Raw genomic sequence first — 69,244 nt, forward strand, 5'->3', positions numbered from 1 at the left:
AAGAGCAGGCTCTCCACAGGGGGAGCCCGATGTAGGACTCCATCCTGGGACTGTAGGACCACACCATGAGCCAGAGGCAGATGCTTAACCGCCAAACCACCCAGGCACCCCTCACCTTGCTGCTGTTTTTTTTTTTTTTTAAGATTTGATTTATTTATTTATGAGAGGCACAGAGAGAGAGAGAGAGAGAAGCAGAGACACAGGCAGAAGGAGAAGCAGGCTCCATACAAGGGAGCCTGATGCAGGACTCAATCCCCAGACCTGGGATATGCCCTGAGCCAAAGGCAGATGCTCAACTGCTGAGCTACCCAGGCGCCCCACCTTGCTGCTCTTAATCTAAATCTCACCCTATTTTGTGTAAAATTTTAGAGAGAAAAATACCAATTTTTCTAAAATTTTCATACAGGAAATGGGGAAGAAGAGAGTTATGTCACATAGAGCACAATATTTCTTTTTTTTTTTTAATTTTTTATTTATTTATGATAGTCACAGAGAGAGAGAGAGAGAGAGAGGCAGAGACACAGGCGGAGGGAGAAGCAGGCTCCATGCACCGGGAGCCTGATGTGGGATTCGATCCCGGGTCTCCAGGATCGCGCCCTGGGCCAAAGGCAGGCGCCAAACCGCTGCGCCACCCAGGGATCCCATAGAACACAATATTTCTATTTAAAAACACCACTGGGGGGATCCCTGGGTGGCGCAGCGGTTTAGCGCCTGCCTTTGGCCCAGGGCGCGATCCTGGAGACTCGGGATCGAATCCCACGTCGGGTTCCTGGTGCATGGAGCCTGCTTCTCCCTCTGCCTATGTCTCTGCCTCTCTCTCTGTGTGTGACTATCATAAATAAATAATTAATTAATTAATTAAAAAAACAAAACAAAAAAACACCACTGGGGAACACCTGGGGGGCTAAGCGGTTGAGCACCTCCCTTCCACCCACGGTGTGATCCTGGAGTCCCATGATCCAGTCCCACATCAGGCTCCTTGCATGGAGCCTGCATCTTTCTCTGCCTGTGTCTCTGCCTCTTTCTTTGTGTCTCTCATGAATAAATAAATAAAATATTTAAAATAAATAAATAAATACACCACTGGACAGTGCGCCTGGTGACTAGGTAGGTGAAGCATCTGCCTTCAGCTCAGGTAATGATCCCAGGGTCCTGGGATGGAGCCCTGTGTTGAGCTCCCTGCCCCGTGGGGAGTCTATTTCTCCCCCTCTCTGCCCCTCTCCACCACTCATGCTCTCTCTTCCTCTCTCTGAAATAAAGAAATAAACTCTTTTTAAACATATAAATAAAAGTAATACAAAATTAGGTACAAAATAAATATTTAATTAGAATGCAAAAATAAATTACACTCGCTTAGTCTGGAGAGTACTTGACTCTTGACCTCAGGGTTGTAAGTTTGAGCCCCACACTGGGCACAGAGATTAAAGATCTAAAGAAAAAAAAATTTTTTTAAAGATTAAAAAAATTGAAAAGAAAAAGGGAAGCCTGGGTGGCTCAGCGGTTGAGCGTCTGCCTTTGGCTCAGGCTGTGATCCCAGAGTCCTGGGATCAAGTGCCACATTGGGCTCCCTGCATGGAGCCTGCTTCTCCTTCTGCCTGTGTCTCTGCCTCTCTCTCTCTCTCTGTCTCTCATGAAAAAATAAATAAAATCTTCAAAAATAATAATAATAAATTGGGTTTTAAAAAAATTAAAAAGACAAAGAACAGTCTTTGTGAATTGCAGTTAAAATATCTCACTTTTGCAAATTTTGCAAACACTTGTGAGCATGCTGGGTGAGTAGCCTGCTTCCCACCCCCAGGGGCCCTCCCCCAGGGGCCCGAAAACAGAGCAAGTGAGTGACTCTGAAGCCTACTCTGTGTCAGCTCCTTGCTGAAGCTATGTCTGTCTCCATCCCTTTGCACTGAGATCTCCCAAATTCCCCAGGATCCAGCTCCCAGGGACCTCAGGTCGGTCTCTCTGAAAATAAACCAGTTTAGGTGCTTACAGAGCAGAATAAACATGTCTTTCTCTAGGGCAGTCAAAAATTAATTAAAATAAGTCAGTTTAATTATAAAATCAGCATTTCCACAGTTTGAAAATAAATATATATATGTAAAGATATACAGTGAAAAGTTTCGCTCACATCTGCCCTGTTACCGTCTATGTCCACATACCTGTGAGTGAGCACTTTAATTAACTTCTTGGTCCTTCCAGGTCTTTTTAATGGGAATATAAGTGCATACCACTGTATATTTTCCTCTCTCCCTTCTTACACAAAAGATAAGCTCACTTGCTTAACTCACTTAATAATATGTCTTGGAAAAAAATAATAATATATCTTGGAAGTCCTTCCATATTAGTTTGGAAAGAGCTGCCTTCTTCTTCCTGTAGCTGCATAGTATCAATTTTGTGGATATGTCATAGTCTATTAACAGGCTGATGGACTCTGATATGTCTTTAGCTTGCTGCTGTGATACACAATGCTGTAATGTTTAAGCTCATACCTACTGTATAACGTCAGCTTTCTATCATGTTCCATGTGGTATATCCACTTGCAAGACAGACTTCTAGAAGTGGGATTGCTGTGTCAAAGGATAGATGTGTTTGTCATTTTTATATGTATTCCAACTGCCCCCATATGAGGTTTACCAACTTGCACATCCACCAGCAATGCATGAGTGTCACTAACTCCCTAAATAAAATCTTTAATAAATAAATAAATAAATAAATAAATAAATAAATAAATAAATAAATAACATTTTAAAGAAGTAAAAACAAAAAACTTTTAAAAAATATTTTATTTATTCATTCATGAGAGATACAGAGAGAGAGAGAGAGAGAGAGAGAGAGAGGCAGAGACACAGGCAGAGAGAGAAGCAGGCTCCACGCAGGGAACCCGATGTGGGACTCCATCCTGGGTCTCCAGGATCATGCCCTGGGCTAAAGGCAGACACTCAACCACTGAGCCACCCAGGCACACCTAAAATTTTTAATAAATTTCCAACTTACAAAAATGTTGCAAAGTACTAAAAAAAGAAAAAAGAGGGACACCTGGGTGACTCCATCAGTTAAGTAAGTGTTTGACTCTGGGGGCAGCCCGGGTCGCTTCGCGGTTTAGTACCACCTGCAGCCTGGGGTGTGATCCTGGAGACCCGGAATCGAGTCCCACATCTGGCTTCCTGTATGGAGCCTGCTTCTCTCTCTCTCTCTCTCTCTCTCTCTCTGTGTGTGTGTGTGTCTCTATGAATAAACAAAAATCTTAAAAAAAAAAAAAGTGTGTGACTCTGGACCTCAGCTCAAGTCTCAATCTCAGAGTAGTGAGTTCAAGCCCCAAGTTGGATTACACACTGGGCATGGAGCCTACTTAGAAAAAAGAAAAGAAATGAAAAAGAAAGGATTACTAAGAATCTCTGTATTCCCTTTAACCAGATTTACCAGTTAACATTTATCACTTTTTTTGTACCACTCTCTTTTTGTCTCTCTGTATGATTATACAATCTCTCTATGTGTAATATAAATGGTTAAGAAAAAAAAATAAATGGTTAAGGTTTTAAACTTTTTATTTTTTTATGATAGTCACAGAGAGAGAGAGAGAGAGAGAGAGGCAGAGACACAGGCAGAGGGAGAAGCAGGGTCCATGCACTGGGAGCCTGATGTGGGATTCGATCCCGGGTCTCCAGGATCGCGCCCCGGGCCAAAGGCAGGCGCCAAACCGCTGCGCCACCCAGGGATCCCTGGTTAAGGTTTTATATGTTGTGTAAATATATATATTTACATATTACTTTTATGTATGCATAAATATTATATATAATATATATATAATTCTAAAGAACAAGGACACTCTCTTATGTAACCACTATTTGTCAAAATTAGGAAACTTGCTCTTATCTATAGTATGTATGCAAAATTTTCAATTTCCAGTTGTTCCAATAATGTACATTATACAAATACTTTCTTTTTTTTCAGTTCAAGATACCATTCCAGATCACATTATGCACTGAGCTGTGGTCTTTGGGTTTGTTTTTTGTTTTGTTTTGTTTTTTAAAGATTTTATTTGTTTATTCATGAGAGACAGAGGCAGAGACACAGACAGAGGGAGAACCAGGCTCCATGCAGGGAGCCTGATGTGGGACTGGATTCCAGGTCTTCAGGATCAGGCCCTGGGCTGAGGGCAGCGCTAAACTGCTGAGCCATCCAGGCAGCCCAAGGATTTTTCTTTTCATTGTAGCTATTTTATTTCTGAAAGATTTTATTTACTTTAAATATATTTTATTTATTTTTAAGATTTTATTTGTTTATTCATGAGAGACACACAGAGAGAGAGGCAGAGATGTAGGCAGAGGGAGAAACAGGTTCCCCGTGGGGAGCCCCATATGGGAATCGATCCCAGGACCCGGAATCATGCCCTGAGCCAAAGGCAAATGCTCAACCACTGAGCCACCCAGGAGTCCCTAAAATATTTTATTTACTTTTTATTAGAGATTAAGAGGGGCAGAAGGAGAGAGAGAATCTTAGCAGGCTCCATGCCTAGAGAATGATCCAGACATAGACTCCATCTCACTACGCTGAGGTCATGACCTGAGCTGAAATCAAGAGTCCAACGCTGGGATCCCTGAGTGGCACAGCGGTTTGGCGCCTGCCTTTGGCCCAGGGCGCGATCCTGGAGACCCGGGATCGAATCCCACGTCGGGCTCCCGGTGCATGGAGCCTGCTTCTCCCTCTGCCTGTGTCTCTGCCTCTCTCTCTCCTTCTCTCTGTGTGTGTGGCTATCATAAATAAATAAAAATTAAAAAAAAAAAAAACAAAAAACAAGAGTCCAACGCTTAACTGACTGAGCCACCCAGTTGCCCTTCATTATAGTTCTTTCTTTATTTTTTTTAAAGACTTTATTTATTTATTCATGAGAGACACAGACAGAGAGAGGCGGAGACAGAGGCAGAGAGAGAAGCAGACTCCATGCAGAGAACCCCCTTGTGGGACTCAATCCTGGGTCTCCAGGATCACGCCCTGGGCTGAAGGCAGGTGCTCAGCCACTGAGCCACCCAGGCGTCGACCCTCATTATAGTTTTTAAAAATTATTTTTTACTGTGGTAAAATACACATAACACAAAATTTGCTATTTAAACCATTTTTAAGTCTGTAAATCCGTGGGATTAGTCATATTCACAATCTTATGCAATCAGCACCACTATTTCCAAAACTTTTTCATTATTTCAAATAGGAGCTCTATGACCATCACACAACAACCTGCCATTCCCACATTTCCCAGCCCCTGGTAACCTGTATTTCACATAAGCAGGATCATACATTGTCTTTTTGTGTATTGTGTTTTCAAGGTTCATCTATATTGTAGCATGTATTTCCCTAATGATTAACAATGTTTAGAACCTTTTCCTGTCCTTGTTGGTCATGTGTGTATCTTCTTTGGACTAATGTCTATTGAAGTTTTCTGCCCTCCATTTAAAAAAATTTTGGTGAGGGGGATCCCTGGGTGGCGCAGTTTAGCGCCTGCCTTTGGCCCAGGGCGGGATCCTGGAGACCCAGGATAGAATCCCACGTCGGGCTCCTGGTGCATGGAGCCTGTTTCTCCCTCTGCCTATGTGTCTGCCTCTCTCTCTCTCTCTCTGTGGCGAGGGATGCCTGGGTGGCTCAGTGGTTTAGCCCCTGCCTTTGGCCCAGGGTGTGGTCCTGGAGTCCTGGGATAGAGTCCCACATCGGGATCCCTGCATGGAGCCTGCTTCTCCCTCTGCCTGTGTCTCTACCTCTCTCTCTCTCTCTCTGTCACTCATGAATAGATAAATAAATAATTTTTAAAAAAATTTTGGTGGGGGGATCCCTGGGTAGCGCAGTGGTTTAGCGCCTGCCTTTGGCCCAGGGCACGATCCTGGAGACCAGGGATCAAGTCCCACATCAGGCTCCCTGCATGGAGCCTGCTTCTCCCTCTGCCTGTCTGCCTGTCTGTCTGTCTCTCTGTGTGTTTCTCTAATAAAATAAATAAAACCTTTAAAAAAAAAATTTTTGGTGGGCTCCTTCCATGGAGCCTACTTCTCCCTCTGTCTGTCTGTCTCTCTCTCTGTGTCTCTCATTAATAAATAAATAAAATCTTAAAAAAAAAACTTTAAAAAATTTTTTGAGGGGATGCCTGTGTGGCTGTGGTTGAGTGATTGTGTTTGGCTCAGGTCATGATCCTAGGGTCCTGGGGTCAAGTCCCCTATTGGGCTCCCTGCAGGGAGCCTGCTTCTCCCTCTGCCTATGTCTCTGCTTCTCTGTGTGTGTCTCTCATGAATAAATAAATAAGATCTTTAAAAAAAATTTTTTTATGTAAGCTTTATGACCAATGTGGGTTTAAAATCATGACTCTAGGGATCCCTGGGTGGCGCAGCGGTTTAGCGCCTGCCTTTGGCCCAGGGTGCGATCCTGGAGACCCAGGATCGAATCCCACGTCGGGCTCCCGGTGCATGGAGCCTGCTTCTCCCTCTGCCTATGTCTCTGCCTCTCTCTCTCTCTCTCTCTCTCTCTCTGTGACTATCATAAATAAATTAAAAAATAAAATAAAAACTAAAATCATGACTCTAAGATCAAGAGTCACGTGCTTTACTGGCTGAGGCAGCCAGGCATCACAATTGTCTATAGATTTATTCTTTTATTTCTGGATTCTCAATTTTATTTTATTTTAACATTATTTATTTATTTATTCATGAGAGACACATAGAGGCAGAGACATAGGCAGAGGGAGGAGCAGTCTCCATGCAGGGAGCCCAATGTGGGACTAAATCCCGGAACTCCGGGATCACACCCTGAGCTAAAGGCAGACACTCCACCTCTGAGCCACTCAGGCATCCCTTTATTTTATTTTTTTAAAGATTTTTATTGGGGTCCCCGGGTGGTGCAGCGGTTTAGCGCCTGCCTTTAGCCCAGGGCATGATCCTGGAGACCCGGGATCAAATCCCACGTCAGGCTCCCGGTGTGTGGGGCCTGCTTCTCTCTCTGCCTATGTCTCTGCCTCTCTCTCTCTCTCTCTGTGTGACTATCATAAATAAATAAAAAATTTAAAAAAAACATTAAAAAAATAAAGATTTTTATTTATTTAGAATGCAAGCAAGGGGAGGGGTAGAGGGAGAGGGAGAAAGAATCCCAAACAGATGCCTCACACAGTGTAGAGCCCAACACAGGGCTCAATCCCACAACCCTGAGATAATGACCTGAGGTGAAATCAAGAGTCGGATATGTAACTAACTGAACCACGGCCCCTGGACTCTTAGTTTTATTTCATTGATATATATGTATATCCTTCTGCCAGGACAACATCATTCCATTACTGTAGCTTATTATATTAAAATTTGAAATTGGGAAGTATGAGTCACCTGAATTTGCTCTTCTTTTTCTTTTTCTCTTTCTTTCTTTCTTTCTTTCTTTCTTTCTTTCTTTCTTTCTTTCTTTCTTTCTTTCTTTAAGATTTTCTTTTGACAGAGAGGAGCACAAGCCATGGCAGAGGGAGAAGCATGCTCCCCACTGAGCAGGGCGCCTGATGTGGGCTTGATCCCAGGATTCCGGGATCATGACCTGAGCTGAATGTAGATGTTTCACCAACTGAGCCACCCAGGCACCTCTGCTCTTCTTTTTCAAAGATTATTTTGGCCATTTAGAGTCCCTTTTGGTTCTGGTGAATTTGTGGATTGGCTCTTCCATTTCTACAAAAAAGGCTGTTGGAATCTTCTTAAAGATTTTTAAAGGCTTATTTATTTATTTTTAAAATAAGCTCAGGCACCCGGGGTGGCTCAGTGGTTTAGCGCCACCTTTTTTTTATTTTTTAAGATTTTATTTATATATTCATGAGAGACACAGAGCAAGAGAGAGGCAGAGACACAGGCAGAGGGAGAAGCAGGCTCCGCGCAGGGAGCCCGAAGAGGGACTCGATTCCGGGTCTCAAGGATCAGGCCCTGGGCCGAAGGGGGCGCTAAACCGCTGAGCCACCGGGGCTGCCTTTTAGCGCCACCTTTGGCCCAGGTTGTGATCCTGGAGACCCGGGATCTGGATCGGGTCCCAAGTGGGGCTCCCTGCATGGAGCCTGCTTCTCCCTCTGCCTGTGACTCTGCCTCTCTCTTGCTCTGTGTCTCTCATGAATATATAAATAAAATCTTAAAAAATAAAATAAAGTAAAATAAAATAAGCTCTATGTCCAACATGCAGCTTAACCTCATGACCCCAGGATCACAAGTCACATGCTCTACGGACTGAAGCAGCTAGGCCCCTTATTTATTTATTTATTTGTTCGTTTGTTTAAAGATTTTTATTATTTATTTGAGAACGAGAGAGATTGAGAAAGAGAGAGAGGGGCAGCCCAGGTGGCTCAGTGGTTGGGCGTCTGCCTTCCGCCCAGGGCGTGATCCTGGAGACCTTGGGTGGGTCCCATGTCGGGCTCCCTGCAGGCAGCCTGCTTCTCCCTCTGCCTGTGTCTCTGCCTCTCTCTCTGTTTCTCATGAATAAATAAATAAAATCTTTTAAAAAAAAAAAAAGAGAGAGAGAGAAAGAGAGAGAGAGCACAAACAAGGAGAAGGGCAGAGGCAGAAGCAGACTCCCTGCTGAGCTGGCAGCTTAATGCGGAGCTGCATCCTGGGACCCTGGAACAATGACCTGACCAAGCCAAGCCACTAGGCCCCCTGATGAGGTCTATACTTTTATTCAAGCTTTCCTGGATTTCCATGTGTCCATTCTCAGAGCAGCCTGCCTTACTTTTCACTTGAAGGTAACCTGAGGCTCCAGGACAGAACATGGCTGCAGAGGTCCACAGGGCAGCACGTCCCTCTGGCAACACCATGTCTGGAGCCCTCCCTCTGCTCCATGGTCTCTGCAGCTGACAGCAGTAGGACTCAGGTACTTTGTGTGAGCCTTACAGTAACCAAAAACTTGCCCAAAAGACTAATAGCCAGACCAAACGTTTCTGGATAAAAGTTGAACTGGTAGTTGAGTTTGGCCAGCCACTGAATTACTTCCATCTCTGGGTTGCAGAAACATTCTCATTCGTAGGTTTTTTCAGCACATTCACCTTCCACACCTGGGCTTTCCTAGAAATTGCCTTTTCTTTTCTCTCTCTTTTTTTAAAAAAAGATTTTATTTATTTATTCATGAGAGACACAGAGAGAAAGGCAGAGACACAGGCAGAAAGAGAAGCAGGCTCCATGAAGGGAGCCCGATGTGGGACTGCTGAGCCACCCAGGAGTCCCTCTAGAGCCTTTTAATTGCTCTAGAATTTCCAGTATCTCTTTGTAATTTTAAATACCCTAATAATTGATAATGTTGACATTCTTTTCATATGTTTATTAATCATGTGATGTCCTCTTTTGTGAAATGCCAACTCAAGTCATTTGTGGGCTTTTTTCAAATGAGTTGTCTTTTTTTTTTTTTTTTTAAGATTTTATTTATTTGGGAGACCTGGGTGGCTCAGCGGTTGGGCGTCTGCCTTCATCTCAGGGTGTGATCCCGGAGTGTCAGGATCGAGTCCCACATCGGTCTCCCCGCAGGGAGTCTGCTTCTCCCTCTGCCTATGATTCAGCCTCTGTGTCTCTCATGAATAAATAAATAAAATCCTAAAAAGAATTATTTATTTATTCATGAGAGACACACAGAAAGAAAGAGGCAAAGACACAGGCAGAGGGAGAAGCAGACTCCCTGCAGGGAGCCCAACGTAGGACTCCATCCTGGGTCTCCGGGATCTGACCCTGGGCCAAAGGTGGCGCTAAACCGCTGAGCCACTTGGGCTGCCCAGGTTGTCTTTTGTCTTTTATATATCTATATCTATCTAACTCTAGATACACATTTATCTTCTGATACCAGTACTTTGTCAGATAATATGCGCTACAAATATTTTCTCCTAGTCCATGGCTTGTGTTTTACCTTAATGGTCTTTTTTTTTTTTTTTTTCCTTAATGGTCTTTTAATGGATAGTTCTTAATTTTAATGAATTCCATCATTCCATTATGATCTCTGTATCTATTTGAGAAATCTTTGCCTATCCAACTTCATGATTTTTTTTTTTTTTAAAGAGATCTTATTTATTTAACAGAGAGAGAGGAAACACAAGTAGGGAGAGCGGCAGGCAGAGGCAGAGGGAGAAGGCAATTGAAGTTACAAAGAGTCAGGGATTTTTTTCTTTTGAGGCGGTGGGGGCACCATACTTGTCTTTTATATGAATCAAATAATTAGGCCTTAGAATCAAGAAAAACTGGGGCACCTGGATGGCTCAGTTGGTGAAGCATCTGCCTTTGGCTCAGGTCATGATCCTTGGCTCATGGGATGTAGTCCCAAATTGGGCTCCCTGCTCAGCAGGGGAGCCTGCTTCTCCCTCTTCCTCTGCCTGCAGCTCTCCCTGCTGGAGTCTCTTCTCTCTGACAAATGGAAGGTCTTTTGTTCTGGAAATCAACTGGGGTGTGTGTGGGGGATAGGATAAGGGAAGAACTAAAGTTCTTCAGATATGAGGAGAATTTTATGAGGTCATTAAATAGAGTGAAGTAGATCTCTATGTTTTGATTTGAAAAAAAAAATGGCCAGGATGTATTTTCTTTTTCAGGATATATTAATTTTTAAAAGCAAAATTTCTAGAACGTGATGTCATTTTTGTTAGAAACCAAACAAAAACAGTTGATGAGGATTAGCTAAGGACAAAGCACAAGCCTGGGACAGCACATTGACAAGTCCTTGAAACAAGGAGAGTGACATTCCTCTGTGGACTCAACTGCCTCTATGTTAATACTTTGCTAAGGGCAAAGGCAATCTTAGCCTGACCCCCAGGAGGCTGGAAGTCTACCTTAACATATAAAAATTCCTTCAGAAATTTCCTTTATCTCTACCCCCCAAGATACATGTTGGCAGTCATCCGCCAAGCACATGGCCCACCCATATCCATCTGAAGGGTCTCATGACTCAGGGTTTATTAGACGGTAATAAGTGACCTTTCCCCAACAACAGCTAGCCCCCTCAAGGTCCTGGAAACCTTGCTTCCAAAATTCCTCAGAGAGTACGCTATCGCCAAACCCCTCCCAACTCCTAGGTATGTAATCAGCCACCCCTCACAGGCCCCTTGGCAGCAGCTCTTACTGCCCATGGGTCCCATCCCAGGGCTTTAATAAAACCACCATTTTGCACCAAAAACATCTCAAGAATTCTTTCTTGGTGGTTGGCTCCGTACCTCACCTATATTCCAAAACTTCATCACAATCAAGTAAAGAAATAAAATGTGGGTATGTGATTATCTGTTTATACACATTTGAAAAAGTAGAGGATATACCACAAAATGGTGACACTGATGATGCAGAATTGAGATTGGATGGATGGGCTAGATGAGAAAAAAGAGGGTTCACGTGTATTTTTTTATCTTTTGTCTGTCTTTAAAGATTTTATTTATTTATTTATTTATTTATTTATTTATTTATTTATTTATTTATTTATTGTAAGGGGAAGAAGCAGAGGGAGAGAGGGACAAAGTCCAATGCAGGGTGGGAGCTCACGACTCTGAGATCACAACCTGAGCGGAAACCAAGAGTCAGAGGCTCAACTGAGTGCCACCCAGTCATCTCTGAATTTTTTTGACAGTGCCATCAATTTTTTGGAGTTTATTACAGTAAAAATGCTTTTGTTTACCCATAACTCTGTTCTTTTTCCTTTTTTAAAAAAGATTTTATTTATTTATTCATGAGAGACACACAGAGAGAAAGAGAGGCAGAGACACATGCAGGGAGCCTGATGCGGGACTTGATCGTAGTCTAAACTGCAGAGCCACCTGGACCGCCCCTGTTCTTTTGTTTTTGACCCTATTGTTTGTTGTTGTTGTTGTTGTTACTTAAAAGTAGTGTATACTTACTTTAGTTTTTTTTTTTTAAGATTTTTTTTTTTTAATTTTTATTTATTTATGATAGTCACACAGAGGCACAGGCAGAGGGAGAAGCAGGCTCCATGCACCGGGAGCCCGACGTGGGATTCAATCCCGGGTCTCCAGGATCACGCACTGTGCCAAAGGCAGGTGCCAAACCGCTGCGCCACCCAGGGATCCCAAGATTTACTTTTTTGACACAGAGAGAGATAGAGCGCGTGCAAGCAGAGGAGGGGCAGAGGCAGGAGAAGCAGGCTACCTGATGAGCAAGGAGCCTGACACGATGTATGGGGGCTTGATCCCAGGACCCTGGGATCATGACCTGAGCTGAGGGCAAACACTTAACTGACTCTGCCACCCAGCTGCCCCTTTAGTACATTTTTAAAAAAACAATAGAATTATAAGTTAGAAATTTCCAAATCCCCACTCCACTTCTTTTACTTTTTTTTTTTTTTTTTAAGATTTTATTTATTTATTCATGAGAGACACAGAGAGAGACATAGGCAGAGGGAGAAGCAGGTTCCCCGCAGGGAGCCCAACGCAGGACTCAATCCCGGGACTCCAGGATCACGCCCTGAGCCAAATGCCGGCACTAAACAGCTGAACCACACAGGGATCCCCACTTCTTTTACTTTGTATTAGCAAAATGGCAGTGTGATGTAGGGGTCAAACGTGCTTGCCCTGGGACTCCTGGGTTTCATATCCTGGCTATATTAGTCTGCTTTGGGCTATTACAACAAAACTGTAGACTTAGTGGCTTAAACAACAGAAATTTATTTCACCGTTCTGGAGGCTAGGAAGTGTAAGATCAGGGTACTGGCAATGTAGGTTTCATTCTGAGGCCTCTTCTTTTGGCAGTCATCACCATCCTGGTGCCTAAGATCACAAGACCCCTTTATTTGTACTTGTTGTGGAGGAAGGGGGGGTCCTTTTATAGGGGTGCTAATCCCATCAGAAGGGCCCTACCCTCAGGACCTCAGTTAAATATAATTACCTTCCTGAGGTCTGGTTTCCAAACACCAGCACTTTGGGGCTTCAACATATTAATTTGCAGGGACATAATTCAGTCCTACATTTCCTAAACCATATGACCTCTACAAATTATTATTTTTTTTTTTAGATTTTGTTTATTTATTCATGAGAGACAGAGAGCAGAGACAGGAGAAGCAAGCTCCATGCAAGGAACCCCATGTGGGACTCAATCCCAGAGCTCTGGGATCACGCCCTGAGCTGAAGGCAGAGGCTCAACCGCTGAACCACCCCAGATGTCCTGACCTCTATAAATTCTTAAACTTTTCTATGCCTTAGTTTCATTATCTGTGAAGTGGGGAAGATAATACTACTTAAATGAAGGGTGTAAATGAAATAAAACATGAAGTATTGCAATGATGCCAGGTATGTAGCAAGCTCTTGATAAATGTAAGCTGTCATTTTATTCATAAGCGGAAAAAAGTTAAAAAAGTGCCACCTGGCTGGCTCAGCCCAAGGGGCCATGGGACTCTATTTTTTTTTTTTAAGATTTTATTTATTTATTCATGAGAGACACAGAGAGAGGCCGAGACACAGGCAGAGGGAGAAGCAGGCTCCCCGCGGGAAGCCCAATGTGGGACTCGATCCTGGGACTCCAGGATCACACTGAGCAGAAGGCAGACACTCAACCGCTGAGCCACCCAGGTGTCCCCAATACTAGAGCTTATTTTCTGACTAAAGTATTGGAGAAAGGAAGGTATGCTTTCCAATATATTTGTATACTAATATATACATACATGGTATATATATATATTATATATACTAATATATACAGTAAATACACATAAATACTAATATACATATATGGGGTTTTCAAAGATTTTATTTATTTATTTAAGATATTTCTTTATTTATTTATGATAGACATATTGAGAGAGGCAGAGACACAGGAGGAGGGAGAAGCAGGCTCCATGCCAGGAGCCCGACGTGGGACTTGATCTCGGGAGTCCAGGATTGCGCCCTGGGCCAAAGGCAGGCGCCAAACCGCTGAGCCACCCAGGGATCCCCGATTTTATTTATTTATTTGAGAGAGAGAGAGAGAGAGAGCATGCACACAAGTGGGGAGAGGGGCAGAGGAAGAGGGAGAAGCAGACTCCCTGATGAGCAGGCAGCTGGATGTGGGGCTAGATCCCAGGACCCTGAAATCATGACCTGGGCTGAAGACAGAGGCTTCAGCGACTGAGCCATTCCAGTGCCCAAAAGTTTATTTATTACCTAGGTAATCTCTACACCCAATGTGAAGCTGGAACTAAACCCCAAGATCAAGAGTCATGTTCTCTTCAGACTGAGTCAGCCAAGTGCCCCTTGAGTAAAGTTTTTTTTTTTTTTAAGATTTTATTCATTTATTCATGAGAGACACACACAGAGAGAGAGAGAGAGAGAGAGAGGCAGAGACACAGGCAGAGGGAGAAGCAGGCTCCATGCAGGGAGCCCGATGTGGGACTCCATCCTGGGACTGCAGAATCACAGAATCAGTCAACTGCTGAGCCACCCAGGCGTCCCACTGAGTAAAGTATTTTTAAAGAAGTACTAGATTTAAATGGTGCTCAATTAAAAAAAAAAAAAAACCGAAGTGATGAGGGGGAAGGCAAGATGAGGACAAAGCACAGGCTGACACTCTGCAAACCACACCCCACACCCCACTGGGATACACGTGACATTCCTCAGGCACTCCTAGCAGTCCTAAAACTAAGGAAGGGAAAAACAAATGATTAACTGTTAAAGATCACAGTCATCAGGACAAGAGTCTTCCCTCAGTTTACAAATGTCTCACCGACAAACAAGGAAAAAGCATTCTTATCCATAGCCTAACTGCCAGAGATCCATAGACTCAATTCCCTGGAGCTCCAACATCACGCTCCCCTCCACAGTGAGCTCCCCTCCACAGTGATTTGGAAACGAAGGAGTGGTGTCGAAACAAAGGTAGAGGGAAATGCAGGTAAAATTAAATTTCCTTATAAAAGTTCTGCCGCCCACTGACAAGGACTTGTGATGGGGAGAGTAGAACCTTCCTCCAAGAAACTCTCCCTGACTTAATGCTTTACTAAAGGGAAAACTACCTTAGCTGCACAATGGGAAGGCCTCCTATCCGGAAAGTCTGCTTTACCATATCAAAGTTCCTTGGACACCTCCCTTTTTCCTTACCTCCCTCATCTCCCAGCCACGCCTCAGAATCACCTGCCCACGGTCCACCCGGGCTTTTTTTTTTTTTTTTTTTTAACCGCCTTTTTGCACCAAAGCCGTCTCAAGAGTTCCTCCTCGGCCGCGGACCCGCCAAGCTCTCCGACATCCCGAGCTCCCACCGCGTCTCCCAGCCTCCCAGGGCCAGGCGCTGTGAGTGCTGGCAAGTCGACACCCTTCCCTGCCTTCCCGCTCGGGGAAGCCCCCACACCAAAGGGAGCACGCCGCCCTGCGCTAACCCGGACTCTTCTCTGTGGGCCTTCCGTCTGCGTCCAGGTGCCCGCGCAGGCAGAGCTGCACACCCGGCCCACAGCACCCACAGGCCGAGTTCGGGGGGGGGGGGGGGGGCGCCAGCCAGTCCGCGGCACTGCACACGCAGGAGTGTGTGTTCATACACAGAACGAGGTCGTGCACGAGTCACCCCAAAGATCAACCACATCGTCTCAGGGCACGTGTGCAAAGTATGAAGTCATAACAAGTGTGCAAAAAGAGCGCCCTGCGGTGACAGCCACTATCTGCACAACTTCGCTGACACAGTGACCCTCCGGAAGGCAGCCCCGAGCGCCCCGCACACAGCAGGCCAGGCGCCCGGGTCTCGCGTCCCGGATCTAAGCCGTCGTCAGGGCTCCCGAGGAACCGGCAGCGCCGCGGCTCAGACCCGGTCAGCACGAGGGCGGAGCCGGTCCGCGTACCGGTTCCCGCAGCAGCCGACGGCGCCACATCCTCAACCCTGGCCAAGAACCGCCGGTTCGCGGTCCCCGTACCCACCCCGCCCCACGCTCCTGGAAGGAGAGCAGAGGCCGGCCACGCGCATGCGCGCCAGGCCACGCCTGTCAGCGCGCGCAGGCGCAGCCTCCCCTTCCTGATCGCCTCGCGCTCCACCCCTCTCCAGGAAGCCTTCCAGTCCCGCCCCCCGAGAGCAATGGCGAATGTGATTGGGCACTCTGGTTGTCCATTAGGCTGGCCCTCACTGCCATTGGCCGCCGGGGGAAAAAGCCTGCCGCTGGTCTTCGGCCTGCTCCTGCGAGCCCCCGCGCCACCGCGGAAGCCGCCATTGGCGGAGGCTGGGCTCGCGGCCGCTCACTTCCGGTCTCCGCGCGCCCACCCCGCCGCTGCCGCCGCCGCCGCCGCCGCCGCCGCCGCCCTCAGCCTCCCCGCCCCCCGCCCTTCCACCATGGCCGCCCGTGTGTGGTGTGGGGAGAAGCTGGTCCTCCGTGTCGCCCTGTAGCGCGCACTGCCTCACCCTCACCCCGGGGGGCCGGATCCAAAGGGACCTCGGGGCCCCAGCCAGGAAGGGCTCCCACCCCTACCTCAGGGGCAGGACTCCCGAGGCAGACACTTAGGGGCTCCTGTGCCTGTCGGGGTGCGAGACCGAGAGGGCTCCGTCCGTCCCGCGGGGCGGAAGGCTGCCCTGCGCGCCTCCGAGAGGCAGACCCTCAGCCAGCGCCCCGGGCGGCAGCGCCCCTGCAGGCACAGGACCCAGAGGGGGTCCTCGGCGCGGGGACCCCTGCCCGGCCCCGCTCGGAGCGCCGGCCCCCGGGCCTCCTCCCGTCTGGTGGCCGCAGCCATGGAGTTACAGAAGGGAAAGGGGGCAGCAGCAGCAGCTGCTTCGGGAGCAGCGGGAGGTGGAGGAGGAGCGGGAGCAGGAGCCCCAGGAGGGGGGAGGCTGCTACTTTCCACCAGTTTGGATGCCAAGGATGAGTTAGAGGAGGTAGGTGTGGGGGTGGGGAAGGGATCCAAGCCACGGGCCGAGGAGGGCCCCGGAATGGACACGGGCAGGGGGGTCGGGGACGCGGCCTGCGGGGGTTTTCCGAGGCGACGCGAGCGCCGCTGCAGACTTCCTGCTCCTGGAGGAAGGAGCGCGGGCCAACTTCCTGGACAGGTTGTCATGGCAACAGCAGCCCCGGGACCGAGACGGGTGGGGGGCGTTCGAGGCTCTGCCGGCGGTATTGTTGACATTGGTTTCCGCGCGGAGGCCCCAGCTCGCCTGCGCACCGGCACTGCCTCGGCCGGGGTGCCGGGGTGCCGGGGTGGGGTGTCCACCGCACTGACCTGGGGACGCGGACCCGAGAAGCAGGGGTGCACACGAAGTCCCAGCCCGCGCAGCGGTGCGGTGACTGGGGGCACCACCCTTGGGAAGCAGAAGGCGCGCGGCTCCAGGGAGGTCACGCTGCGCACTGGACCCCCCCCCCCCCATGCCGCCTTGGCCCCCTCCCTTGTCCCTGAGGGGCCAGAGCACTGTGGGGAGACCCAGGGCTGAGTCCTGACTGCGGAGCCCTAACGCAGTCAACTCCGTGGTTATCCGGACGCCTCCCTGGCCGTCTCCCTGCTTCTGACGCGGTCACTGCTGCTACCACTACCTGCTAGTACAGGGTGGGCAGGCATACAGGAGGAATTCATGGTTTAGGTTTGAAAAAATGATGGAACAGATGCAGAAATGAACTTTGTAAATCAAGATGGCTGGATATGGCTTTTTGGATCATCCACCGACAGATGTATGCTCACGCTGCTTTTCTGTCCTGCTTCTCCCCCATAATTCTGTGTGCATTTAGAGAAATCAGAATTTTTCTACTGCTATTTCTGTCAGCTAAGGTAGATAGAATTAGGAACATCAACAATGCTACTAAAAGTAATGTATTCCCAAAACAAATAAAAATGACTAGGGTTGTCTGGCACTTTGAATTACCCACTTTTTAAGGAATGGCCAGAGTCGTTGTCAGAGTGTTTATTAAGCCCAGTCTGGTACCGCAGCCCTAGAATTGTAGAAAGAACATGGTTGATCCCAGTTTGGGTGGAGGGGAAAAGACCCCAAGCTTGGATGAAAAATCTGTTCCCCACCCTGATTGGCAGGGTTCATCTTGCCTCTGCAGAGTGGTACAGCATCCTGCTCTGAACAGGGACACTTGCCAGTGAGCTCAGTGATAGGGCAGGAGAGAACCATAAAGGAGGAAACATTCATTTATTTATTTATTTATTTATTTATTTATTTATTTATTTATTTATTTATTTAGCTTTTTTGGGCTGAGCATGAACTTTCAACTGTTTCTGGGGGTGGGGGGGTGGGGAGATGGTCTCTCTCTCTCTTTTCCTCCTGTCCTTCCTGTTGTAGATATTTCCAGCATGTCTTGGCTTCCCTGTTTCCTTCTTTGGCCTTTACCCTTTGCATTTGAATTTTCCAGCCTCGCCATTGCTTTTAACCCATGTGTGTAGTTCCCACTGGACCAGAGTGTCTCTAAGGGTCCAACTTACTGGCTTCTTTCTCTGGGTCTCCCCACAGAGCTCTGCATACAGACGTTATCAAAACCTGCTGTTGACTGGTCTCTATTCTGCTGTGGTGGTTTGCATCCCAGGCCTACCTGTTGCCCAGGAACACAGAGGGAGCTTCCTAATCGTGTATGCTTCCTATGCGCAGAGTCCCAGGAAAGTAGGATGAGGGATACCCACATCTGCTTTACAGAGCTTATCATCTGAAAATTGAGTGAGCATGCCCACAAGGAAGGGGAAAAAAACAAACACCCACTCCTGCACCTGGTCAAAGTAGTGAAGAGGCTGGGGTCATTGTAGCTGCACATGATGAGGAGAGGCCCCTGGGTGTCCTGGACCATGAAACACTGCTGACGAGTGTCCCCGCCAGGCCTGTGACTCTTACCCAAGGGAGTGTTTGTTGGATCCTTGCTTCTCTTTGGCTCTGTTCCTCTCTGAAGGGGAGATTCTTGCCCGACCCTTTCCAGTTTGGGAAATGAGATAAATATAGTGCCAGAGATTGGAGCTGGTTGGAACATTCAGCTCTTAGTCTCTGGGCCCACAGCTGTCTTTCATTCCTCGCTAGGAAGGACCTGGTCCACTTTGAAGTCAGGCTGGACCTGTCCTGAAGTCAGGACCAGTGGCTCGGATGAGTTAGAACTTCCTCCCAAGCTGTGGACAGGTCTAAGGTTGCACTGGGTCAAGGTGTATCCATGCCTTGTCTCTGAAGAATCTCCAGGGAACAGGCTTTGAGCCATCTCTCATTTTTCCCCTGAAATCCTCATTTCCCTGATGTGGGATTCTTGACTGTAGAGTACTTGGAACCTAGCGTATTCCTATTTAGTGGCTCCTCACTAATGTAGGCTCTTGAGGACTCTGTAGATTGGAGCACATCTTCTTTTCCTGAAGAGAGTGGTATTTCCTCTTTCAGGGCCACTGACTTCCCATAAGAGAGCAATATGTGTATGTTCACCTGTCTGAGGGAGCAGAAACTGGGAGGTTAGGGGGATCTCTCTGACTTCAGTCCCCAGTCCAACTGGCCACTTGGAAGGCCTTCCCCTTCTCTGCCTCTGCTCCGTCTATTGCTTCTGTGAGGGAAGAACATGGTCAGGTAGTCTTGGTACTAGAAAAATGATTTCAGGAGCTCCTAGCAATGGTAAATATTTACTCAGCTCTCTGAGGTCCTGTCATGGAGGGCTTACTCTGAAGCAATTGTTGGCAACTGCATGTATGATTACGTGTGTTTACTAAGGGCCTCTGGGGACTGGGGGAGTAGTGGGGGTACTTCTACTTGGTTGTAGGGTTTGACATCCTGCAACCCTCTTTGACAGGTTGTAGTCCTGTGGCTCTGAATCCTTTGGGTTTTTTTTTTTTTTTTTTTTTTTTTAATCCTTTGTAATTAGGTCTCCCATCTCTGTTTGGAAAAGTTATTTCTGTAGTTTGGGAAGAGCAGAACCTTTTACATTTCGGTTGCCTGGAAAGGACTGGTCCTCACTTTTCTCTCCTCATGGCTTTTATCCGTCCCTCCAGATTCTAGACTCTCACTTTGTATGTCCTTAACTGGGCCACCCTATTCCAAGAGGCCACTTTTGTCTTGACTGGGCAGTGACCCGAAGAAGTGACTCAAGCTTCGGAGTGGAGCTTCGAATATCAAGGAGGGGCCTAGAGAAATGTGGTTCTGTCCAAGGTCTCTGTGTGTTACATCATAGCCAGAAACTCAGCCATTCCTTAGGGTCGTGTACCCAGCTTTGCATGCAGATCGTGGTGCAGAGCCTTCTCCCACCTCCGGCACCCTTCCTTTCCTCTTCTCTCCTAGAAGACGAAGTGTACAGAGGGTAATTAGGACAGGAAGCTTTTACATACATTATCTTGTGTAATCCTCAGACTAACCTCATAATGTTCGTTTTTTTTTTTTTTTTTTTAAACAAGCAACGTTTTAAAACTTAAGTAATTAATTTTCAGAGAGCATGAGCAGGGGAGGGGGTAGAGGGAGTGGAAGAGAGAATCTCAAGCAGACTTCCTGCGAGTACAGAGCTGACCTGGGGCGATCCTGAGATCATGAGATCATGACCTGAATTGAAATCGAGCTTGATGCCCAATCAACTGAGCCACCCAGGTGCCCGTTTCTGTTTTTCAGATGAGAAAAATCAGAGTTTAGAGAGTCCAAGGAACTCACCCCAGATTAGCTTAAAGTGGCAGGTAGTGGGGTGCTTCTCTCCCGTGCTTGTCGGTGTGCTCGTTAGCTAGCTGCTGTTTGACTTCTCTTGCATCTCTGTTGATTCAGCAGAGACTTCCTCCTCCGAGTAGGAAGTAATCTCTAGAATTTTAGGATGCAGATGTAGTAACTGGAGGAACTGGTTCTCCAGTCACTGATAACTACCTTGGGTTAGACAGGGATGCAATTTAAAAAGGGAGAATCCATTCTGATGTTTTTCCTTCCCTCTTCTGTGGGAGCCAGAGCCAGAGCTGGAACTCACAGCTCAGCTTTCATGTGATCGATGTGCCTCACAAGTACACAGGTGTTTGTGTGAAGGCTCAGTGTGCTCATCTGACCTAATTTGGAGGCTAGTCAGACCTGATGGGCAGTGAGATTGTGATACCTTCAAATTGGAATGGCTTTGGGCCTGATATAGGTCAGAGGTTTGTGGTTGTGGGAGCTCCTTGCCATAACACTCAGTTCTCTGCACCATCCTGTGCTTCGGGTCAGGAATGGATGCTGGCAGCCTTAGGGCTCTTTGAAGGGAGAGACATATGATCATCCTTCATTCCTACACCACTTTTCCATTGCCTTTATTCATGGGTTCCTCTCAATGCTTCAGTGGATCCACTTCTCAGCAAAATGTTTGTGATGACCTGTAGGATTGGGGGGAAGTAAGTTGCCTGCCTCTGTTCAGTTTGCCAGCATCACCATCACTGGGAATTGGGTATTGGTTTTCCTTAAAGAGTTTTGGAGTTAGTCCTAAATATAAAGTTTTAAATGATGCCAAGAAGTAATTTAGGTGGTGATAATGGAGAGGCTTGCTGATTTAATGAGAGATACGTCTGTCAGTGTCTTCTCAATATTTAGTGTTTAGCTTCTTTGGAACAGGGACCAGTGACTAAGATCTCCTTAGAATAATGAGCACCTGCCATGTTAGACTTGGCCTTTGAAACTTAGAGTGGCTTTGGGTGGGCTTTAATGCAGCCGTCCCCACCTTTGTGTGACCAGAGGCTTGAACAATTTGGCCTTTTGTTCATTAGTCCTTTTCTCACATTCTTTTTTTTAAAATTTATTTTTAACTTTTTTGGGGGACATTTCAAACAAAAAAAAAGTAGGGAGAATAGTATGATTCCGCTGGAGCCACCACTCTACTTTGGTACTTACCAGTCCACAGCAATCTTGTTTTATCTCCCCCTAAGTCTCTGGATTATTTTGAAACAAATCCAGTGATATTTATCCAAGATAAATAATTTCCTTTGCAGATACTTCATCTGTACGTCTGTGAGGGAAGAATTTTTTTTAACATAACAATGATGTCATGCCTAAAAATATTAATAGTAATTCCTTAATGTAATAAAATACTGCTCAAATTCATTGTCTCAGAAGTTCTTTTTATAGCTGGTTCAAATCAGTGTTCAGACAAGGACTGAAACGTTGCATTTGATATGCTTCTTTAATTTTTTTTTTTTTAAGATTTATCCATTTTAGAGAGAGAACAGGAGGAGGGGCAGAGAGTATCTTAAGCAGACCTTGTACAGAGTGCATAGCCCAACAGAGGGTTTGATCCCAGGACCTGAGATCATGACCTGAGCTGAAACTAAGAGTCAGATGCTCAACCGACTGTGCCACCAAGGCGTCCCAATTTGTTTCTTTAAATTTTTTGTAAAGATTTTATTTATTAGAGAGAGAGTACCGGGTTAGGGGCAAAGGAAGAAGGAGAAGCAGACTCCCTGCTGAGCAAGGAGCCCAATGTGAGACTTGATCCCAGGACCCTAGGATCATGACCTGAGCCGAAGGCAGACTCTTAACCCACTAAGCCACCCAAGGCACTCCAGTGTTTCTTAATTTTTAAAAAACTTTTTATTTTAAAATGATTTCATAAATAAAATCTTTAAAAAAATGATTTCAAGCTTAGAAAAATAATACCTAGAACTCTTATATATTCTTCACCCAGATTCAACAGTTACTGACATTATTTCTCTGTATACATATTGTTTTAACCTTTTGAGAATAAGTTGCAGCCATGAGGCCACTTAGGATTTAAATACTTATTGTGTATTTCCTAAGAACAAAGATCTTCAGTTACATAACCACTGTTCTGTTGTCAAGATCAGAACATTTAACATCAATATGCTACTGTTACGGAACATACTCAGATTTTTTTTTTTTTTTTTGATTCATGAGAGAGAGAGAGAGAGAGGCAGAGACACAGGCAGAGGGAGAAGCAGGCTCCATGCAGGGAGCCTGATGTGGGACTCAATCCCAAGACTCTGGGTTTATGCCCTGAGCCAAAGACAAGACACTCAACCACTGAGCCACCCAGGTGTCCCGAACATACTCAGATTTAACGGTTGTCCCGATAATGTTGATATGTGTCTAGGATCACAAGTTGAGTTTAGGCGCACTCTATAATCTAAAGCAGATTCTTAGTCTCTATTTTTGATGACTTTAAACACTTTAGACAGGTCAGTTATTTTGTAAAATATCTCTGAAATTGGGTTGTCTGAAATTTCTTCCATGACTGGGTTGAGATGATTCAATTTTGGCCAGAAAAGAACAAGTACTGTTCTAGTGTCATCAGTGCATGGTGTTGAGGCATATGTGTCACGAGTCCATTTGTGTCCTTATCAGTGATAACTAATTTTGATCACTTGCTTAAGGTGGTATCTTCCAGAATTTCCTGCAGTTATTCTTTCCTCTGTGTAATTAAGTATTTTGAACCCACGTAAATATTCTCTTGTGCAGCTTCACCTCTGACTTAGTGCCCATTGATGACACTCGCCTGAATCCCTTTATTTTTTTTTTAAGATTGTATTTATTTATTCATGAGAGAGAGGTAGAGACATAGGCAGAGGGAGAAACAGGTTCCTCACAGGGAGCCTGATGTGGGACTTGACCCCCAAATTGGGATCACATCCTGAGCCAAAGGCAGACGCTCAATCACTGAGACACTCCTGAATCCCTTCTTGTTCCTGTTGTTTCTAATGCATTATTGGTTGACATTCCAGTGTGAGGGAGAGCTTTCCTTCTCTGTGTATTCATTATGGGTGTATCTATTAGTATGGATTCTTATTTTATTCAATGGGTTATAATCCTTTCTTTTTTTTTCCCCCAGTAAACTCTATACCCAACATGGGGCTTGAATTCATGACCCTGAGATCAAGAGTCATGTGCTCCACTGACTGAGCCCCCCCCCCCCCCCCCCCCCCCGCAATGGGCTATAATCTTAAGCCTATTTTAATACATGGGTCTCCCCCTTCCTGCTTTTTTTTCTTGCAATTTGTACGTTAAAGACCTAGGTACTGGGCAGCCCAGGTGGCTCAGCAGTTTAGTGCCGCCTTCAGCCCAGGACCTGATCCTGGAGACCCAGGATCGAATCCCACGTCGGGCTCCCTGCATGGAGCCTGCTTCTCCCTCTACCTGTGTCTCTGCCTCTCTCTCTCTCTCTTTTTTTTTTTTTTAAGATTTCATTTATTTATTCATGAGATACACAGAGAGAGGCAGAGACACAGGCAGAGGGAGAATCAGGCTCCACGCAGGGAGCCTGAGGTGGGACTCCATCCCAGGTCTCCAGGATCAGGCCCTGGGCTGTAGGCGGCGCTAAACCACTGAGCCACCCAGGCTGCCCCAAATAAATAAAATCCTAAAAAAATAAAAATAAAAAAAATAAAGACCTAGGTAACCTGTCATGCTTTCCACCCTCTGGACTTAGCTGATTATATCCCTGTGTAACTTCACTTGTAAACTGGTGGATCTAGAGTATGGTGAGGTTTACATTTCTTGAAAACTTTTTTTGAGGTCAGAAATACTTTGTAGATGGTGGTGTGACACACTCTGAACTTTTTCTCACCCCTTCACAGAGATTAGAAAGATGCATGAGCATTGTGACATCGATGACTACTGGTGTCTCAGAGAGGGAGGCCAATGATGCCCTCAATGCTCACGTGAGTATTATGCTGTCCTCCGTCCACTTCTGCTTTGGAAGCTTTGAGACGTGATCCAAAAGAAAGAAAGACTTAAGTGGTTGGGAATCGGGTGTGAAGTAACTGTCTAGGCTCCTGGAACTGGGCTTCCCAGCTCCCCTCTCTCTCTCAATGTGGGAATCTGTCTCGGTGCTTAGGTGACTTTAAATAACAACTTTTAAAAATAACTCCGTTCTTTAGTGACTTTTTTTCTTTGCAAGTTATTCTCGCATATTTGATCCTTTACACTCTTCCCCCCCCCCTTTTTTTTAGAGGAAGGGAGGGGCAGAGGGAGAGAGAGATTAAGCAGGCTCCACACCTAGCACAGAGCCCAACTTGGGGCTCCACCTCATGACCCTGAGATCAGGACCAAAGCAAGAGTCAGAGTCAAAACCAAGAGTCAGATCCTTAACAGACTGAGCCACCCAGGTGCCCCATGATCCTTAATATTTCCTAATCTGTAAGATTGAAAGGACTTTAAATAGTACCTGGAAGGATCTTAGAGTAATTCCTGGCACATAGTGAACGTTAAGTAAATATTTCCTTTTTATTAGTAGTATATTATTTTTATTGTGTCTTCACCTTACGAATACCACAGGCTCAATGATTTGTCCAAGGTCTTGACTTGATAAGTATGCTTATCACCTGTGAATTGCTCTGCAGCTTCTTCCTCCCTCCTAAAGGCTGTTAAGGTCTGGTAAAGGTGATAGAGTAGGATTTTTTTTTTTTAAGTTTTCTCTAAAGATTTACTTATTTTAAGACTTTGTTCATTTGAGAGAGGGAGAGCACACGCATGTGCACAAAACAGTGGGGGCAGGTGGCAGAGGGTGAAGCAGACTGTTCACTGAGTAGGGTGGAGCTCGATGCGAGACTCCATCCCAGGACCATGAGGTCATGACCTGAGCCAAAGGCAAACTCTCAACTATCTCAGCCACCTAGACACCCCTATTACTTATTTTGAGAGCACAGGCACATATGAGAGAGGGAGGGGCAGAAGGAGAGAATCTTTCACGCAGAGTCCCTGCTGAGCGTGGAGCCTGATGTGGCTTCATCTCAGGACCCATGAAATCGTGACCTGAGCCAAAAACCAAGAGTAGGAACCTCAACTGACTGAGCCACCCAGGTGCCCTTAAAGATTTTAAGTAACCACTGTATCCAACATGGAGATCAAGAGTTTCTCACTCCATTGACTGAGCTAGCCGGGTGCCCCTTTTCTTTCCACTTTAAACACTTTCTTATCTTCTCCTTCTGGCCTGCATCAACCCTTGGAGAAAACAGTAGGCTCTGTCCTTTCCCTCCACCTCTTTCCTGAAACAGATAACTTCATCACTTTTAGGAGAAGGAAGTCATCGGATAGAAGATTTAATGATTCTCCTATGCAGATTATTCAGGAGGTCCCAAGTTTTCTGGGAGAAACTGTTCAGGAACTTTCCTCCTGTGAGTGACAACTAGTTTTTTTTTTTCCCTTCCTCATATCCTAGGTATGCAAAGGCCCCCCACAGCATGAGGAAATCTGCCTGGGTCTCTTCACCCTCGTCCTCACTGAACCTGCCCAAGCCCAAAAGGTAAGACTCTCTACTCTGGACCACAGACTCCCCTCATGTAGTCTGAGGATATGATGGAACGTAATGGTTAGCTGGCATAGTGCTGGCCCTGTTAGCCAGAGCTGGGCCACCTAGTTGTCTGGATATGTTTACAACTGGCTGCCTTTTTTTTTTTTTTTTTAAGATTTTATTTATTGATTCATGAGAGACACAGAGAGACACGCAGACACAGGCAGAGGGAGAAGCAGGCTCCTCACAGGGAGCCCGATGCGGGACTCGATCCCAGGACTCTGGGATCATGCCCTGAGCCAAAGGCAGACACTCAGCCACTGAGCCACCCAGGTGTGCCTACAACCCTCTTTTTATTCTCAATGAATTGGTCATTCTCTGACTCTGATCCTTTCTCTATCTAGATCCTGAAGCTAAAGGGCAAGAAAAGTATTTGAAGAGTTGCACATTGTAGGTTGACGAGTCAGGGCTATGAGTGTTGGGATTCAATCCAGAGAAGACAGAATGAGTACAACCAAGTCCACTGAGAGTTCTTACTCTCAGAGGAGTGTGACTTGCAGTTTTCAGGTTCTGTCATTGGTAGCTTAACATCAAAGCATATAGGATTTAACAGGTTAATACTGATAATTGATTTAGCAGTAGTGTAGTGACCAGGAGAACCTTGGAGCCCACTGGAGCCAGACTTCCTCAGGAATACTATGTGAAAACTAGTCTGGGGTCTTCACAGCCAGAAAAGTATCTTTTTTTTTTTTTTTCTTTTACAATTGTATTTTATTTTTTCATGAGAGACAGAGAGGTAGAAACATAGGCAGAGGGAGAAGCAGGCTCACTGTGAGGAGGCTGATGGACTCAATCCCAGGACCCTGAGATCGCAACCTGAGCCGAAGGGAGACGCTCAACCGAGCCACCCAGGTGCCCCTAGAAGAGTGTCCTTTATGTGGAATGGTTTAAATGGGATCCTTGCCTGGGGTGAAGGATTGGGAAAGATGATCTTTTTGGATTCTACTCTTTCCATAATAAAGCAGCAAAATTCTCTTTTGCGTCTCCAGATTTCGCTTTTCTAGCAGTTCTGTGTCCCTGGATACTTGGGGTGATGATTTAGAAGTATGTGTCTGGTATCTGGCATTAACTATATGACACTACAGAGGGCAACTTGGAGGGGGTAATTCCGTGTTCTCATTGGCCCTTCCTTGAACAAGTATGGAAGGAAACACACATGCTTGGTGGCCTGCTATGTTGGGCTCTATCTAGACAAGATTTCATTTAATCCTCTCAAAAGCCATATGAGGTTGGTGGTGTTGTCCCCTCTTTCCAAACTGCTCCTAGTTTACCTATAAATTAACTGGAGATCAGAGACCTTGTCATTTGTTCAAGGAGAAACAAAGAAAATCATTCCCAGGGACAAGGACAGGATGCCCCTGGCTCCCTGGCATAGCTGCTTGAATTAACCTCAGGGGAAGGATCTATGGGTGTGGCAGCTTGCTGTGTTTATACTCCTCTGATGACAACTGGAGTAGCGTCCAAGATGAGGATAGGTGGTAGAATAGCAGGTAGTCACAGGTCCTTGGTGTCTCAGGCCATTTTGGGCTGGAATCTCACTGAGTTAACTTGACATTTCATTTTCATACTGGATTTACCACCGAGATCCTTGAAGACAAATGAATGTCTCCAATTTGGTGCTGTTAAACAGTAATAAGACCTGCTATAGCTACTCTTTTGAGAAGAAATTGTTATAAAGGGATCCCTGGGTGGCGCAGCGGTTTGGTGCCTGCCTTTGGCCCAGGGCGCGATCCTGGAGACCCGGGATCGAATCCCACGTCGGGCTCCCGGTGCATGGAGCCTGCTTCTCCCTCTGCCTGTGTCTCTGCCTCTCCCTCTCTCTCTCTCTGTGACTATCATAAGTAAATAAAAATTAAAAAAAAAAAAAGAAATTGTTATAAAGAAGATGTGGTATCTATATTCAATGGAATATTACTCAGCCATCAGAAAGGACAAATACCCACCATTTGCTTTGATGTGGATGGAACTGGAGGGTATTATGCTGAGTGAAATAAGTCAGTCAGAGAAAGACAATCCTCATATAACTTTATTCTTCTGTGGAATATAAGAAATAAAGAAAGGAACCATAAGGGAAAGGAGGGAAACTGAGTGGGGGAAATTAGAGAGGAAGTCAAACCATGAGAGACTCCTAACTTTGGGAAACATACAAAGAGTTGCAGAAGGGGGGCTGGGGCAATGAGGCGACTGGGTGATGGGCACGGAGGGGGGCATGTGATGGGGTGAGCACTAGGTGTTATACTATATGTTGGCAAACTGAATTTAAATAAAATATTTTTTAAAAGAAAATAAAAAAGAAAAATTGTTGGCAAAGATGGGGGTGGAGTGGTTGAGATTAAGATTTCATTTTCTTGGGCAGCCCTGGTGGCTCAGCGGTTTAGCGCCGCCTTCAGCCCAGGGCGTGATCCTGGAGACCTGGGAACAAGTCCCATCAGGCTCCCTGCATGGAGCCTGCTTCTCCCTCTGCCTGTGTCCTCGTGAATAAATAAATAAAATCTTAAAAAAAAAAAATTTCGTTTTCTCTTGTGTGGGTTTTCATAAATATAGTTAAAATCTCGTGTAGTCACCTCAGTGCAAATTTGTCTAATCTGCTGGTTTTGTTTGTTTTGGGTGGGATCTGAATCAGCAAGGTCCATCAGTAAACCTTGTGAAGGGGACGAGATGTGGGTGGTATTTCTAGCTTTTTGCCTCACCTGGCAGTGAAAGGCCATAGCGCTCTGCATTGTGAATGCCTGTGAGGTTCTGAATTCAGCCATCCAGACATGGCAAGGACTAGAGCACTTTGTCTTTGTGCCCTGGGACAGCCCTATGCGGGCGGCACAGGTGCTTCTTTTTCCTTGGGCCTCATAGCTGCACCAGGATTGTATTCACACGCTGTTTCCAAGTCAGTCCCCTCCCTGGAGCATATGGGGCTGAGAGGCCCCTGTCAGGGCTCTCTTTAAAAAAAAAAAAAAAAAAAAACATTTTATTTATTTATTCATGAGAGAGAGAGAGAGAGAGAGAGAGGCAGAGGGAGAAGCAGGCTCCATACAGGGAGCCTGACGTAGGACTTAATCTCGGGTCTCCAGGATTACCCCCTGGGCTGAAGGTGGCGCTAAACCGCTGAGCCACCCGGGCTACCCTAGGGCTCTTCAGATAAAGCAGTGTAGTTGGGTTCGGAAGACAGCTGAAAAACTGGCAGGTGATAAGTCACTGAAAGACCTTGAGCCAGGTCAGAGTGTGGAAAGAATTGGTGGCATATCTCTGAGGTGCTTTGATCCTTTCCCTAAAAGGGTGATTATCTTGTGAAATCCTTCTGTCCTACAAAAGTTTCGGGTAGGAGTTACTGATGAGGACTGATTCTGATGCGTTGTTTTCGGCTTCAGCTTAAAACAAGGGGCCGGTGTTTTCTAAGGGTTTGTTTGCAGTTGACTCTGTCTCTGGACCAGAAACCTCAGGATGGAGTAGAGATTTGGTTCCTAGAGATTCTCAGGCTGAGAGGTAGGAGCAGAGGTAGGAGGTGGAGAGAGTGGTAGTGGAAACAGTCTTGAGTACATTGCAAACCTGCTCTGGGAAAGCAGGAGCTAAGGAGTGGGAGTGTGCTGGTGGGCGGGCTCAGACATCCGGGCCCGTTCTCTGCACTAGTTGGTGCAGCAAGGGCCGGTTGGACAGGTGCAGAAGAGCACTCAGTTACCGATAAAGCAGGCTGGGTTTTGGTGGAGACTGGAATGTGCATGGGGTGGGTTTTGTTCTAGTTGTATACCTTCTTTTTTTTTTTTTTTTTTAAAGATTTTATTAATTTATTCACGACAGACAGAGAGAGAGGCAGAGACACAGGCAGAGGGAGAAGCAGGCCCCATGCAGGGAGCCTAATGTGGGACTCAATCCGGTGTCTCCAGGATCACACCCTGGACTGAAGGCGATGCCAAACCGCTGGGCCACTGGGGCTGCCCACCTTTACTTTCATCTGGCCTTTTGGAGCTCTTCCGTTTATAGTCTGAGTTTATTTCTTTCCTATTTGATGTCTGAGCTGAATAGCTGGGAGCAGGCCTGATTGGGAGATGGAGGGGCTGTAGCAGTCAGTAGACAGAGCGGATAGGAAAAGTATAGCATCAGTGAAAAGGTTCCTTCTAATGGAGGAGTCAAGGCACCAGGCCTTTAGGCTGCATAGGCTCAGGCTGGAGCACTGCCACTGCCAGCACCCTTGGGGCAGAGGCACTACCTCCTCACTATCCAGACCTTTCCTTTCTTTGGAAACTCTCTGCTTCTCTTTCAAGTCAGTCAGAAAACTGGCACAGAAGTTGGTGAGGCAACTGGCGGCATCAGGATGGGGCATCCTAGTGCTCAGCTGCACGTGTGAGCAGCAGTGTGGTTGACCAGGTCCCACATGGCACGTAGAATTAGGCAGACAGTATCTGCTTTCTTCATCTGTCCCTGGTGTCTCCAGAGAGACTTGTCCTCCTTCCCTGTCCTGTGTCTATTCTACATTTCTGCTTTTGATTGAACAGACAGGGCTCCTCTCTGGTGAGTCTGGTCTCTGTCTTTGTCCTGACAGAATTTCCTTCTGCCTCTGTCTCTCTCTTCTCTGCCCATCCTCTAAGTTGTATCTGCAGGGGAGGCTCCATTTACTGACTGGTATGTTGGCAGTAGTTCACTGGTTCCGTGTAGACGTTCTTTATCCCCTCGCTTGGGCTTTTTGATCTCAGACAGAGCCAGAGGATAATCAAATCCTCCTTGGGGTGTGAAGAGTTTGTGGCACAGGAGAGATGTCTAAGTGTTGCTGTTTTTATCAGATCAGTCATTTGACTTAGGGCAGTAGAGGCAAGAGGAAGTGACAGTAGTTTACCTCTCGGGAGTCCCTCCTTACACTGAGGCCAGAGAGTAGGAGCACTTCTCTTCTGAACGACACTGATGAAGGCACTCAGGAATATGGTCTCAAAGCCACCCTCAGTCCCCACACCCCTCCCCAGCATGCTCTTCTCCTCACAGCAATTTCTAGCCCTGGTAAAGAGGTGCTAAGAGCATGGAATCTAGATAGAGAGACTGCCTGAACTTTGATTCTGGTTCTTCCGTCCCTTCAGTGACCTGGGGCGAGTTACTTTACTCTCTTCTACTTGTTTCTTCATCTGTAGGGATAAAGAAAATAGTACCTATTTCAGAGGGTTGTTGTGGGATTCAAATGCAACCATATATATGATTGTTGATGCCACTGACTTTCTGAAGTGGTGGGGTGCAGCCCACCTCATTTTTACCCTTTGTGCTGAGACCCTCCCGGAATGTAGCTCAGCAGGCCAGTAAGGCCTCTTAAGGCCTTTGTTCTGGAGTCTGGTCTCTAGAGAGCCAGGAGACTGGGAGCAAGAACACTCAGAGAAGATTGGCACGCCCTCCCACACCTTCCCGGGGTTGGGTATCCTTACAGACTCCTTCCTTTTCCAGTCTTGACAGGAGCAAAGGGCAGTACAGAGAAAAGGAGAAGTGTTTAGTTAAGGAAATTCACTTTGGTCCCGCCCCTTCCTTCTGGGGCCTTGGTCCCTGAGATCCCCTTCCCTAATGCTCCTAGCCCTTTGCTTCATCTGGCCAAGTCAATACTGGTCTAAAAACCTCCTTGGGGTCCTTTCTGGTCTGTTCAAACCCATTCTGCAGTGACTTTTCACTGGCAGATGAAAAGCAGATGGCCTCCACAAGTTTTGAGGAGAGAGAGAGAGGCAGACAAGGAGCCTTTTTTTTTTTTTTTTTTTTTTAAGATTTATTTATTTGTTCCTGAGAGACAGAGAGGCAGAGACACAGGCAGAAGGAGAAGCAGGCTCCCTGTGGGGAGCCTGATGCGGGACTTGATTACAGGATCACGAGCCAAAGGCAGATGCTCAACCAGAGTCACCCAGGTGCCCCGACAAGGAGCCTTAGCAGAGTAGCTTTGCTCCTTCTCCTCACCTTGTGTGACAGGGCCAGGGGTGGGTTCAGGATGGAGGAGCCCTGTGGAAGGACAGCATCCAGAGTGGAAGGTCTTTTGTTGCCACTTAAATCCCATGGGTGGAATTTAAGGGGAAAGGGGGGAGCCTGTCCTCAATCTGCCGGCTGCTTAAAAACCTTGCTTCTCGGGATCCCTGGGTGGCGCAGTGGTTTGGCGCTTGCCTTTGGCCCAGGGCGCGATCCTGGAGATCCGGGATCGAATCCCACATCAGGCTCCTGGTGCATGGAGCCTGCTTCTCCCTCTGCCTATGTCTCTGCCTCTCTCTCTCTCTCTCTCTGTGTGACTATCATAAATAAATAAAAATTAAAAAAACAAAACAAAACAAAAAAACAAAAAAAAAACCTTGCTTCTCACAGTGTTACCGGGACTTGGCTCTGGTGAGTCGTGATGGCATGAATATCGTCCTGAATAAGATCAACCAGATACTCATGGAGAAGTACCTGAAGTTGCAGGATACCTGCCGTACTCAGGTAAGGCCAGGAGAAGAGAGATCCAGCTCAGAGACATCACAGATGATGGGTCCTCTCTCCTAAAGGGAAGGGAAGGAGAAATTGGGGTAACACACCCCTACCTTTATACACCTGAACTGTAATATGCTTGGATTCACCCCTTACTCAAATTCACAGGCCCTCCTCTTCATCCATCTTTTCCTCTCTCCTTTAGTTGGTGTGGTTGGTACGGGAACTAGTGAAGAGTGGGGTTCTGGGAGCCGATGGTGTGTGCATGACATTCATGAAGCAGATTGCTGGTGAGTTGATGACAAGAGCATAAAGAAGAAAGGAAAGGAACCCAAAGGCTAGATGCGGGCGATGGAGGACTAAGCGCCCGGGGGTCTCAATTCCTGGGTTGCCTCGACTCTCTTTCTGAGACAGGTCTCCTCTGGCCACACATTGCAGAAAGAAACATAAAAGTCAATGGGGTCTTTTGAAGCAATAAGTCTGCCTTGTTTTCCTTCCTGCCAAATTCAGGGTCTGATATAGAATAGTTGGCCTGTGTTGGCCAGTCCTCACTCTGGGGCTCCATGGTATGTTGGATCAGGAAGGATCTGAAAGGAATGAGAAGTGAGGGCACATCATTTGTCTCCATCACATTATGCTTTCAGAAATCCAGTGTCTTCCTGGGCTACACCCCCATGTTCTGAACGCTTGCTTCCAAATAGTTCTGACATGTGATGGGGACCAGTTTAAGGGAGGAACTATGTCATAGAAGAGACCCTGACATTTGGGTTTTATTATCTCCTTGGCATCAGTGATCTCTGTCCAAGCCACTAAATACCCAAAAGGCCTCCCCATGCTACCTCTTCTACTCCCAATATCACATATGTTTGTTTAAAACCGACTCTGCTCTCTATCTCACTATTCCCATTAGCTCTTTGCTTCCTCTATAGGATTTGCTGTAACACTGGTACTCCTGTTGTGCATAAGCTGTTGTGCATAAGCCTTACTCTGTGTGATACGTGACTATGTGAACATTGACTTTTAAATTTTTTTATTATTATTTTTAAAGATTTTATTTATTTATTTATTTATTTATTTATTTATTTATTTGCTCACGAGAGACGGAGAGAGAGAGCGAGAGAGGCAGAGACACAGGCAGAGGGAGAAACAGGCTCCCTGTGGGGAGCCTGATGTGGGACCCGATCCTGGGACTCCAGGATCATGCCCCGGGCCGAAGGCAGGCGCTAAACCCGCTGAGCCACTCAGGGATCCCAACATTGACCTTTTAAATTAGGACTGGAGCAGGCATAGTGTTTTGCTGGCTTTTACCTCCTGGCATTGCCTTCCCAGTTTGGTCCATAGTCTCCTCTTCCCATCCTCAGACCTTGGTCTGGCATCACCAGGTGTTACTTCTGTCCCAGGAAGTTCCACAGCAAGCACGGAAGACCATGATACCTGGAAGCAAGAAACCTTTGGCCTGTCATGAGCCAGACTTGGGATTGGGGACACCCTGATGCTGTACTGCCAGTGTCACTGGCCACCTGCACCACAGGCCCTATTTGAGGTGTCACCCTTTCTTCCAACCAGGGGCTCTTCATGTCTCTCCCAGACATGCCCTTTCAAGGGTCAGAGTATTCCCATTCCAACACCCAGGCTCTGGAAAAGTCACAGCTCTGGTTTCTGGAAGAATCTAGAGCTTCCCTTCCTTTCCCTTCTTTCTCTGAGGATGCAAAGGAGAAACTTTAAAGCCTGACTGAACAGAAGGCAATTTTTCCAACACTCAGAACCTCCATGACAGGATTAACAGTTAGGGATGGAGAAGCAGGATGGGTGAAGAAATGTGTTGAATTAGCGGAGTCGTTAATCAGAGCCATTTTCATTTTGTTTTCTCTTTCTTTGAAATCAGGTGGAGATGTTACTGCAAAAAATATCTGGTTGGCAGAGAGTGTCCTGGATATCTTGACAGAACAGAGGTAGAGTCTGCCATGACAGGCAAGAGCGTGGGCGGCAGGGTGTGAGGGCTGGCAGGCGGCCTAGGAACACCTGGAGTTAGGGTGAGGTGGGGGAGGGAGAGGCAAATGAAGGAATTAATGCCATGGTCTGGCCCAAAGGGATGAAAGGGTGGGATAGAAGGTCTCAGAGCCCAGGAAAAACTAGTTTCATCTGATAAGGGTCTATTTTTGATCCAGACCTCCTTGGAATGTTTATCTTTGGGAGGAGATGGGGGAGAATGAGCTCAGCATAGTGGGGGCCAGCCAACCACCCAGGCCTGGCAGGTACCCCTTTCTCCTTCTGAGGCTTTGCACCCGAACTGTGCTCTCCTGAAGTCTCAGGGCCTCAGGGGGAGTGGTGGGGCACTGAAGGAACAGGCCTGGGAACTTGGCCCAAGTGTGCACACAGGGCATAGAGGGCACACCGGGCTTCTGGCTAGTTCTTTCCCTTTCCCATCGAAGGAAAGGACCAGAAATTTTATGAGGGCTGTACCATATCTGCACTTGTTTGGGGTGAGGCCTTCTCTTGGTCCAGTGGCCTGGTCTTCTCCTTGCTTGACTTCTGAGTGCGTGTGTGCAAGGGCAGCGCAGTAGTCAGACGATTGAAAGGGCTAATGGTGTCTGTATTTCCTGTGGATAGGACATACCTCCTCCCTTACTCACACTTGTTCTAAGCCCTGCTCGGTGGAGGGCTGGGTCAGGTGCCTTGCAGCGCCACCTAGTGCCACTTAGTGCCCTGGATGCGGCTGGGGCTGCAGCTGGGGCTGCAGCTGAGGCTGTGGTGTGTCTTCCGCCCCACCTTTCCTGCCTCCGCACTGCAGTATCTTGCTGGGTCTCTGCCTTTCTAGCGTCCTGGGTCCGATAGCTTCACCTTCCCTTTCTCTCCATTACCCCATCCCAGGATTCAGATACATCGATCACCTCTCACCTCTGCTCACAATCTTCCTGAAAAGTGGTTTTTCTCATTTTGTTTCTGGTGCCAAATACCTCCTGCTCCTGTAAAGCTGAATTTTCCTCATTTGGGCAGTTAGAGTAGTCTCCATGTACAAGAGTCAGATAGTCAGAAGAGTCTCCTACCCTCCAAAAACTCAAATCCTTTGGTGCAAATGAGTCCCTGGATGTTTAAGACTGTCTTCTACAGCCTCCCTCTCTCCCTCCCAAGTGTATGTTGGGCAGCAGAATTAACAGAGAGCAGGTGGGGAGGGCCTCCCCAGTGTCCTTGGTTACTGCATTCGTTCTGTGAAAAGACCAGAGTTCTTTAATTAGGTGGCTTGAGTGCTTTTCCAGAATCAGGATATTGCCTCGTTGGATTAATTAAACTCCTCGGCTTCTTCCTCAGGTTCCTTGCTTTCCAGCAGAGCTGCCAAAGCCTGGATAGCTACTTGCTTGGGAAGCATAGTTCCCCGTTTAGGCACTTTGAGGCAGCACTGGAGAGTTTCTGTCATCTCCCCACTGTCTTTTTAGCTTTATTTTTATTTTTTTAAATTTTAAATTAAAAAAAACTTTTAAGATCTATTTGAGATAAGAGAGTGTGAGCGGGACAGAAGGAAGGGGCTGAGGGAGAGGGAGAGAGAATTCTTAAGCAGATTCCCCACTAAGAAGCCCGATGCAGGCCTTGATCCTGAGATAATGACTTGAGTTGAAACCAAGAGTCAGCTCCCTAACCAGTTGAGCCATGCAGGTGCCACAACTTAAAAAAAAATTTTTTTTTTAAGATTTTATTTATTTATTCATGAGACACACAGAGAGAGAGAGAGAGAGGCAGAGACACAGGCAGAGGGAGAAGCAGGCTCCATGCAGGGAGCCTGACATGGGACTTGATCCCGGGTCTCCAGGATCAGGCCCTGGGTTGAAGGCAGCGCTAAACTGCTGAGCCACCTGGGCTGCCCACTTTAAAAAAAATTTTTTTTTTAATTTTTTTTTTTTCACTTTTAAAAAATTTTTAAGAGAGATGTACACCCAACATAGGCCTTGAACTTAACCATGAGATCGAGTCCACACTCTTCCGGCGGAGCCAGCCAAGCATCCCTTCTACTCTTTTTAAAGCAGCAGGGAACACAGTTCTCTTATTACCCTCTTTTCCCCCGGGAAAGTTCTAAAACTCCTGGAACAATAGGCTTTGCCATCCAAAATCATGTTGTTCTCTTCAGATTGTGATTCATTGTCTGGGAGTGGGAGCAGTGGCCAGAGAGCCAGCCAGGGAAAGGCATATAACATGGTGGGCTTCTAATGGTAGGTACAATGGAAGGACTGACACAGTGTGTCTTAAATCCTCCAGGGTCCTCAAAGGGTCTTAACCCCTAGTAGTCCTCATTCCGTGCTGTTAGAGCTGCTAACTTAGGGATGCCTCTAGAACCTCTTTCCTCCACTCTCTGAGCTGGGGGGCAGCTATGGTGTAATCTCTGTCCCTAATACCTCACATGGTGTTTGACACATGATAAGCATTCACAGTTACTTTATTGGAAGCTAAGTAGTTATGTGAAAAAGAGAGTTTGCTTTCATTTGGTGCTTTATTGGGCGCCTGGTAGAGCAGTAGGAAGTTGTCTCTACCTTAGCCAGTTGATGGTCCAAGATAGATAATGAGCAGGCAGTCAAGGAATCAAAGAACCACTTCCCCATATTAATCATCAGACATTGCTGAGGCCCCAGAGCCACATGTGGGAGGTGAATTGGGAGAGTGAACGGGCCTGAACAGAGCCCAGGTGCCAGGTGTCCCCCCTTCTGCAGGGAGTGGGTGCTGAAGAGCAGCATCCTCATTGCCATGGCTGTTTACACATACCTCCGTCTCATCGTCGACCACCACGGGACTGCCCAGCTCCAGGCCCTGCGGCAGAAGGAAGTAGACTTTTGCATGTCACTGCTTCGGGAACGGGTGAGGATGAAAACAGTGTAGGCAAGTGAAACCCAGGATGGGAAACTTACGTGAGTTTTGTGAGGTGATCTAGGCCAAGGATGTCGTTTTGGAGAGACGGAGGGTTTGTTTTTTTTTTTTTTTTTCTCATCCTTCTGAAACAAAGGTAGGGGGAGGGTGGGGAATCCGTGCGGGTTAGCCCTGGCTCCTACAAATGCTGTCTATTGAACTGGCATCCTAGGGATTTTCCTGGTCAGCTTCAGGAATGCTGTTACACACCACAGACATAAAGCTGCCAACGGTTATGTCACCTTCCTGCCTGCCCACCCGGGTGATGGCTGTGCTCAAGTGGGTTGTGAATTGTCCGCTGTCAGATCTCCCAAGAGAGAGCCCAGACTATAATCTCTAGTAGCCACTCCCCACATGTGGCAATTAAAGTTAACTAAAATTAAGAGTTCAGTTACTTAGTTGACTTAGCCACATGTCAAGTGCTTGTTAGCCGCATGTGGCTAATGGCTACCGTTTTGGATAGCACAGAGATGAAGATCATTTCCATTATCACAGACTGTTCTGTTGGACCAGGGGGTTTGGGGAAAGTATCTGGGGCTCAGCTTGCTAGTCCTGTCCTGTCCTCTTCATCTGGGAGGGCAAGGGAACAAGTTCATGCGGAAGTCAGCAGGGCTTCAGTAGTTTGCAGTAACCTGTCCTCTTGAGCTCAGCCCCCAGCTTCTAGCTCTGTTCCCCTTTGGTTCCAGAAGAGAAGAAACCCTCCTGTCCCTTGGGCCCTCCTTCCTTCCTTCCCTAGAATGAGCTCTCCTTGGTTCTCCCCACAGCAGGTAAAATAGTCTGTGTTTCTATTCTCTCTTCACTTCCTCCCCTCATCAAGTTCATGGAATGTTTGATGATTGGCCGGGACCTCGTACGACTACTTCAGAATGTTGCTAGGATACCAGAATTTGAACTGCTTTGGAAAGATATTATCCATAACCCTCAGGCTTTAAGTCCTCAGTTCACAGGTAAGTGAGGACCAGGGCATCCTGCCCTTGAGAGGTGGGAGGTCAGTGTATGTGTGCTGAGTGAATCAAGAGGGTAGAGGCTAGAGGGCAGGAGAGGCTTTGGCAGCCAAATACAGGAAGCTTGGGGTAGGGCAGGGTCTGCCAAATACAGCTGGATGTGGGAATGGCAGAGGTACAAAACAATTCATGTGGTTCCCAGCAGCCCCTGCCTGGCAGACTCCAGCTGCCATTGCTCCTAAGAAGAACTGAAACATAACTGTGATCATCCTCCTCCTCCCCCTGCAACTCTTAGACTTGGGAGGTGAGCTGATGATCAGCCTCCAGCCTCACTGGGTCCAGAGAGGGAGTCAGAGATCAGCTCGTAGACTGAGTCAGCAGAGGGGCTGGAATTAGCCCTGTAAGAGTGCAGTCTTGCCTCTGAATTCCAAGAATCCTGCTTAGCCAAAATTCTCTTCAGGGAGAGAGTCTCTGAGCTTCTCCCTGACAAGGTCCTTTAGATCGCCCTTTCTGGTTTTCGGGTTCCCCACCCCTCCTCCAGCACACATGTGTGAATAGGCAGATCGTGTGTGTGTGTGTGTGTGTACATGGGTGTGCACATGGAAACAGTCGCCTAGGCCCTGCAGAGTCAGGAAGGAGAGGAAAATCCTGATTCTCCTTATATCATATTGCTTTTATATTGAACATGTGTTGAGTTGTTTTGAGTGCTTACTGTGTGCTAGACACATGTATGTTAACTCATTTAATCCTCAGGACAACTCTGTAAGATGGATATTTTACTTTCCATATTTACAGATAAAGAAAATGAGGTTCAAGGAGATTAAGTATTTTGCCCAAGGCCACACAGCTAGTGAGTGTCAGAGGCAGGATTTGGATCCAGGTCTGTCTGACTCCAGAGCCCGTGCCTATCCCACAACACCACATTGCTCCCAGGACCCAGGGATGGGACCGTCAGGAGCAGAAAGCAAGGCTAGGGTTTCCCCTGTTTCCCCTAACTTTCCCACATGTTGCCACCTGGAATAATGTGAGTAGAGGGCTCTGGATGGCCAGGGACAGAGGAGAAGTCATGTATCTGGTCCTCGGGATGGTGGTTGGTTGGAGCAGAACATGCAGGTGCTGATTAGAACCCCTACTTGTGTCAGTGCTGAACTCTCTTGGTCTTGTCTTAGAACCTCCCCCAGAGCAAGACCACTAGCCATCAGTACCTGGGCCAACTTCCCACCTGCCCTCCATTCCTTCTGGTCCTCAGGGTTCTCTCTTTTCTCTTCCTTTACACACTTGGTTCAGGTATCCTGCAGCTTCTTCAGTCAAGAACATCCCGAAAATTTCTAGCATGTCGTCTGACCCCTGACATGGAGACTAAGCTCCTCTTCATGACCTCCCGGGTAAGCTAACCTTTTGCAGCAGGAACAGAAACTGCAGGTTGGCTGGGTTTCTTTGTCCAGCCTGCAGATGCCTTACCACTGAACGTCGACCGGCAGAGTGGTGGTCAGGTAGGAACCCAATCTACCTGGCATTGGGCAGGGCGCTACAAGCTGGGGATTCAGGGTTGAGTAAAAGAGGTGCAAACAGTTGGAGCTCTTGTGAAGCTTCCAATCTGTCTAAAATAGTCTTTAATAATTACACATAAATGATGTAATTAACAAGTGTGATGTACCGTAAAAGGGTAGAGTGAGGTGTTCATTCTGGGAAACCCACTGTTCCTCTGGCTGCAGGCAAGTTCTCAGGAAGAGTGCAATGGCCATTTCATTTCCAAACATGGCTGAGTTATGGCAGAATTGCTTGAGCAACATGTTAAAAATACACCTTCCTGGATCCTAGTCTCCCAGATAATCTGAATGAGGAATCTATGTTTTTAACAGGGTTTCCAGGCAACGGCTCCTCTACAGTCTGTCTGGGGTTGGGAAGCCACTGGCTCAGTCCACTTTTGGTTTCCTGAGTCATCCAGGAGAACCATCCAGATCTGTGCTATCCCATGTGGTGGCCACTAGCCATGGGTTGCAATTTCAAGCCAGTGGACCGTGTGACTTTTGATCTCGGGGTCATGAGTTCAAGCCCCACATTGGATGTAGAAGATGACTTTAAAAATCTTGTAAGAAATAAATAAATTAGCTAAGGTTAGATAAAATTAAAAATTCAGTACCTCAGTTGCATTAGCTACATCGTAAGTGCTCAGTAGGCACCATCTTTGCAGGAAGTTCTACTGGATAGTGTTGGTCCAGGAGTATTGTTTTATTCTTTCTACTCTGTGTTTTGGGTATGTTTGGAGAACAGAAGAGGAGAAAACCCAGCTCTCTCCTCTTGGTAGAGTGTGATCAGGGGAAGGCATTGTTGCAAGAAGGCTTGAGAAGTCTGTGACCCCATAGGTCACTGAGTGTCCATGCTGAGTGGCAGACAGGCTCTGCTCTTGTTCTCGAGGAGTGTGCCTTGCTGGCCACAGGGGCTCGAGATGATGCTTAGGACTGAGCCTCAGTGACCAGCACAGGAGAAAGGAGCCAGAAATTGGGGGGGAGGGGTGGCAGAAACGAAGGCATCCTGGCACAACAGGTGAGTGAGGAAGAATCTCAACACTGTTTCCAGTCAAGGAAGATTTAAACAAGGACGTCTTCCCAAAGAAGGAGAGAATAGAGGAGAAAGTGAGTTAATGAATGAATCGAGGGAAGAGACTGAGGTCTGGGTGAAGCCTGGTGGTTTCCTCTTCCCAGAGACCCTGTGCGTCTCTCCAACACCTCTTTCCTGCAGGTGCGGTTTGGTCAACAGAAGCGTTACCAGGACTGGTTCCAGCGCCAGTACCTGTCCACCCCAGACAGTCAATCTCTGCGCTGTGACCTCATCCGCTACATCTGTGGGGTTGTTCACCCTTCTAACGAAGTGCTGAGTTCCGATATCTTGCCCCGATGGGCCATCATCGGTTGGCTCCTGACAACGTGCACGGTGAGGGGTGAAGGGCCTTACTCTAAGATCCCCCTATTTCCATGCTTCTTCCTGATGCTCTGGCGTCCTGACCCCGATGGGCCATCCATTCACTTTTTTCCTGCTGAATGTCTCAGCCTTCGTCCAGCCTCTAGCCGGGTCTCTGGAAGTGGACAGTACTCAGTACTCCCCATCTGCGTCTGGGATTGAACAGGCCCATCTCTTGCCTTTATTGCTGATCCCCAAGCCCAGATTTCTCAGGCCTCCCTGTCTTTCCTTTTAGCTTTCAGAACCATGTGTGGTCATGTCTCTGGGATGGCTCCTTTCTCAGATTCAGGGCTTGTGTTCCTGAGACCCTCACTTAGCAGCCTTTTAGCATCCACTTTGGATAGTTCCGCAAACATAGGGACTCCATGGGGGCAGCCATGTCTTCCCAGCACTTTTCTCCCTATTCCTTGTGTGGGAAACTCCACACTGTCTGCTCTCTGTTCTCTAGCTGCCTTCCGACCTGGTCCTTGGAATGTGCTGTTTCAGACACAACAACAGGCTGTCCTTCAGGGGTCTTTCAGTCAGGAATGTGCCTGGAGAGCCCAGCCAAGGCAGCCTAGGGGTGTCAGGGCAACGCAGAGGTGTGTCAGCTAGGCCCCCAGTCTCATTTCCTAGGCCAGGAATGTATGAAAACCCAGGTCAGTCCTTGGCCCCCTGGTCAGTGAGACCATGGCCACTCACGCTCATGTGCAGACTTGAGTGCCTGTCACCCCTGGGGGGCTCTACCCGTTTCAGTAGGACCTGAACTTATTTCATACATAAGCAGCAGTGGGTCTGGAGTCTGCCTTGGGCTTCTGAAGCTGCTTGATGAAACCAGCCCTCCTTTCTCATCTCTCTTCCAGTCCAATGTCGCTGCCTCCAATGCAAAGCTGGCTTTGTTTTACGACTGGCTGTTCTTTAGCCCAGACAAGGATAGCATCATGAACATAGGTATGTGACTGGGCCTGGGCAGCACCACCTCTGTCTCCTAGGCCCCCTCCTGGCCTCGGCAACAGTGGTTGTAAATCTCGGCCATGTCAGGGGAGGCAACATATCTGGGAGCAGTTCCTCACCAGTGCTCCCTTGGTGTAGAAGGGAGATTGCTTTTGTGAGGCCAAGGGCTCACTCCTGCTCTTTTGCACTAAAGCTTGTGCTTGGGCTTCCAGGGGGGGAGGGCTGTTGCTTTCCTACCACCTCCCTCGTCCAAGCCTCTGGGGACAGGGGAGATATGGGCTAGAAGCTGCTTCGGGGGTTGTCTGCTTTTGGGTCTGGTCAGTGGGAATCGGGGGTAGGGATACAGCTCTCTCTCAAACCATTCCTATGTACCGACTGATGCCTTGTTTCATGGAACTGGGAATGGACTGTCTGATGTGGGCGCTCTTTAATTCCCCCTTCCCCAGAACCAGCTATCTTGGTCATGCACCACTCCATGAAGCCACACCCAGCCATCACCGCCACACTCCTGGACTTCATGTGCCGTGTAAGTGTGTGTCCCTTCACCTTATGGGCCCGTAAGTGCCCTTTGTCATGGGAGCAGCTGTGGTCATAGGTCCTGCCCCCCAGGTTAATGAATGTTCCCCTTCCATATTCCTACCATGTCTTTCCATGTCTTTCTTGACCTCAGGGATAATGACTTAAGGTAGAATCCAGTCTCTCTGAGGAACAGCTAGGTCTAGAAAGAATGAGCCATTTTAGTAACCTGAAGTGGTGAGGAATATTCCGGACCTTTCTGCAGCCATCCTCCCCAGTATTTCCTTTTCAGAACCAAAGCAGCTTTTTAGCTCTACTTCAGCAGAACACTCTGTGTTGTGTGCTTATTCTCTGTTCTTTTCTTCCCTTCCAGATCATTCCCAACTTCTATCCACCATTGGAGGGCCATGTGCGACAGGGTGTGTTCTCCTCCCTCAACCACATTGTGGAGAAACGGGTCTTGGCGTAAGAACTTTATGTGTCTATAGACGGGGGAGGCTGTTTTCTCATATGTCACTAGGTCAGGCACATTCTGATACTGTCATACCCCTTGCTGACCCTTTTTTGAGTGGTACAGAAAGTATGGCTCTGTGTCAGACTGCTAGGATGACTCCTAGAGGAATTTCTGTCTTGCCAGCATAGTCCAGGAGTCTGAGTCGTACTAGTTGGCATAGACCTCTCTCTAACTGAAGTGAGGAGCTCTGATGTTGACCTTTGTTCATGTTCCCCACTAGGCATTTGGCTCCTCTGTTTGACAATCCTAAGTTGGATAAGGAGCTGCGGGCAATGCTGAGGGAGAAGTTTCCTGAGTTCTGTAGTTCGCCCAGCCCACCCGTGGAAGGTATGGAGCCCTCCCATTCTGTCACCTATTTGAGAAGAGGCGTGGAGACACCCAGGGCGCTCAGCCTGAGCTGTATGTCTGTCACCCTGGGGCGGTTCTCTACCTTTGTGACTGTCCCAGGTTGTCATTCCCTACTTTCTAACGTGTTTCTGTGTTGTCTTCTTTGGTCTTCCCTCCCCATCCAATCTTACCTGCTCCTCAGCTCCTGTATCTTCTCTCAGTAGCCTCTCCTCCATAGGGAACGCTTTTATGGGACCTGTGTTTGCCTCACATACTTCCTGCAGCTCTTCTCTCTTCTCATCCCCGGGCCCCGAGCCCTGATGAGAGGTGGTCATGCTGGGTCTCAAGTCTTGCTCCCAGTGATACACACACGTCTTTCTTTTTTTTTTTTTTTTTTTAAATTTTTTATTTATTTATGATAGTTACACAGAGAGAGAGAGAGGCAGAGACACAGGCGGAGGGAGAAGCAGGCTCCATGCACCGGGAGCCCGATGTGGGATTCGATCCCGGGTCTCCAGGATCGCGCCCTGGGCCAAAGGCAGGCGCCAAACCGCTGCGCCACCCAGGGATCCCTCACACACGTCTTTCTTTGTTATGGTGTAAGGCTTAAGCCAAGCAGAGCTTCCCAGCTTGGTTTTCAGGGGAAGAGCACTTGGGGCTGTCCCTGGTCTCAATCTGTTTGCCGATGCAGGTGGAGCTCAGTGGGCATGTCCCACACCATTCTTGTTCCTGACAGGATTCCCCTGTGAGTTGTGGAAGGTTGTGAGGACCAGATGTCTGTCTTTCCAGGGTCCATAGTCCATTTTGGTCATGAACTCTGTAGAGGCCCCTGCCCCCTACCCCCAGCCCAGCATGTTAGGTCACTGGAGACCCTCAGACTGCCTTGTCTCTCCTTCCAGTCAAACTTGAGGAACCGGTTTCTGTGGAGATGGATAACCACATGTCGGACAAGGATGAGGGTTGCTACGACAACGCAGAGGCAGCCTTCAGTGACGATGAGGAAGACCTGGGCAGCAGAGGTGGGCGCAGCCCTGGTCCTGGCCCTGAGAGGACCGGGGGTGGCTGGAGCAGCTTCTCTGTTGCCTTAGCCCCCTGACTTCATTTCGTCAGCAGGGCTAGTGGGTGGGAGTCCAGGGCGCAGAGCCCCACCCTCAGCCCTGAAGCAAGAGGGGAAGGAGGAGCCGTGGCCCCTGAGGCTGAGTACACACATGTCCAGGGCACATGCCGCAGGCTCTCTGCACCGCCGGCATGTGGCGCTGCCCCTGTTGCTGGAGTCTGGGCAAAAGACTGCTGTCCTGAATCTTTCCCTCCAGGAAAGAAGAGGGAGTTTCGCTTCCACCCTATCAAGGAGACAGTTGTGGAGGAGCCGGTCGATATCACCCCTTACCTTGACCAACTGGATGAGTCCCTCAGGGACAAAGTGCTCCAGCTCCAGAAGGGGAGGTGGGTGCAGCTCCTGCCCTCTGCCTCAAGAGGCTCAGCCCCAGGCTTTCTGCCCGCTACTCCGTGGGGTGGTGGGAGGACCAGGGTAGGGTGGGGTTTTGGAGGCTCTGGGGGTATCTTCTGCTGTTTGGGTCAACTGGGCACCCAGATCACACTCTACAGCTTCTGAGAACCAAAGCAGGATAGTGGAGATTTCCCTGCTCTTAGGGCCTCTGCCGGGGGAACCCCAAATTCTGGCCTAAAGCCTCCCCTACCCAAGCCTAGATTCACACAGAGCTCCTTTGTTTTGTCTGTGTGTGAGTGGGTTGTGTTGGACGTGTGTCCTGCCCTCAGCTGCCATTTACATCTCTGATGTTTCCTCTCCATCCCATATGACAGTGACACTGAGGCCCAGTGTGAGGTCATGCAGGAAATCGTGGACCAGGTCCTAGAGGTGAGGAGATTCCCCACCCCCAGGAGGAAGCAGCCCAGTCTACCCCGTGCAGATTTCCCTCCACGCCCAGGCAGCTGGCTCCTTCCTTCCTGTCCCTCCTGCCCCCGATGGGTCCCCACTGCAGAGCAGCACTTTGTGGGTCCTGGAGTTGGAAGCATATTGTGTAGAGGCTCTAGGTCCTGTGGTGATGCCACTCACTTTCTCACCACCAGGAAGACTTTGACTCCGAGCAACTGTCCGTCCTCGCTTCCTGCCTGCAGGAGCTCTTCAAGGCACACTTTCGAGGGGAGGTGTTACCAGAGGAGATCACTGAGGAGTAAGGCTTATCTTTCCTGACCCCTGCTGGTCTTCAGGGGCCAGAAGTGGGTTCTTAGGGCCTTAGTCCAGGAGGCATCTTGCTGTGGACTTGAGAGAAATAATCATTTCACTTTTTTTTTTTAAATAATTTTATTTTCAAGCAATCTCTACCCCAGTGTGGGGCTTGAACTCAGACCCCGAGATCAGGTGTCACATGCTCCATTGCCTGAGCCAGCCAGGTGCCCCTCTCTTCATTTGTTCTTAATCTCTCATGTGCTGATTTACTTAAACAAGGATTCATTTTTGTCTGCTGAATGTGGAGTGTGGGGCAGGGATGTGCACCATAGATATGACTGGACCCTTGTCCTGGACCCTCCCTGAGAATTGTATTTTCTTTTTCTTTTTTTTTTTTAAGATTTTATTTTTAAGTAATCTCTTTACCCAACATGGGGGCTCAAACCCAAACCCCAAGATCAAGAGTCGTATGCTTCTCCAACTGAGCCGGCCTGGTGCCCCCGGAATCTCATTTTCAATGAGTCACAGCCTAGACTGGTGTATGTTAGGAACCTGCTTTCCCTGTGACCAAGCCTATGAGGCGGCAGGAAGTTGCCCTTTGCTTAGGAAAGGGGACTCTGGCATCCAGCCTCCATAAGGTCTGCCTGCAGCCTATCTTCTCCACTCACAGATCTTAGATGTTACCACCTTTTGCAGGTCCCTGGAGGAGTCTGTGGGGAAGCCTCTCTACCTAATATTTAGGTAAGGACCCAGCTGCTGGGCCATCTGTCCTTCCTGTCAACAGTCATATACTTTCTCCTGGGGTGATGGGACCCCCTTTCCAGAAGGCCCATGCCTCCGCTGAGTCTCCACAGGAGGGTCTGCTCCCCTCTTCCCATCTCCCACCTCCAGGAACCTGTGCCAGATGCAGGAAGACAACAGCAGCTTCTCTCTGCTTCTGGATCTTCTCTCTGAGCTTTATCAGAAACAGCCCAAGATTGGCTACCACCTGCTGTACTATCTGAGGGCCAGGTGGGTACAGTCTCCCCATGGAGCAGATGTCCTGGAGAGCCTCTCCTATGTGTGCTGACTGCCCTGCCCCACCACTGGGACCTTCATGTGTTGTTGGGGGTTTGTTTGTTTGTTTGTTTGTTAAGATTTTATTTATTCATGAGAGACAGAGAGATGCAGAGACATAGGCAGAGGGAGAAGCAGGCTCCATGCCGGGAGCCCGATATGGGACTCAATCCCAGGACTTCAGGATCACACCTGGAGCCAAAGACAGATGCTTAACCACTGAGCCACCCAAGAGTCCCTGGATTTTTTTTAATAATAGCTTTAAAACCACAATTCAGTGGTTTAAAGTATATTTGCAAAGTTGTATCATTATAGCTGCTGGCTAAATTAGAACATCTTCATCACCCGCCTGAAAAATCAAGTCACATTTAGCAATCACCTTCTCATTATCTCACCTCACCCCTGTCAATCATGGATCTGCTTTCTGTCTTTATATAGATTGACTTCTGTGTATTTCGTGTAAATGGAATTGTACAGTGTGTGGTTTCTCATGACTGGCTTTCATCACTTGGTGTAACGTTTTTGAGGTTTACTCCCACTGCAGCATGTGTCAGGACTTTTTCTCATGACCAAATAACACTCCATTGTCTAGATCCTGCAATTTATCTGTTCACGCATTGATGGACATTTGATTTGTTTCCACTTTTTTGTCTGTTGTGAAAGGAGCTGCTGTGCACATTCACATTTTTACCTGGATATGAGTTTTCCATGTTCCTGGGCATATACACCTTAAGAGTGGAATTGTCATCAAACAATAGCTCCATCTTTAACTTTGAGGAACCGCTGAACTCTTTCCCTAAGCAACTGCAACCACCAGCAGCGTGGAGAGTTCTGATTTTTTCACGTGCTTCCCAGCACTTGTTATTGTCTGGCTTTTTCAGTATAGCCATCCTGTTGGGTGTGAAGTACTGTCTTGTTGTGGTTTTGATTTGCATTTTTCTGGTGGCTAATGATGTTGAGTGTCTTTTCAGGTGCTTGTCATTGGTCAGTTGCATATTTTCTTGGGTGAAATGTCTGTTCAGATCTTCTAGTTTTTTGTTTTGTTTTTGTTTTGTTTTTTAAGATTTTATTTATTTATTCATGAGAGACACAGAGACACAGGCAGAGGGAAAAGCAGGCTCCACGCAGGGAGCCTGACGTGGGACTCGATCCCGGGACTCTAGGATCACACCCCGAGCCAAAGGCAGATGCTTAACCGCTGAGCCACTCAGGCATCCCTGTTTTTGTTTTAAGATTTATTTATTTATTTGAGAGAGAAGAGTGTGTGTTTACATCAGGGACACGCAAAGGGAGATTGTGCAAGGGGGATGCACAGAGGGAGAGAGAGTCTCAAGCAGACCTCCTACCAAGCATGGAGCCAGTGTGGGGCTCGATCCCATTACCTTAAAGTCAGGAGCTGAGCCACCCAGGTGCTCTTCCTCTTCTGTTTCTTAATTGGGGTTATTCATCCTTTTATTGTTGATTTTTAAGAGTTTTTTTTTTTTTTTTTTTTTTTTTTAAGATTCTATTTATTCATGAGAGAGAGAGAGAGGCAGAGAGAGAAGCAGGCTCCATGCAGGGAGCCCAATGTGGGACTCCATCCCGGGACCCCAGGATCACGCCCTGGGTCGAAGGCAGGTGCTCAACTGCTGAGCCACCCAGGCATCCCTTAAGAGTTTTTTATGTATATATTCTGAATATAAGTCCTTTATGAAACAAGATTTGCAAATATTTTCTCATTTTGTGAGTTGTCTTTTCACTTCCTTGATGGCATCCTTTGAAACACAGAAGCTTTGCATTTTGAAGAGTCCAGTTTTTCTCCTGGTACTTGTGGTTTTGGTGTCATGTAGATTTTCTCCTGTGTTTTCCTCTTGGAGTGGTATGGTTTCAGTTCTTACATTTGGGCCTCTGAGTCCTTTTGAGTTGTTTTGATCAGAATGTGAGGTGGGGGCCTCCATATATGGTTGCCCTCATTGCTTAGAGCCCAGAAAGCAGGAGAAGTAGCTTTCAACCCTCACCAGTTAGTAGCTTCATTAACTGTGGTCAGCCCTGCGTCTGGAGCATAGGGGAAGGAGGGGAGGGCAGGGTGGGGGGAGGGCCAGGAGAGTGATGAACCCAATGCACCCATCGGGGCAGCAAAGGGATTGCAGAGGAGGGCCTACCTGGGGAATGTCTGGGGCTGGCTGCTGGCTTAGTCCCACCTGCTATTGCAGCAAAGCCGCTGCTGGGAAGATGAACCTGTACGAGTCATTTGCCCAGGCCACGCAGCTGGGTGATCTGCACACCTGCTTAATGATGGACATGAAGGCCTGCCAAGAGGACGACGTGCGACTGCTGTGCCACCTGACACCCTCCATCTACACGGAGGTCAGTGTCTCTGATGGAGTCCCTCTGGGACAAGGCCACATCCTGCCTGCCCTCATGTGCAGCTATGTGGGGTGGGCTCACGAGACTGCACCTCTCTCTGTGTGCAACCCTGACCCTCCTTCACCTACCTCTGCTGGCCACGGCAGGCCATTTTTTCTCTCACCACTCCTACCTACCCACCCTCCCATCAAAGCTTAAAAAATATCTAAAACCCCCAGAATTCCTATCCTGTGCTTTGTGGCGTGAGCTGGGATCTGGGCCTCCACATTTGGCTTCTCAGCTTCAGCCCCCGACCAGACCGCATTCACACACTGCAGGCTTCTTGCCATTTCAGTGCTCACCCTCAGTTTCTCTGGTGGTTCCCAAAGACCAGGCCTTTGTGGTGGGGACTCGATGCTCACTTCCCTCCTTCACTCACTGTCTTTTCTAGGGACTGGGACATCGGACAGGGTATCAGCCCTTACTCTTCTTCTTAGTGAAAGTCCCTGGGAACAGGCATATCTGGGCACAGGGGTATGGGCTTGACCCGAGGAACTGTGGTCTCAGCCAAATACTGCAGGGGGGGTGGGGTATGAGCCCATCATAGGGCACTTTCATCCTCTACTCCCTCCCTGGTTGGTGGGTCTCCCCAGGAAGGCATCCTGCCTGCCCTCATGTACCCTGATCACTCACACTATGCACTTTTCTCCTTGGCTGGGAGTTAATATACATTAGATGCAAATACTTTTTTTGTGTTTTTTAAGATTTTATTTATCTATTCATGAGAGAGAGCAGCAGAGACATTGGCATAGGGAGAAGCAGCCCCCCCCCCCCCCCCCCCCCCCAGGGAGCCTGATGTGGGACTCGATTCCTGAACTCCAGGATCAGAGCTCAACCGCTGAGCCATCCAGGGGTCCCAAAATGCTTATTTTGTTACCGCTGCCACATAGCACTTACCTGTCGACCAGTCCTCCTCAATTCTATCTTTATCTCCAGATGGCTCCCCATTCTTCTCGGAGACGCGTGCACACTCACACACTCTTCGTGCTGTGAACACAAATAGCAAATTTGGGTTCTTGAAGGGTCACAGTCCTGGCTTCACAGCTGTGGATCTTTGTGTAGGTGTTTGTGTTAGGATCCCACTTCTGGCTAACCTAGACACCCCATGAGCATGTGGGAGGAAAGGGGAGGGGATTAGGAGGTATACACCAAGGGGTGCACCACGGACTCTTTCCCCACCTTCCCTCATTTTCTGTCCAGTTTCCAGATGAGACTTTGCGGAGTGGTGAACTGCTGAACATGATCGTGGCTGTTATCGACTCTGCACAGGTGCTCCGAGGGCTGTCATCCTGGGAGGCCTGGGCCTGGGGGGCGGGCGGTATGCACCTGTGCATGGTTCAGGCCTGGGGGCTGGAAGGGAAATGGATCTCCAGGGAGGCAGGGACTCCAGTTCCACACGGAAAGTGAGGAGAGTGGGGTGTTTTTTTTTTTTTTAAGCTCTCAACTATCTGTCCCCAGGGTTCCGGGTGAAAACAGGCCATTGACCTTCCCACCATGTATAGGGCCTCAGGAGGCTGCAGCATTTCTCCTGAGGTTCTGTGTTTACACTTCCTCTCCACTCACTTGCCCCATTTAGGACAGAAGAGCCCTCTTTTTCTGCCTCACTCCTGCCCACACCTGAGTTCAGAGCTCAGCCTTCTAGAGCCTGTCCCTCCTCCTCAGGCTCCGGCCAGCACAGACAACAGCCAGCTAGACAATTTGCCCGTTCTCCCCCTGCTGTCAGGACATGGAAACCGCTCATACAGTCTTAACTGTTTTTGCCCCACTGGAGCCTTCAACTGTTCTTCACAAGCCTCTCCATCCTGCAGAGACTTGCCTGTGCCTTTGAACTAGGTTTTCCCTTCCTCTGGTTTTTTCCCCATGGGAGCCCTCCTGCTGCTTCTCCTTCTGGCTTCCTGGCTGCTTTTAGAAGCAATGGCTTTGACCTTCCTCCTCCTCCTCCTCAGCTCCAGGAGTTGGTCTGCCACGTGATGATGGGGAACCTGGTTATGTTTCGAAAGGACTCTGTCCTCAACATACTCAGTAAGTGAGCAGGCCCTGCTCCCTGGGGCAGGGGCATGACCCGAGGCCCTGGGTCTAAGGCTGAGAGTGGGGTAGATGCCCTGCTGTGAGGTCTCTTGGTATCTGTGGGTTCCACTCTTGCTTAAGCTGTAGCCTTCCCACCTCAGGGCTGGTGGGAGGATAGAAGCCACATGAAGTCTTTGAAAATAACAGTATGGAAAGGGAGAGCCCTTGTGGTGTTAGGATCACTGTCACCACCTGTGTACCTGCCTGCTTGGGTTGCTGCTGGTCTGTGGATTAGCCCTGTGTGTGTGTAGGTGTGTGTAGGAGAGAGGAGAGCCTAACACACTCCCGTGAGTGAGCACGCCTGCCCTTCTCTGTCCCCTGCAGTCCAGAGCCTGGACTGGGAGACCTTTGAGCAGTACTGTGCCTGGCAGCTCTTTCTGGCCCACAACATCCCCCTGGAGACCATAATCCCCATCCTGCAGCATCTCAAATACAAAGGTGAGTAGGGCTGGGAGCAGGGAGAACTGGGAGAAGGACAGTCCCAGGCCCTCTGGGGCAAGGCTGGGTCCCTTGGCTCCTGGGTGAGCAGACCCACTGCTGCCCCTCCATTCCCGCGGTCAGTCCCTTGGGCTCTCCACCTGAGCCCTGCAAGCCCGCTCTGAGCAGGCACGGCCTCGGGAGTTTCTGGACGCAGGGGACAGTCCAGGCCCCTTAGGGAAGACTGTCCGTTCCTCCGAGTGGCTGTTGACGAGTGGGTGGGAGAGGTACCGACTCTTCCTGGAGCTACACAACCCTCTGAGCAGCCTCTGCCCTCCCCCACAGAGCATCCGGAGGCCCTGTCCTGCCTGCTGCTTCAGCTCCGAAGAGAGAAGTGAGTTCTACTTTGAGACTCTAGTTCCGGGTCACAGCCTCCCAGAGAGGAGCATCCTGGGGCTCTGACGCTGCTGCTTCGGCTGGGGGCTGGCCAGGGTTTTTCCTACTGGGGACATCTGCTTATTCTGCCCTTCCCCCCAGTGATTTACAAACTAGCAGCTCCCCTGGGATGTGGGCTTCCTCTGGACTTTACCTCCCTGCCCCCTGCTCCGGCCCTGGGAGGAGGGGTGGGGTGCATGGACGGATATCCGGCTTTCCTGCTCCCCACCCCTCCTCCGCTGAGGCCCCTGAGGCTGTGGGGACTACAAGGGTGGGGCCTGCAGGGGGAGCGGCACTTTTCCAATAGCCTAGATGAGCAGGGCAGCGACTGTGCACCTTTCCTTCCTACCTTCCTGCCTCCCTCCCACCTCAGTGTCTCAGGCAGTGGAGCAGAAAGTGGCACAGAACTTCCTGAAGGAAGTGGGCGGGCTCAGGGCAGTGTCTTACCAGTCCCCTTCCCTGTGCCTTCTCGGGCTGCAGACTTCAGTCCTTTTACTGCCTTGGCCCATTTCCTGACTGTTCTGGACAAGGTGAGGGAGCGTTGGTGAGCCGCCTCCCCAGTGTGCATGCCAGCTATGACAGCAGGAACCCAAGAATCCCTTCTGCCTCCTGGCTTCAGCTAAGGCTGAAACCAGCATTCCTTGGCCCCAGGAGAAGAGGGGAGAGGGTGTGAGAGCAGGAAGCTACGGCAACTCAGGTTGGGGAATAAGCAGGTGGGAGTAACCAAGGGACCCTCAGGTCAGCTGTGTGAGCAGGGGACCCTCCTCCCCTCTCATGCCCCCCAGGCCGAGTGAGGAGATGGTGAAGATGGTGTTGAGCAGACCCTGCCACCCCGACGACCAGTTCACCACCAGCATCCTGAGGCACTGGTGCATGAAGCATGATGAGCTGCTGGCTGAGCACATCAAGTCCCTGCTCATCAAGAACAACAGCCTCCCCCGCAAGAGGCAGAGGTGGGCCAAGAGGCAGAGGTGGGCCTTGGGCCCCCGTGGGGGCTGCCCACATCCACAGGCCAGTGCCAGGGCTGGTCTTTCCTGGTTCGTGGGTGACACCTAGTGGTCTGACGCTGCCTGGTGTACAAGCCCACCCCAGCCTTTCCCCTCCTTTCCTAGTGCCCAGTGGTGGGTCCTGTTCCACCCTACCCTTCCCTTGTCTGGGCTGTGCCCACCTTCAGGAGGGACCCTGGTCGGGAGGGTGGCATACACTGCCTCAGCCCTGCTCTGGGGCTCAGGCTCTGGCTGGGTGCCTTCCCTGCAGCCTGAGGAGCTCCAGCAGCAAGCTGGCCCAGCTGACTCTGGAGCAGATCCTCGAGCACTTGGACAACCTGCGTCTCAACCTGACCAACACCAAACAGAACTGTATGTACCATGCCCCTAGTGCTACTCCGGCCCAGACCAGTCCTGGGGGGGGGGGGGGGCAGGGGCCAAGAGCTGAGGGGGCTCTGCCACTTCTCACAGGCCTTCTTTCCCTCTAGTTTTTAGCCAGACTCCGATTCTCCAGGCCCTGCAGCACGTCCAGGCTAGCTGTGATGAGGCCCACAAGATGAAGTAAGGCTTCTGGCACTTAAGGCCTGGGAAGCCTTGGGAGGCCTAGGAGAGGGGCCCTGCTGGGGAGGAGGACGGGGTTGAAGGGAAGTAGAACCCACCCTGCAGGGGACAGAGAAGAGCCTGGGAGGAATGTGAGGGCATGTTCTTTCCCTCAGGTTCAGCGATCTCTTTTCTCTGGCTGAGGAATATGAGGACTCATCCACCAAGCCACCCAAGAGCCGGAGGAAAGCAGCTCTGTCCAGCCCCCGCAGTCGGAAGAATGCCACCCAGCCCCCCAATGCTGAGGAAGAGTCAGGCTCTAGCAGTGCCTCGGTGAGAGCCTTCACTTCTGCACGGCAGCAGCATTGGGAGCAGGTGGGGCTGGATCCAGCAGCTGCTCAGGCTGATGACTGACCCCCTCCCCTCACCTCTTCCAGGAGGAAGAAGACACAAAACCGAAGCCCACCAAGCGGAAACGGAAAGGCTCCTCTGCAGTGGGGTCTGACAGTGACTGAAGCCCCGATTTCCCCATCCCACCCCCAGTTGGACTGCCCTCCCCTCCTTGGTGAATCAGAGGTTAATAAGGGCTGGGGAGATAGTGGGTAAATACCCTCTCCCCCTGCCCAAGGCTCACTGGTGGGAGGGATGAGCTTCTTCCTTGGCTCAGCCTGAGAAGCTGCCATGCAGCCCCAGTCCCCTCCTGTCCAGGGACCCCCCAGCCCCATCACACTGCTGCTCCCACCGACTCGGGTCCCACTGAAGCTAGTAGAGGCTGTGTGAGATCTGGGCTGGTGCAGGTCCTCAGCCCCTGCCCCTCCTGCCCCTCCCAAAGAGAAGAGGAATGGCAGATGGAGCTGCTGGTTAGAGAGGATGGGAGAGAAGACAGTGTGGACACCCCTTCCCATGTTCACCATCTCGCCTTGATTTGCTCTCCATCTTCCAGTGTGAGATGGGCATTTCTTCAGCGACGTGGTGCAACTGCCCTTTCCTGGCCACGGGATGAGGGGAGAGGGAGGCTGGAGCCCCATCCCCCAGGCCACAGAACTATCAGATGGTCCTGCTTCCTTGGTTCTGTCTTTTTTGTTTTGGTTTTGTTTTTTGGCAGAGATAATCGCATTTTAAAAGTTTTTAAATGACAATAAAACATGCCAGAATTGGCCCATCTGCACTTCCTGGTGCACTCAGGTGGCCTTGGAACTTACTCTTGTCTTCCCTGCACATCCCCTTGTCTGGGACAGGAGGGGCTCTGGCTTCGCTGCCCCCCACCTGACCGGCCTTCCTGCTGGGGCCTTGGGCCAGGCACTGACCTGTGCAGGCACCCACCTCCCTTTAATGAACTCTCTTCCTCCCCATTCCTCTGAAGAAACTAGAGGCCTCCAACAAAAGTGAGTATGTAGTCCATTTTAGGTCTGTGTGCTTACCACCTACTGGAGGAGGACTGCTAGGGCGTCAAGGATGCCCCCATCTCGGATTCTGAAGGATGGAAGTGGGCCTGGTGGGGACAGTGGAGTTACCAGCGACAAGGACCTTCCTCGTTGCTGTCTGGCCACTTGCGGTCCCCTGGGCTGCCCCGGAGGCTGGGTGGTGCCCTCGGGACTGGGGAGGCGGCCTGGGCTCTGGCGGCCTGCGACCTACGACCTACGGCGTTCTCTGGAGGCTTCTTCCTCTCCCCTTCCCGCTCCCTCTGCCCCAATTAAAACCAGAATGGAAAGCACTCCCTGGCTGGCCCCAGTTCTTGCGCCCTTGCCCAGAGGGAGTGGCCTCAGCCGGCGCCCCTCCGGAACCGCGGGTCAGGGCCCCCGCCCGTCCCCTGGGGCTGCCGCCAAAGCTGCAGGGGGGGGCAGGGACCTGGCGGCAGGCCCGCTGGCGCTTTGCTGGCGACTTTCGACTTTCTCGGGAGTGAGCGGTGGCCTCCTGGGGAGTAAACCTGAGCGCGGCCCTGGAAGGGCGGGGGCCGCCGGCTGTCTGGGCGCTCTCTGGGCGGAGCGCAGCGGTGGGGAAGCCGCCCCCCGCCCCGCCCGGAGAGGGAAGGGGGGCGGCTGGGAAGGGGCGCGTGCCGGCGCACGCGCGCTCCCGGGGCAGAGGCTAGCGGCCCCAGATTTACGAAGGGAACCTCGGGCTCACGACGGGGGTGCTATGGCCGCCCTCCTGCTGCTGCCGCTGCTCCTGCTGCCGCTGCTGCTGCTCGCGTGGAAGCTGCACCTCGGGCCGCGGCTGCGCTGGTTCGCGGCGGACTTTGCCTTCGCGCTGCGCGCCCTCCGCTGCAAACGGGCTCTCCGAAAGCGCGCCCTGGCCGCGGCCGCCGCCGACCCCGGGGGCCCCGAGGGGGGCTGCAGCCTGGCCTGGCGCCTCGCGCAGCTCGCCCGGGAGCGCCCCGCGCACGTCTTCCTCATTCACGGCGCGCGGCGCTTCAGCTACGCGGAGGCCGAGCGCGAGAGCAACCGGGCTGCGCGCGCTTTCCTGCGGGCGCGGGGCAGGGACGCGGGGCTGGGCGGCGGTGCGGAGGACGAGCAGGCCGCGGCCCCCCTGGCACCCGGGGCTACCGTGGCGCTGCTCCTGCCCGCCTGCCCCGAGTTCCTGTGGCTCTGGTTCGGGCTGGCCAAGGCGGGCCTGCGCACGGCCTTTGTGCCCGCCGCCCTGCGCCGGGGTCCCCTCCTGCACTGCCTCCGCAGCTGCGGCGCGCGCGCTCTGGTCCTGGCGCCAGGTGAGGCCGCGGGCCGGCCGGCCTCGGAAGAAGGCCGGAAAGGGTCCTTGGGGTTGCCAGTCTTTGGGTTTGCGAAGTGATGGAGGCGGGTCTTTGGTTCCCAGAACAGTGATGGGATGTTCACACTCATCCCCTCGCCCGACAGCAGTGAGGTGGTGGGGCGGGGCAAGGGAGGCGTAAATCGGCTGGGGTGGAGAAGCCTTCTGGGCGGCCCAGCCAGGCCTTCGCACCCCATCCAGAGTTCCTGGAGTCCCTGGAGCCTGACCTGCCGGCCCTGAGAGACATGGGGCTCCGTCTTTGGGCTGTAGGCCCTGAAGCCCATCGTGTCGGAATCAGCGATTTCCTGGCTGAGGCCTCGGCTGAAGTGGATGAGCCAGTGCCGGGGTACCTGTCCGCCCCGCAGAGCATAATGGACACGTGCCTGTACATCTTCACTTCTGGCACTACGGGTGAGCACTGGACACCATGCTTCCCTCCCAGAGACTAAGGCAGAGGAAAGCAGAGGGCCGGCCTCAGTTTCCAAGCCGCTCCAGGTCGCTGGTCTCTCCGATCCCACTCATTTCTCCACGTCCCTGAACTTCCCACGTTTCCAGGACAGCTTGGCCTCCCTTCTCAGCTTCAGCCCCGCCTCTGCCTCTTTCTGTGGGAACCTCAGGAGGAGCAGAGGGAGGCAGGGCCTGAAGTTCAGACCCTTCCCGGGATCTCCCCCTGCCCCCCACAGGCCTCCCCAAGGCTGCTCGGATCAGCCATCTGAAGGTTCTGCAGTGCCAGGGGTTCTACCAGCTGTGCGGTGCCCTCCCGGAAGATGTCATCTACCTTGCCCTCCCACTCTACCACATGTCTGGCTCCCTGTTGGGCATCGTGGGCTGCTTGGGCATTGGTCAGTCTCCCTGACTCCCACCCCAGCCCTCCCCCACTGTAGTCCTCCAGCAAGTGTTTTTCTAGTGAACATTTAAGTACCTACTCTGGTATGCTCACCTGGGGAATGCTTCCTGAGTCCTTCAGCTAGAGAATCCTGAAGAAGGGGGAGGGGGCCACCTCTCCAAGAGCTCCTGGTACCATGGAGGAGCATCAGTCCTGAACCAGTAGGGAGGCCGTTCACAGAACTCCAGACCCCAGGGGGCTGTGGCTGGAGAAGAGCATGGACTGTGTGTGGATGAGAAGCAGGGAAAGGGCATTAACCTCTCCAGGCAGGTGGGAAAGGAAGCTGGCCCTGTGTTTGATTGTCACAGCAGGGCCTCCCCTGGGAAGGAGGGGGTTGGGGTGTCCCCACAGCCCAGAACCTCACCTTCCTGCCTGTCCTCCCCCATTTCTGGCAGGGGCCACGGTGGTGCTGAAGTCCAAGTTCTCTGCTGGTCAGTTTTGGGAGGATTGCCAGCAGCACAGGGTGACAGTGTTCCAGTACATTGGGGAGCTGTGCCGATACCTTGTCAACCAGCCCCCAGTGCGTGCGCTCAGGTCATGGGCAGGTCATGGGACACTGGGAGACAGTTGTCTGGGGGGAAGGAACAGCAGGGCAGGGTGAGGAGCAAGGCCATAGGGGAAGGGACCTTGGGGTGGGATACAGGACAGCAGTCTCAGGAGCTGGCATCACAGCATGGAACCTTCTGCCCGTCACCCCTCATCTCAGAGCAAGGCAGAACGAGGCCACAAGGTCCGGCTGGCTGTGGGCAGTGGGCTGCGCCCGGACACCTGGGAGCGCTTCGTGCGGCGCTTTGGGCCTGTTCAGGTGCTGGAGACATATGGACTCACAGAGGGCAACATTGCTACTTTCAACTACACAGGAGAACTGGGTGCTGTGGGACGTGCTTCCTGGCTTTACAAAGTAAGGGAGGGGGGGAAAGAACCTGGGGTCCCCCGGGAGGTGGGGAGCAGGGAGGGGCTCATGCCGCTGAAATGACCCTGTGCTGGGTCTCCCTTCCCCTAGCATGTCTTCCCCTTCTCTTTGATTCGCTATGATGTCACCACAGGGAAGCCGATTCGGGATGCCCAGGGGCACTGCGTGGCCACATGTCCAGGTTTGTGCCTGGGGATGGGGGCGGAGGAGGGGCACAGCCAGCAAAGGAGGGTGGGGACTGGACAGTGGGGTGAGGCGGAAAGCAGCCTGACCCCAGTGACTCTGCCAGGTGAGCCGGGGCTGCTGGTGGCCCCAGTAAGCCAGCAGTCCCCATTCCTGGGCTACGCTGGGGGGCCGGAGCTGGCCCTGGGAAAGCTGCTGAAGAATGTCTTCCGGCCTGGGGATGTTTTCTTCAACACTGGGGACCTGCTGGTCTGCGATGACCAGGGTTTTCTCCGCTTCCACGATCGTACCGGAGATACCTTCAGGTATCTGACTTTCTAAGTCCATTCCCAGACATCCCATCTCTGTGACCCAAAGTCCCTAACTCTAACTCCCTAAGTCCCACCCAGAGCCAGACCTGTCCTCTCAGACCTCCTCAGCACCTGTTGCCAGTGAGCATCTGGCACTCCCATCTATCCTCCCTCCAGTGCCTTGTAGGTCTCAGAACCTCTGTCGTCTTGCAGGTGGAAAGGGGAGAATGTGGCCACCACTGAGGTAGCGGAGGCCTTGGAGGGCCTGGATTTTCTTCAGGAGGTGAACGTCTACGGAGTCACCGTGCCAGGTGTGGGTACAGGGGAGGTGGGGGAAGCTGGCTCCCCGTCCTGGCATTCCTTGGGCACAGCTGCTGACCTCCCCCCTCAACCATCAGGGCATGAAGGCAGAGCTGGGATGGCAGCCCTGGTGCTGCGCGCCCCCCAACCGTTGGACCTTGCGCAACTCTACGCCCATGTTTCTGAGAATTTGCCACCGTATGCCTGGCCTCGATTCCTCAGGCTCCAGGTGATCAGCTGCACCTGCCCCCCCCACCTCTCATATTTGCCGCAGTTGCTGGTCCCCAATCCCCAAACCCACACAGGGATCCTCATAGAACACTCTCCCTCCTGGACATGCATGCCTCTGCCCTCCTTTAGGCGAGGCTCCTCTTCCCTGCCACCCCTTCCCCTAACCCCTGACCTCGTACCTCCTTTCCCCTGCCCCCTGAAAAAAATCCAGGTGGTTCACCTGAAGCACCTGGGCAGAACATGCCTTCCCTCAACTCCTCTTGCTGTCCTTCTTCAGGAGTCTCTGGCCACTACAGAGACCTTCAAGCAGCAGAAGATGCGGATGACGAAGGAGGGCTTCAACCCCAACGCACTGTCTGACCCCCTGTACATTCTGGACCAGGCTGGGGGTGCCTACTTGCCCCTCACACCTGCCCGGTACAGGGCCCTCCTGGCTGGGGAACTTCGCATCTGAGTCCTGTTTGTACAGGTGCCTGAGGCAGCAACTTGGTGGGTTGGGGGCATGGCAGGTGTACTGGGGGCGTCCAGAATCTTTTTTTTTTTTTCTTTTTTACCAGATTTGGAGTCATTTTATAATAAAAGGGGCCGGAGCCAGTCTAGTTCTTTCTGATCTGCGATCATTTGGGCCTTCCTTGTCTGTGGAACTCCTTTTTCCTGGCACAGAGCCACACACACCCCTGCCCTGACATCACATGGGTCTGGACCTCGGTGACCCCTCGTGATCCTTGTCCTTAAAGAGCCCCGGGTGGCAGATGTCATACCTGAGTATGGTGCTGGGCTGCTCTGTGGTGCTGGAGGACTCGGCCAAAAGGCACAGATGGACAGCCGGATGCCCAGAAATGCTGCCCCTGGTGGCTGGCAAGCCCATCCCCACCAATGCACGTGTGGCTGGAGAAGAGTCAGCCAGGCAAAACAGTTTTGATTTGGGGGGAAAGGATAATACTCTCGACATCCTCTTCCCTCACAACCTCTGATAAAGCTGGTCAGTGAGAGGAGAGGGGTACAGCACCCCCAACTCCAAAGTTTCAAATTTTACCTAGTCCTAGTCCTACATTCCCAGGTTGGTGTTTCTCAGGCTCTAAGGACACTTGCCTCTCCTGGGAGCAAGGCTCAGATGCCCGTGGCAGCAGGAAGAATGGGGGAATCAAAAGGAACAAGGCCTGGGTAGCCCCCGTGGCACAGTGGTTTAGTGCCGCCTGCAGCCCAGGGCGTGATCCTGGAGACCCTGGATCAAGTCCCACGTAAGGCTCTCTGCATGGAGCCTGCTTCTCCCTCTGCCTGTGTCTCTGCCTCTCTCTCTCTGTCTCTATGAGTAAATAAATAAAATCTTAAAAAAAAAAAAAAAACACTTTTTAAAAAAAAGGAACAAGGCCTGTCCTTAGGCTCCAAATGAAACATCAGAAAAGTTCATCATCTCAACACTTGAAATGATGAAACTCCTGCTTCCAAAACAAGCCCTGCCTGTTGCGGCAACTGCTGGCTCAGTCAGTGGAACTCCGGTTTGGAGGTTCTTGATCTCCGGTTTGTGGGTTCAGAGTTCCATGTTGTGTGCAGATTACTTAAAAGTTTTTAGGGGGGGATCCCTGGGTGGCTCAGCGGTTTAGCGCCTGCCTTCAGCCCAGGGTGTGATCCTGGAGACCCGGGATCGAGTCCCATGTCGGGCTCCCTCCCTGCGTGGAGCCTGCTTCTCCCTCTGCCCGTGTCTCTGCCTCTCTGTGTCTCTCATGCATAAATAAAAATTTTTTTAAATAATAAAATCCCCTCTGGGGCACCTGGTGGCTCAGTTAGTTAAGTGGCTGCCTTTGGCTCGGGTCATGATCCCAGGGTCCTGGGAATGAGCCCCACATCTGGCTCCCACTGAGCAGGGAGCCTGCTTCTCCCTCTCTGTGCCCCCAGCTCTTGCTTGCTCTCAAATAAATAAAAAAAAATAAAGTCCCCTCTGTTTTGAGCTGTGGGTTCTCAACATTGTCTGCTACTTTACTTCGGGTTATCTTTTCTCTTCAATTCCTCTCCCCACTGACCACCTCAGGTCCCAACGTCTCACTCCTATTCCAAAACACGCAGATTGCCCCACCCTCCACCAGAAAACCCAGACAGCACGACCAACAGAATAACAGGTGCACACTGAGGTGTAGGTCGCTTCATGCACTGACCAATAAATGACAAATTTAGTTCATTTTGCTCACCTCTCTAATTCAGCCCAGAAAGAAAGCAATAGGCAGTGTATGGGGGAAGGGAGGGAGGTATCCTGCAGCTGTCCTCAACCCTGCCCATTTCCCAGGACTGTGAGCTGAGGAGCCATCTCCTCCCTTATGGAATCGCATTTTTTCTACAATCCCTGTTTCATTAAAAAAAAAAAAAAAAATTTTCTCCCTCTGCCTGTATCTCTGCCTCTCTCTCTCTCTGTGACTATCATACATAAAAAAAAAAAAAAAAAAAAAAATTAGGGATCCCTGGGTGGCGCAGCGGTTTAGTGCCTGCCTTTGGCCCAGGGCGCGATCCTGGACCCGGGATCGAATCCCACGTCGGGCTCCCGGTGCATGGAGCCTGCTTCTCCCTCTGCCTGTATCTCTGCCTCTCTCTCTCTCTGTGACTATCATACATAAAAAAAAAAAAAAAAAAAAAATCCCTGTTTCATTTGGCCTAAATCTGTGCTGTCCAATATGGTAGCCACTAGACACACGTGCCAACTGAGTGCTTGAAATATGGCTAGTCTGAAGCAAGATGTTCTGTAAGTGTAAAATACACATCAAGTTTCAAAGACTTTGTACATCCCCCAAAATGCATTTTTTTAATTTTATATTTTATATTGCTTACATGTTGAAATAGCATTTTGGAGGTATGGAGTTAAATAAAACACTAAAATTAAACTTTTTACTTTTGTAAATGCGGCTACTAGCAAATTTTAAATGTCATATATGTCGTGTATTTCCAAGGAATGGCGTCTGGCCTAAGTCTGGCCTAAATCCTGCCCGGCCCGCACCTCACTCTGCAGACCTACAAATACCAAGCATAACCGGTCAGTGGTACTTGGGCGGCACATGCCCGTGAGCCAGTATCTTGGCAAAGACAGCTGGAGAAGGGAATTCTGTTCCGGGATTGGCATGTGTCAAGACACAGCCCCAGTACAGACGTGATCAACAGTAGTAAAAATTGACAGCTGCAAAAAGGCATGCTTTTTCTTTTTTTTTTTTTTTTAAATGTGGCCTTCCCTTTTTTGGAGTTTGTTTTTTTTTTTTTCTTTTTTTTTAAACTTTATTTTATTTTAATTTATTTATGATAGTCACAGAGAGAGAGAGAGAGAGAGAGGCAGAGGGAGAAGCAGGCTCCATGCACTGGGAGCCCGACGTGGGACTCGATCCCGGGTCTCCAGGATCGCGCCCTGGGCCAAAGGCAGGCGCTAAACCGCTGCGCCACCCAGGGATCCCAAGGCATGCTTTTTCATCCAGAAGAATTAGGCTTTCCATTTACCACAATTATAAAAATAATCTTAAAAGAATTAGGTTATCCTGGGTAGCCCGGGTGGCTTAGCGCTGCCCAGGGTGTGATCCTGGAGACCCGGGTCGAGTCCCGCGTAGGGCTCCCTGCATGGAGCCTGGTTCTCCCGCTGCCTGTGTTTCTTCCTCTCTGTTTCTCGAGTAAATAAATAAAATCTTAAAAAAATAATAAAAGAATTAGGTGATCCTACAAAAAAAAAAAAAAAAAAAAACAAAGAAATAAAATAGAATGGGATCATGAGACAGCCTGCCAAAAGGAACTAGGCTAAACCTCCAGTACTTCCCCACTTGGAGCCGCTGCATGGCCGGGGGGCGGGGGGCCGCGGAGGTGGAGCCCCGCCCCAGCCCTGGCCCCGCCCCAGCTCTGGCCCCGCCCCCAGCCCTGGCCCCGCCCCCGCGGTCGGGCCGGCCCCTCGTAGGCAGGCTTGGCAGGCTGGCACTGGCCCGGGGGCGGCGCACCGCGGTGCCGGGGTCGTACAGCCGGCGGGCTAGGCATGGATGTCGTATTTTACTTAAGAGATAAAGGAGAAAAAAAAAAAAAAAAAAAAAAGAGATAAAGGAGATATCATGATGTGTGAAGACAACGGGGGATTCCGAGGTCCGCGGCCGCCTTCCCGCGTCGAGGCGAGCCGTCGGGACAGTCCGCGCGGCTCGCACGGCCCGGTTCAGCTGCTTCGCGCGCTCTGACGCCAGCCCCTGCCGCGGGGCGTACCGGGCCCACTTCCCGACGCAAGGTCGGCTCACACCACCAGCTGGGGAGAGGCCGGAAGCGCTGACCTCTCGACCACATCCGGGCGCCCACCAGCCCTCAGCTTCCTCACGGCGCAAGCGCGAACTGGCGACCACGGCTGGCCGCCGCGCACGTGTACGCGCTAGGCGGAGGCGGGGCAGGCCTGACAAGTGGGCGGAGTCCTTCTGCGTGGGTGGGGCGAGCCTTCGGACCAAGAATGGCGCCTGCGCAGTGGTGCAGCGCGCCCCTGCGGGGCCCAGGGTCAGCGTGAAACTGAACGAGGAGAGGATGGTGGGGCCTCACGTTCCGGGTCTCTTCCTTGGGCCTCGAGGGACAAAGGCGGGAAGAAATATTGGGGTTTGGGAGGGCGGCCGGGTGGCTCGGTGGGTTGAACCTCTGACTCGGTTTTGGCTCAGGTCCTGATGTCCCCACCTGGGCTCCTGGACCCCCTCCGCCTCCATCGTTCTCTCGCGCGCGCAAATAACAAAATCTTTCTTTAAGGTTTTTGGGTGTTTTGCAACTTGATTACTGCAGTTTTTGTTTGGGGGTTTTTTGGTGCTTTTTTTTTTTAAAGATTTTATTTATTCATGAGAGACACAGAGAGAGAGAGAGAGACAGGCAGAGAGACAGGCGGAGGGAGAAGCAGGCTCCATGCAGGGAGCCTGACGTGGGACTCGATTCTGGGTCTCCAGGATCACGCCCTGGACTGAAGGCAGCGCTAAACCGCTGAGCTACTGGGGCTGCCCGCTACTGCAGTTTTTGAAACCTTTTGGTTTCCATTCCTGTTAGCATACAGTGAATGTTCTGGGTTCAGGTGTGTAGTGACCCCACAGGTGCATGCATCAGCATGGGATCCTCCTTCCTCCCCATCACCTGTTTCTCCCCACCCCTGGTGACCACCAGTTGTTCTCTATAGTTAAGAGTTTATGAGAAAAAAACTTTATTTTATTTATTTATTTTTAAAGATTTTATTCATTTATCCATGAGAGACACAGAGAGAGAAACAGAGATACAGGCAGAAGGAGAAGCAGGCTCCATGCAGGGAGCGGGATGCGAGACTCAACCCGGGTCTCCAGGATCATGCCCTGGGCCAAAGGCAAATGCTCAACCACTGAGCCACCCAGGGATCCCCCAAAAAACTTTTTAAATTACGTTGTAATTCATATGTCATAAAATGCACCTTTTGAAAGTAAGGTGCACGTTTTTTTTACTATGTTCATAAATTCGGGCAGCCGGAGCCATTATTTAATCTAGAACATTTTCATCACCCCCAAGAGAAATCCCTACCCAGTAGGATCTCTCTTCTCTTGCCCCCTCACTGCAGTCCCTGGCAATCACTGATCTACTTCCTGTGTCTGTGGACTTGCCTATGCTAGACATTTCATATTAATATAGTCAGAACACATGGCCTTTTTAATCTGGCTTCTTTCACTTAGCATAAAGTTTTTAAGGTTCATGTTGGAATGTACTGATTCTAAATTACTTTTTTATTTTAACAATTTATTGAGGTAAAATTCACATAAAATGAACCATTTTGAAGTGAACAGTTCAGTGGCATTTAGTACATTCACAGTGTTGTGCAACCACTACTACTTTCAGAAAGCTCCCATCGTTCCAGAGTGCAAGCTCCCATCTTTGCAGCAGTTTCTGTTTGCACACATCCTCACCCAAACCCCAGCAACCACCAACCTATACTCTGTCTCTCTGGATTTATCTTTTCTAGATATTGTGTGTAAATGGAATCATATAGCATGTGACCTTTTCTGTCTGGTGACTGAGAGCATCATGTGTCTGTGGCTCATCCCCACTGTCATATCAGTACTTCATTCCTGTTTATGGCAAATGAGTATTCTATTGGATGTAAAGTAGGTGATGGATGTTAAGGAGCACACTTGTGATGAGCACTGGGTGTTGTGTGCGAGTGATAAATCACTAAATTCTATACCTGAGAGGTGTCTGGCTGGGCTCAGTGAGTAGAGTGTGTGACTTTGGTCTCAGGGTCGTGAGTTTGAGCCCCATGTTGGGTGTAGAGATTACTAAATAAATCAATAAATAAACTTGAGAAAAAAATTCTAAAACAAAATTCTACAACTGAAGCTAATATTGCACTGTATGTTAACTACCTAGGATTTAAATAAAAACTTGGAAAGGAAAAAAAAAACTCCCAGTTTAAAAAATATATATGTTCTACTGAATGTATATACTACAATTTGTGTATTTATTTATCAGTTGATAGAATTTTGACTGCTTCTTTTTTTTTTTAAAGATTTTATTTATTGGGGATCCCTGGGTGGCTCAGTGGTTTAGTGCCTGCCTTTGGCCCAGAGCGCGATCTGCCTCTGCCTCTGCCTGTGTCTCTGCCTCTCTCTCTCTATATATATGTCTATCATAAATAAATAAATAAATAAATAAATTAATTAATTAATTAATCTTTTTTAAAAAAAGTTTTTTTTAAGCCACCCGGGCTGCCCAAAGTCTTTAAATTTTGATGAAGTGCAGTTTATCTGTTTTTTGTACAGAGATAATATTGCAAGAATTAATTTTTCCTAAGGATAAATAAAGATACAAAGATACCATTTCGGGCAGCCCGGGGCTGCCAATACCATTTCGGGCTCAGCGGCTTAGTATCGCTTTCCAGGGCGTGATCCTGGAGACCCTGGGTTGGGTCCCACGTTGGGCTCTCTGCATACAGCCTGCTTCTCCCTCTGCCTATGTCTCTGCCTCTCTCTCTCTGTGCCTCTCATGAATGAATGAATAAAATCTTAAAAAAAAACCAAAAAAACCCCAAAGATACCATTTCATATGGTAGCATACTTGTTAATAGTAATATCGGGTATTAATATTTAGAACTATTTTATGGCATATTATATAATAATACACATACTAGGAGTCACTGTTTCCAGAGCAAGAGAAAAAATGATATAAGTATAGAATAAAATAAGTGAAGTAAAAATCTTGCAATGTTACTGAGAAGGCCTAGAAGCTGTGGACAATCTGACAGCTATGAGGTCTGCTGGTGCCCAGCTCCTTGTAGGAAAGACTGATTTCCTGAGAGGGGCAGGAAATACTCAGAATGGGCCTTGGGGCATCTTTTGCCAGAAAGCAAAGATATCAAAGAATTGGGTAATAGCACACAGAGCTCCTAAAATAGGGCAATCTGAATGTCACAAAGTTGAAAGAATGCATTTGAAAACCTTGAATATACAAAATGTATCAGATCAGAGTGATAGTAAACGGCAAGGATAAGAGGAGAGAAACATTAGATAAAGCACTAGCCCCTTACTCTGAAAATTAGCAACTAAAAGAAAGAACTAGACATTTGTCCCTGTGTGAATTCTATTTCCTGTGTGAATTGTATCTCAGGGTTACCAAATCGTCCTACTTGATGAGGGAAAGTTCTTTTTTACAAAGAAGTTCCAGTTTATAAATGAGAAAGGAATGATAACATTGGAAAATCACTTTGCAGCCCCCAACGAAACTGAGTCAGGCAATTATCATCAATGAATAAAACTATGAGATGGAAGATTGCTGACGAATTTACAGTGGGGGGATCAGGTTGTCACCATCTGAAGCTCCTACTCAATCTTAGAATCACTAAAAGTAGGACCACCAAACACTGCATACCTCCTAAGAGATGCAATATGTCACACACAGCACCACCTGTACAGTTTTCTTCTCTAAAAGTGGAGCCCAGGCACCTGGGTGGCTCAGTGGTTGAGAGTTGGCCTTCTTAGGGCATGATCCCCGTGTTCCGGGATTGAGTCCCACATCCCACAGCCTGCTTCTCCCTCGCCTATGTCTCTGCCTCTTTCTCTGTGTCTCTCATGAATAAATAAAATCTTTTTAAAAAATTTCATTTATAAAGGAATATATTCAATGACACCAAATAAATCAAACCACCAGAATATGGGAATTCTACTGGAAACATAACCATCTCCAGCTTGGGGGGGTAGTGTGCACTTTCAGTTAGATCCTTAGGAGACTTAATAACTTAAGCCAGCGGGTGTCTGGCTGGCTCTGACAGAAGAGCATGTGACTCTTGATCTTAGGGTTATGGGTTCAAGCCCCATTTTGGGTGTAGAGATTAATTAAAAATAATTATTTTTTAAAAAGAGAGACATAGGGGATCCCTGAGTGGCTCAGCGGTTTAGCACCTGCCTTCTGCCCAGGGTGTGATCCTGGAGTCTTGGGATCAAGTCTCACATCGGGTTCCCTGCATGGAGCCTGCTTCTCCCTCTGCCTGTGCCTCTGCTTCTCTCTATCTCTGTGTCTCTCATGAATAAATGAATAAAATATTTTTTAAAAAAAAAGCATCTAGAGAGGGAAGAGGCCCCATGAAGCCCCCAGGACTGGTGAGGCCCAGGAAGGTGGGAGCCCATGGGGAGCCTGGGACCCTTGGGAGGAAGTTCCCAGAGTTGGGATATTACCCTGAGGGTGTGCAGAGCCCAGCACAAGAGACTGGACAGACAAACATCTGTGCAGGGTCTGGGGCTGCAGCGGGGGGCAGCAGGGGTGGCGCACAGAAGCACAGGGAGGCAGCCATTCACTCCGCCCTGCACTGGGGCAGGATATAGAGCCCGCTGCGGACGGATGGACGGATGTGCTGGGCTTGGGTTTTCAGGGCCCGCGGCTCTGCTTCCGGCTCTGGCTCCCCCTTTTTTTTTCTGGCTCCCCCTTATCCACGTCCTGTGCTGCAGGCTTTGGGTTCATAGCAGCAACACACAAAGTCCCTGAGCTCAGGGCTCATACCGCGGTGGAGGAGATGCAACAGCACAGCAGATGTGAAATGAAACATCACTGTGTGACGATGTCTGAACAGAGTAGACAGCAATCCCGTCACGTCTTCCATCTGCTGCTGTAACACAGGACTGCACGCGCAGCGGCCTGGTCTGTCTGTCTGTCTGCGCAGCTCCGTAGGCGGGATGCCGTTGGGCTAGCACCTCGGCGTCCGCAGGGCTGGGCTCCCGGTTCCCGGGGACAAGCTAATCCTTCCCTTCCCAGCTCCTACAGGTCACCCCTCTTCTGAGTCAGCCACTTTGAGTTAGGTCCTCCTCATATCACACCACGTGGACCTTTCTCCCTCTCACTTCTGATGGCCACTTCCATTTCCACTTTTAAGGACCTTGCAGTGACACGGTGCCCACCTAAATGACCAGGATACTGTGATAATCTCCTTATTTTAATGCCAGATGATCAGTCACTTTTATTTTGTCCACAACCTGGACTCCCCTTGCCGTGTCACTAACATTTTTATAAATTCCAGGGATTAGGACGGAGATCTCCTCAGGCTCCCTTACTGTTCCTGCCACAGATGGGGACGCAGAGAAAGGAGTGTAGGAGATGAGGTGTGGGGAGGGAAGGAGTCCCAGCCGAGAGGAGAGCCCTGGGGAAGGAGGACACAGGGCCCAGGAGGATGATCACTCATTGGGAAGGGAGTAAGAGGACAGCTCTGGCAAGTCAATCCTTCCAGCATCTGCTGAAGGTCAAGGCTGTTGGGGCTCGATCCCTGTGACCTCCTGACCTGGGGCAAACACAGACATGCCTGGGAACTAACTGAGCACCTCTCCTGGGAGAGCTTGAAGGAAGGTTTCCTCAAATTCTCAAAGGGGCCTGGGACCAGTACAAAGTTAACTCTTGGGGCCCCTGAATGGTCCAGTCAGTGAAGCGTCAGCCTTTGGCCCAGGTCAGGATCCCGGGTCCTGGGATCAAGTCCTGCCTGGGGCTCCCTGCTCAGCACAGAGTCTGCTTCTCCCTCTGCCTCTCTCTCTCCCTCTGCTCGGGGACACTCTCTCTGTCCCTCAAATAAATAAAATCTTTTTTAAAAAGTTAACTCCT

At 49.5% G+C, this 69,244-nt stretch overlaps 2 protein-coding genes across 6 annotated transcripts; both read left to right on the forward strand.

Annotated features, from left to right (window-relative positions):
* Nucleotides 1–15,897: 15,897 nt before the first annotated feature.
* INTS3 (integrator complex subunit 3) lies at nt 15,898–55,351 on the forward strand. 4 transcript variants are annotated; one of them, XM_072732356.1, is made up of 31 exons: nt 16,972–17,550; nt 18,333–18,448; nt 24,359–24,442; nt 25,942–26,025; nt 32,377–32,490; nt 32,684–32,768; nt 34,364–34,430; nt 37,176–37,320; nt 38,186–38,315; nt 39,600–39,697; nt 41,055–41,246; nt 42,116–42,203; nt 42,653–42,732; nt 43,096–43,187; nt 43,457–43,563; nt 44,463–44,582; nt 44,877–45,006; nt 45,385–45,439; nt 45,652–45,755; nt 46,448–46,492; nt 46,643–46,762; nt 49,000–49,153; nt 50,393–50,461; nt 51,139–51,214; nt 51,584–51,697; nt 52,022–52,070; nt 52,897–53,064; nt 53,369–53,469; nt 53,586–53,658; nt 53,814–53,970; nt 54,075–55,351. In XM_072732356.1, the coding sequence occupies exons 3-31, from the start codon at nt 24,374–24,376 to the stop codon at nt 54,150–54,152; spliced, it is 2,964 nt and encodes a 987-aa protein (XP_072588457.1). In that variant the 5' UTR covers nt 16,972–17,550; nt 18,333–18,448; nt 24,359–24,373; the 3' UTR covers nt 54,153–55,351. The 4 variants fall into 4 exon arrangements, with proteins under 4 accessions (XP_025852887.1, XP_072588456.1, XP_072588457.1 ...); XM_025997102.2 differs by lacking the exons at nt 16,972–17,550; nt 18,333–18,448 and adding an exon at nt 15,898–16,766; XM_072732355.1 differs by lacking the exons at nt 16,972–17,550; nt 18,333–18,448 and adding an exon at nt 16,233–16,937.
* Nucleotides 55,093–59,792, forward strand: SLC27A3 (solute carrier family 27 member 3). 2 transcript variants are annotated; one of them, XM_025997105.2, is made up of 11 exons: nt 55,093–56,341; nt 56,581–56,790; nt 57,063–57,221; nt 57,661–57,785; nt 57,972–58,166; nt 58,269–58,359; nt 58,468–58,666; nt 58,865–58,962; nt 59,050–59,180; nt 59,460–59,651; nt 59,740–59,792. In XM_025997105.2, exons 1-10 carry the CDS (start codon nt 55,093–55,095, stop codon nt 59,634–59,636), a joined length of 2,634 nt encoding a protein of 877 aa, XP_025852890.2. In that variant the 3' UTR covers nt 59,637–59,651; nt 59,740–59,792. The 2 variants fall into 2 exon arrangements, with proteins under 2 accessions (XP_025852890.2, XP_025852889.2); XM_025997104.2 differs by having other exon boundaries at nt 59,460–59,792.
* The last annotated feature ends 9,452 nt before the right edge of the window (nt 59,793–69,244 follow it).

The sequence above is a fragment of the Vulpes vulpes genome, chromosome 13 (assembly GCF_048418805.1).
Source record: "Vulpes vulpes isolate BD-2025 chromosome 13, VulVul3, whole genome shotgun sequence".
NCBI classification, from domain to species: domain Eukaryota; kingdom Metazoa; phylum Chordata; class Mammalia; order Carnivora; family Canidae; genus Vulpes; species Vulpes vulpes.

Coding starts and splice junctions, on each gene's coding strand:
- INTS3 (XM_072732355.1), top strand. CDS start 16,623: ATGGAGTTACAGAAGGGAAAGGGGGCAGCAGCAGCAGCTGCTTCGGGA. Junction 42,204..42,652: donor GGATAGCATCATGAACATAG/GTATGTGACTGG, acceptor CCCCTTCCCCAG/AACCAGCTATCTTGGTCATG. Junction 52,071..52,896: donor CTTCAGCTCCGAAGAGAGAA/GTGAGTTCTACT, acceptor CATGCCCCCCAG/GCCGAGTGAGGAGATGGTGA.
- SLC27A3 (XM_025997104.2), top strand. CDS start 55,093: ATGCCCCCATCTCGGATTCTGAAGGATGGAAGTGGGCCTGGTGGGGAC. Junction 57,222..57,660: donor CGTGGGCTGCTTGGGCATTG/GTCAGTCTCCCT, acceptor CATTTCTGGCAG/GGGCCACGGTGGTGCTGAAG. Junction 59,181..59,459: donor CTCGATTCCTCAGGCTCCAG/GTGATCAGCTGC, acceptor GTCCTTCTTCAG/GAGTCTCTGGCCACTACAGA.